Raw genomic sequence first — 60,948 nt, 5'->3', positions numbered from 1 at the left:
CTTTTGTTCAAGGCTGGATTTCCAGAGCCCAACCTAGTGACTGACATGTAGTACGTACTCAAATAAATACGTACTGCATGAATGAGTCGGATGGCTTAGCTCCGTTTGGAGAGATGGAGGGAAGTAAGATACAGAGGGAGGAAGAGACCTGCCTGCGTTCACAAAACTGGGTGATGCAAAAGTTAATGGTGTTCTGCAGGTGGCTTGCACTGGCTCAAAAGAGCTGATTATTAAATTTTCAGAAATTGTGCAAGCCAGGTGTTAAACCATTATTAGCTTGAAACTGGCCATGTTGGGAGGATTTACACCACAGCAATGGTGAACACTGAATCAGCTTGCCAGCCCACCACTCTACAAAATCCATTGTGATCCTGGTGAAAGGCCATTTATTGATCCTCTTTGAATTCCGGACCGTTCAGACTTAGGATGAGAACAGGAGCTCCCTCTTCCTGAAATGGCCCATCCCATGCCTGATAAAATATGAGTGCTTACTCAGTGTAGGGATCTTTCTAAGCACTTTGTACATATTATCTCCTTGAAGCATCACGACACCCTTCTGAGGCAGAACTTATCTTTATCCCTATTTCACAGGTGAGGAAAAAGAGACATGGGGAATTTTTTACATCCCAAGAGCTATAAATGTGTGATACTGTGAAATGTATATTTGGTCTTCGTAACACCCCCGCTACGTCCACTGGCAAGCCCCAGGTAGCTTCAGTATGGGGGTTGGTCACAGGAAAGAACAAGGCATGATTGAAAGGTTGGGACTTTCAGCTCGTCTCCCAGCCTCTGTGGAGGGGAGAGGGAGTGAAAGTTAAGTGGAGCACCAATGGGCAACGATTTAATCAATCATGCCTATGTAATGAATATTCCATTAAAAAACCGCAAAAGACTGGGTTTAGGGGGCTTCCGGACAGTTGAACACACGGAGGTTCCTGGAAGGTGGCATGCCTGGAGAGGGCATGGCAACTCCATTCTCCTTCCCCTGTACCTCACCCTGTGCGTCTCTTCACCTGTATCCTTTGTAATATCCTTTTTAATAAACTGGTAAACATAAGTGTTTTTCTAAGTTCTTTGAGCTGCTCTAAAAAATTAATTGAAGAGAAAGGTGTTACGGAACCCCAATTTATAGCTGGTCAGTCAGAAGCACAGGTAAAGAACCTGGAGCCTACAATTGGCATTGGAAGTGGGGGACAGTCTTGTGGGACCAAGCCCTTAACTTGTGGGATCTGCTGTGAAGTCCAGGTAGATGTATGAGGATTGAATTGGAGTACACCCAATTCGTGTCCACTGCAGAACTGATTAATTGGTTGCTGGTGGGGAGAAATCCCTACACAATTCTTGGTGACACCAATCAAAAGAGAAGTGTTGATTGTTGAGTGAGAGAATAGAAAAAGCACTTTGGTTGTCTTCCCTATAGCCTCAGATTTGGTGTCAGAAGTGGGATGAGTAAAACAGAAATTGATGGAGTTAGAACAAAAGTCTTAATATAATACTATTTAAGGTTGGGTGGGCCAAAGGGAGTACTTGTTGGTTCCCTAACATTAAAGGGTTCCAAAAAAGTTTGCTGTATTTACCTTAGTTTGGAGAAATTTTAAAAGTCAGAAAGCAAAGATTAAAATAAGACATCTGATCTGAAATTTTCTGGGGTGATAGTCTGGCATTTTAATCAAGATAAAGATTAACCAACAAGCAAGAGTTCTTATGCTCATCGCCCTGATGGGGACCTAAAGCCTTATGTACACAAGTGGACAAAATGATCAGGGATGCAGAAGAGAAATTCTTGGGACATCTTGATATGGGAGGTCCACTGACTATGGTACCAACATCCATTGGTGAAGTCCTGACTTGGGATTAGATTGAGAGAACATAAAAATTTAAGGGTTGTAGTATTGTGAAACCAAAACCCATTAATAAAGTTCTAATAGAGGCTACAGTTAGGAAAGTGAGGGTTGGTGGAATTAAGATAAACCTTTATAGGAGAGTTGGTATATTTGAACACATTTTCTCTGAAGTGATTTTACCTGATTATATTATGGGGATGGATGTTGTATCAGACTGGGAAATGTTTCCCATACCTAGCATTATGAAACAAAAGCCATGTAAATCTGCCTTTAATCAATATTAATTGGACATGCTAAATAGGAACCAGTCAGATCTCTGGAGCCCACAAAATGTAGAATAGAAGACAGAGTGATGCTATGGACAAATTCTCTGAGACAGAGCCCTGTATGGAACCCAGACTGGGGCCTATGGGAACAGCCTATAAGCACCTTCCAGTGACAACTACTGAGACTCTGGACTACAGAATTTCAATTTGAAGAGCATAATACTACTTTCTATGGGATATTAATTCAAGCTACCCCTATGACTGAGGACATAAAATGATCTTGAAGCCTGAAATACCAATAATATCTTGGATTATGTTTAAAAACACTCTAATGGAGATTTAAATGCCCAGAAGAGTCCCCTAATAAATTAGAAATGATTTATACAGGATCTTGCTACCTAGGGAATGCAAGGAGGAGATACTAATGAAAAAGGAGCCTCTTTCTCCCTCGGACTGACTCTGGAAGCGTATGGGGAACAGCTGGATCCTACTGCCACTTGGACAGTGCCCTATAAACAGCTCTCAACTAGCCAACAAAGAGCTGCTTGGTGTGCAGATGACAGTGCCAAGATGAAAAGACCACGTTCTATTTAGAAGGATGCCATTCTGATCAAAGAAGATAAAAACAAATCCGTCCGGTGAGCTGAATGGCATGCTGAAGAATTGAACAGTGGTAAAAGCCCTTCCGTGTGGGTTTTTACTGACTCACAGGCGGTGGCCAATGGCTTGGCCATATAGTCAAGCAGGTGGATAATGGAAACCTAGCCTATTAAAGGGATGTCCATATGGGACACACACAGCCCTTTGGAAATTTGAGGGGTCCTTAAGGTAGGACATGTCAATGCCCACCAGAAGAGCTCTCTTCCAGGTCTGGAAGGTGATTGAAATCGACAAGCAGATATCCCTGTGTGCTCACTTAAGGTGGCCACCTGGGTGCATGAAATGAGAGGACATGAGGGCACTGCAGCAGTGCAGAGATGGGCTGAATCTAAATATGTTTCTATTGCACCCTCTCAGGCACATAATGCCACTAAGAACTGTTCTGTCTGCCAGCAGGAGAGACAGAAACTGCAGATGGCTATGGGCCAGATTCCCTGGTGGGAAGGTCCCAAGCACGGCTGGCAAGTGAGGCTGATGCTAGCAGCCCTGGGGGGCTACAAATGGGTCTTGACAGGAATAGACGTTGACTCTGGGCTGGCCTTTGCTTACCCAGTGGAAGATGCAAATGCTCAGAGTGCTGTAAAAGAATCAGAACAGAATATATTACACACATTTGCACAGGCTGCCGTCATTTCTTCCGACCAAGGAACACACTGTCTAGCCCATAATGTCCAGCAATGGGCAGAGAGCTGTCCTTTGGGTAATAATTTGATCAAGAAGTGGAATGAGCAATTAAAACATTGGTTGTCGAAAACAGGGGAGATAAAAGCATGAAGGATGTAGCCATAATTTTTTTTAATGTACCCATAAAAATAAAAATTAAAAAAAAAAAACAGGAAGATTTGGCTTACCTGCCCTCCTGAGTGTGTGCTCACACTCAACCTGATGGGACTAGAGGAGCGTCACCACTAGACTTTCCTGTTTTCTGGTTGACCTGGGAAAGTGGGGGTGGGGAGAATGCTGGTGTGGCTATGCAATTCTTGCCAAGTTGCTATAATGACTATATATTTTTTTCTTTCTTCCAGATATAACCTCATTTTTTTCTCCTACCTGATGCAGTGGTCCTAGTAAAACCAACCCAATTGTCCCATAGAAGTGGTATTTACTGTTTTGTTTTTTTGAGGCAGGGTCTGGCTCTGTCACCTAGGCTGGAGTGCAGTGGTGCAAACCTGGCTCATTTCAACCTCCATCTCCTGGGCTCAAGTGATCCTCCTACTTTAGCTTCCTGCATATCCTACAGATGCATGCCAGCATGCCTGGCAAGTTTTAAACTTTTTTTGTAGAGACAGGGTCACGCCATGTTGGCCAGGCTGATCTCAAACTCCTGGCCTCAAGCAATCCTCCTGCCTCAGCCTCCAGAAGTGCTGGGACTACAGGTGTGAGTGAGCCATCTCACCTGCTGAGTTTTTGAATAAGCCTAGAAAGTGACCCTTTTGGTGTTAAAATTTGAAATTTACATTTGTCTCACTTGAGTTCTTTCCTTTGGAACTGACCTTCAGGCAAAGGACTGAAACTCACCAGATTATACCACACAGACAACGAGAGACTAAATCCCTCATTTCTCATGATTGCTTCCTTACTCCTCCCTAATTCCTGTTTCACATTCCTTCACCACTATATAAACCCCCCAGTTTTAGTCCGTCAGAAGTGAATTTGAGACTGATTTCCCATTCTCCCTGGCTTCAGCACCCAGTTAAAATCTTCTTCCCTGGCAACCCTTATTGTCTCAGGGGTTGGCTTTCTGTGCATCTAGCAATGGGAACTAGACTAAACCCCTGGCATGTTAGTAACACTAGGATGAGAACCAGGTCTTGAAACTACAAGTGCTGGAAGCAGGGATGATTCCTAAGCAAAAAAATGTAGCTATGTTATTTTGTTTGTTGGTTATTTTTTTTTGTACTTGACATATAATAATCGTATATATTTACAGGGTACCTAGTGATATTTCAATACACACAATGTATAGTGATTGAATCAGGGTAATTCACATATCCATCATCTCAAAAATGTTTCATTTCTTTGTGTTGGGAACATTCACTATCCCCCTTCCAGCTATTTGAAGCTATATATTATTGTTAACTGGAGTCATCCTACAGTGCTATAGAACACTAGAACTCATTCCTCCTATCTAGCTATAATTTTGCATCCTTTAACAAATCTCTTCATATCCCTTTTTTGTCAGAATTCCCTAAAGGCCTGATAGAGGCAGATTGTACCTCCATCCTATCTGGCAAAACTGGGGCTAATAGTGGATGCAGCTATATTGTCTGGTAGTGAAACCAGCCCACTAGTTCTGCACCTGTGTAACCTTACCCAGTCTGAATGGGAGTGGATTGTGGGGCAGGTACTTGCTAGACTAGTATTGCTGCCTGCAGACTAGACAAGCACAGTGTTCCTTGCAAAGATGGAAAAGTTTGGATATAAATGAAGAGAAGGAAGAATGGTAGCTGAAGGTAAAGGAATGAATAAATGGGTTATGTAATGAAGGAAATCTAATATTACGTTAACACCTTGAAAGATGCTCAGAACGTGGGATGACATTGTCTCTTAGCTCAATTATACCAGATGCCTGAGAGGGTGAAACTATATGTGTGCAGAGACCACTCCTGCTTTTAGAACCTGACAAGATAGAATGGAAGGCTGCAAACTTGAGTGGTCTTACTCTGGGAGACATTCATACAATATGATGGACTGAACCAATTAGTCATGATTGAATGGGATTCTAGTAACGTGGCAGTATCTTTTGAGTTGTGTATTCTTTTGGTATAAGGGAACCATGTCCAAAGACCAGGGGTGAATGGTGTGATAGTGTGAAATATATATCTGGTCTTCATTCCTCCTGCCCCTTTCCTGACATACAACTCCTAAATGCTTGGAACCTCCAAAGTGATGTCTTCTGTATGCTAATTAATTGACTAATGGCTGGTAGCTTCAGGATAGGGTCTGGTCACAAGAAAGGTCAAGGCAGGATTATAGGGTTGGGACTTTCAGCCCACCTCCCAATTTCTCAGAAGGAGGGAGGGGCTGAAGGTTGAGTTCATCACCAGCGGCCAATGCTTTAATTAGCCATGCCTCTGTAATGAAGCCTCCTTAAAAACCCAAAGGGACTGGGTTCAGAGAGCTTCTGGATAGCTGAACACATGGAGGTTCCTGGAGGGTGGTGCACCTGCTGAGGGCCTGGCAGCTCTACCCAGCACTTTGGGAGCCCAAGGTGGGCAGATCACTTGAAGCCAGGAGTTCAAGACCAGCCTGGCCAACATGGCGAAATTCCATCTCTACTAAAGATACAAAAATTAGCCAGGTGTGGTGGTGCACACCTGTAATCCCAGCCACTAGGGAGGCTGAGGGGGGGGAGAATCATTTGAACCCAGGAGGCAGAGGTTGCAGTGAGCCGAAAACTTTAGTTTTCTTCCTATATCCTCAGAATATGACAGAAGATATCTGCCATATGTGCACTTGATAACAAACTTATATCCAGAATATATAAAGAACTCTCACAAATCAACAAAAAGGAGACATCTTGATTTTTAAAATGGGCAAAAGACATGAACAAGCACTTTACAAAAAAAAAAGGATATTCAGGCCAGGTGCAGTGGCTCACACCTGTCATTCCAGCATTTTGGAAGGCCAAGGGGGTGGATCACCTGAGGTCAGGAGTTTGAGACCAGCTGGGCCAACAGGGTGAAACTCTGTCTCTACTAAAAATACAAAAATTAGCCAGGTGTAGTGGCACGTGCCTGTAGTCCCAGCAACTCAGGAAGCTGAGGCAGGAGAATCACTTGAACCCGGGAGGCAGAGGCTGCAGTGAGCCAAGATTGTGCCACTGCACTCCAGCCTGGGTGAAAGAGCAAGACTCCAGACCAAAAAATAATAGTAATAATAATCACATGAAAAAGAATTCAGCATAAGTTATCAGGGAGATCAAATCAAAACTATGAGGAGATACTCTTACTCTGCTGCCAGAATGACTAAAATGAAAAGGACTGACAATAACAAGTGTTGGTGAGGATGTGGAGCACCTGGAACTCTCTTGTATCATTGGTGGGAGTGTAAATTGGCATGATTGCTTTGGGGAATGTTTTGTCAGTGTCTACTAAAGCTGAGCATTCCTATGATCCAGCAATTTCACCCCAGTTATTTATCCATGAGAAATAAAAACAATATATCCACAAAGACTGGCAAATGAATGTTCACTGCAGCTTCATTTATGCAAGTCTCAAAGTGAAGATAGCTAAATATCCAGCAACAGGTGAATGTGTAAATGAATTAATATAGACTCATACCATGGAATGCGATTCATTAATAAAATGGAATGAGCTATTGATACGTGCTAAAACATGGTGGAAACTCACAGGCGTAATGTGGAGTGAAAAGTGCCAGATACAAGAGATTACATACTGTATGATTCCATTTATATGAAGTCTCATACCTGGCAAAAATGATCCATGGCAACAGATGTGAGAATTGTAATTACTCTGGTTGGGGAGAGTCCGGGAGGAGACATGTCATGGAGATCCAGCAGGAGGTACGTGGAAGGGAGCCTTCTGCAGTGGGCACGTCCTACTTCTTGGTCTGGATGGTAGTTGAATGGACAGAGATATAGCTATGCATGATCATAGCTCACTGCAGCCCCGACCTCCCAGGCTCAAGCAATCCTCCTGCCTCTGCCACCCAAAGTGTTGAGATTACAGGCATGAGCCACTGTCCCTGGCCTGACTCCCTCTTATAAGGATACCTGTGAGCCGGGCAATGTGTCTCACACCTGTAATCCCAGCACTTTGGGAGGCCTAAGTGGGAGGAGAGCTTGAGCCCAGGAGTTCGAGACCAGCTTGGCCAACATGGTGAAACCCTGTCTCTACAAAAAAGACAAATTGCGTGGCTTGTGCCTGTAGTTCCAGCTACACGGGAGGCTGAAGCTGGAGAATCGTTTGAACTCAGGCAGAGGTTGCAGTGCAGTGAGCTGAGATCCTGCCATTGCACTCCAGTCTGGGTGACAGAGTGAGACCCTGTTTCAAAAAATAAAAAATAAAAAATAAAAAAAATAAAGAAAGAAAAGGACACCTGTGATTGCATTTAAGGACCAGCTGGATAAACCCGGGTAATCTCATCTCAAGAGCCTCAACTTCATCACATCTGCAATGACCCTTTCTCCTTATCAGGTAGCATGCACAGGCATTAGGTCCAGGCATTAGGACTGATGTCTCTGAGGGCCATCATTCAGTCCACCACACCATCCCTCCTCCATCCCCTCTGCCTATGAGGCTGACCTCTACTGACCCCATCAGCAAGCTCCCTTGCCCTTCAACTTCGAGGTGGGTTTGGTCAAAGGGAGGCACAGGCAGAATACTAGAGGGGGCTGGAGGATCCCCTCCTCTCTGCCTGCTGCTCCCAAGTTGGGAGCCTCAATGCCATCAGCAGCCCCTCCTCCATGATCCCAGTTCTCACTAAGGCCTCGGTCACACCATTCCTCCCTTTGTTCCTCCAGGACTCAGCAGAATCTGGCAGGAAACTTTTCCTCCCATTGCTGGCACCTGAGATCCTTACCATCCCTACATCCCTAACCCTGCTCGCACCTCTGCAAATCGTACCTTTATTAGACAGTCTGTTTAAGAAATCCCACTGGAGGGGACTGTCTTTTTCAGGCCAGGACCTCGCTGACCTAGCACCATCTTTGGCTTTTATCTTTATTCATGGAGAGCGTTCCATTCTGCTAGGGTGCTTTGCAGGGCATGAGTCAAGGCCTGAAGCCCACTGAACACAATGCTTAGAAATCTCAGGGGTGTTCAAAGATTCATGCCTTATTCATGCAAAGCCTTTCCAAAATAATTAATTCTTTTTTAAAATTTTAATTTTTTTTTTTTTGAGATGGAGTTTCACTCTTGTCGCCCAGGTTGGAGTGCCGTGGCACAATCTCGGCTCACTGCAACCTCTGCCTCCCAGGTTCAAGCGATCCTCCTGCCTCAGCTTCCTGAGTAGCTGGGATTACAGGTGCCCGCTGCCACACCGGGCTGATTTTTATATTTTTAGTAGAGACGGGGTTTCGCCATGTTGGCCAGGCTGGTCTCGAACTCCTGACTTCAGGTGATCTGCCCACCTCGGACTCCCAAAGTGCTGCTAGGATTACAGGCATGAGCCACTGCGCCTGGCTGCATGCTAATTTTAAAAACTTTTTATAGAGGTGGGGTGTCACTGTATTCCCCAGGCTGGTTTCAAACTCCTGGGCTCAAGTGATCCTCCTGCCTCAGCTTCCCAAAGTGCTGGGATTACAGGTGTGAGCCACTGTGCTTGGCCTTAAGCTATCCTCTTGTCTCAGCCTCCCAAGTAGCTGGGACTATAGGTGTATGCCACCATGCCCAGCTATTATTTTTATTTTTTGTAGAGATGGCGTCTTGCTGTGTTGTCCAGGTTGGTCTCAAATTCCTGGCCTCAAGTAATCCTCCTGCCTTGGCTTCCTGAATAGCTGGGACTACAGGTGCATACCATCATAGCCAGCCTCAGTATATATTTAAAGGCAGTCTTGCTCTGTCACCCAGGCTTGAGTGTAGTGGCACGATCTTGGCTCACTGCAACCTCCACCTCCCAGGCTCAAGCAATTCTCCTGCCTCAGCCTCTGGAGTGGCTGGGGCTACAGGTGCCCTCCACCATACCCAGCTAGCTAACTTTTTGTATTTTTAGTAGAGACAAAGTTTCACCACGTTGACTTCAAGTGATCCGCCTACCCCGGCCTCCCAAAGTGCTGGGATTACAGGCATGAGCCACCGCGCCTGGCCCTCAGTATATTTTTGAGAGAATAAATTAGTTCCTATCCCTTTCATTGACTGAACTCTTCTCATCTTCAAAGACATCCCTCCCCGACTCTCTGTTTCCTAGGACAAGGTCAGGTATGGTTACCCACTTTGAGATGTACTTTTCTTTTTTGTGCCATGTCCCTGGAGCCGAGCTTGGTGCTAATAATAGCAGCTGAAGACATTCCCTGAGCAAGGTTGGATGGGACGTGGCGCGGGGGGGTGAGGAAGGGACGTTCCCAGCCCTGGCTCAGGTGTCTCGGCAGTTTGTTCAGTCAGGCGGGCTCCTTATCCTCTCTGAGTCTCCTCATCCTTTTCTACAGGATGGGGATAATCTCAGAACCCACCTCACAGGGCCATGGTGGGGACCAGCAGTGCAATGGTCTGTTTATGTGCCAACCTGGCTGTGCTACAGACCCCAGCTGCTCAACCAAACACTGAGACATGTCGCTGTGGAAGGATTTTGTAGCTGTGACTGACGTCTCTAATCAGTTGACTGTGCTGTATATATTTAAGGTATACAACATGATGTTTTGATATATATATATATATATACATAATCAGATGATTACTACTGTCAAGCAAATTAACATATCCGTCACGTCTCATAGTTACCTTTTTGTTGTTGTTTTTGCTCTAATCAGTTGACTTTAAGTGAAGGAGATTATCCTCAATAATGTAGCTGGGTCTGATTCAATCAGTTGAAAGGCCTCAAAAGCAGAATGGGGGTTTCCCGGGAAAAGAAAGAATTTCGCTTCAGCTGCTGCTGGAGTTTCCAGCCTGCCCCTCCTGCCTGCCTGCCCTACAGACTTCAGACCTGCTGTCTTACTCAGTGTGGACTGCTACAACAAAATACGACAGACTGAGTGGCTTATAAACACAAGAAATTCAATTCTCACAGTTCTGGGAGCTGGAAAGTCCAAGATCCAGGCACCAGCATGTTCAGTGTCTGGTGAGGGCCGGCATCCTGGTTCACAGACAGTGCCTTATGCTATGTCTTCACATGGTAGAAGAGGAAACGTCTGGCCTCTTAGGTCTTTTTTTTTTTTTTGCCAGGGTTTGGCTCTGCCACCTAGGTTGGAGTGCAGTGGCACAACCTCCACCTCCCAGGCTCAAGTGATCCTCCTGCCTCATCCTCCGAGTAGCTGGGACCAAACGCATGTGCCACCATGCCTGGCTAATTTTTGTAGTTTTAGTAGAGATGGGGTTTCTCCAGGTTGCCCACACTGGTCTCAAACTCCTGAGCTAAAGTTATCCTCCTACCTCAGCCTCCCAAAGTGCCGGGATTACAGGCATGAGCCACCATGCCCGGCCATCTTAGGGCATGAATCCCATTCATGAAAGTTCCACCTACATAACCTAATCATATCCCAAAAAGGCCTTAAGAGCAGAATGGAGGTTTCCCAAGAGAAGAAATAGGAAGTCTTAGACTTCCCAGCTTCCCGAACTGTGAGAAATGAATTTCTTGTGTTTATAAGCCACTCAGTCTATGGTATTTTGTTGTAGCAGTCCACACCGAGGCCTCCAGACCCCATCATAGTGGGGGTTAAGTTTCAACGTAAAAATGTTGGCGAGACACAGACATCCAGTCCATAGCACCTGCCTAGCCAGCTCTCAGAATCACATAAGCCACTCCCATGCAATAAGCCTTTGTATAAGGATCAGCTACTCGTTCTGTTTCCCTGGTGGAACCCTGATGGATATAAACAAGAGGACCCATGTAATGTGCTTAGAACATGGCCTGGCACAGACACAGTGTGCAACAGACACAGGCTGCCGTCACCGTGCCCTTAACCCCGAGCTGGTTACTGAATAAACATGAACTCCTCTGTGCCTCACAGTGATCCACGGTCTGCTATACCCCCATTTTGCAGATGAAAGCTGGGGTTAGGGAACATGGGAATGGCCCACACTCAGGGCCAGAGCTGGGATGTAAACACAGGTGGCTCAGCTCTGTTGTCCAAGTGGCCACCGCAGAAGTTCATGATCCCACGGACCCCCCCACCCTGCAGTGTCCCATGGTTGGGGGAATCTGCATCTGGGAGAGGAAGGGATGGTGGCAGCCCTATCCACAGCCATTCTCCAAATCTAGCAGGGTACAGGGCACACAGAGAGTTAACCATCTGTGCATGGAATTGAGAGAGAGAGAGAAACAGAGACAGAGAAACTAGACTTTGAGGGTCAATGGGAGGGAAAGCCTAGACCTGCTCCTGGAGCCAGCAAAGCCTGAAGTGGCTGCATGGCCCCAGACAGTTCCCTTCCATAGTCTGCACTCTGGAATGGGGAGAAGTGAGCCTGATGTGATCCCGATGGGACTTGCTCCTAGGAGCAGGCAGGAGAGGGCAGAGTCACCTCAAATCTAGCTTTGTCCCCAGGCTGTGAGATTCTGGAAGGACCCTCCCCTTTCTGAACTTCAACTTCCTTGTGGGTAAGGGCAAGGGGATAGCATCTGTCTCAGAAGGTAGGAATGTAACCTTAGGGAGGCTTCTGAGCCTCTCCGGGCCTCAGTTTCCTCCTCTGTAAAATGGGCATGGTAATAAGACCGATTCCACAGGATCTCTGGCTTAAGTGAATGAAGGCCTGTGAGGGCTTGGGTCACCCTCAGTCCTGGCCAGGACAGTGATCACGGTTGCTTCCGTCATCTCCTGAGGGAACAGAGGTTTGTACAGAGCCACCTGCCATGGCCTCCTCCTTGGACCCTCTCCTTGTAGATGTACAAATGCACACAACTGACCACTGGCCAATTAGCAGTTTGCTCCATGGACTCAGCCCCCTCTGGTCCCTACGGGGAATCTCGAGGAGCCGGCAGTGACCTCAGCCTAGACGGGGACACACAGCCTGGTATTAGACCCCATCTGTCTGTCTGACCTGGAGTGCCCTCTTGTGTCTTTCCCTTGACTCTGGGGAAAGAGTTCAGCCCAATATCCACTTCTTGGGAGATGATTCCACTTTCCAATCTCACCTGTATCTGTGGAGCTGCTGGGCCCCTGCTGCGCTCATCCCTCAGCCCACCCATATGGATGCCACATTTTTCCTGAAGTCACTCTCCTAGTCCCCATGACCTTTCAATTGGTGGGGGATCAGGACTGAAGTCAAACTCAGGGACATTGTCACCACTGTGCATGTCCTTCAGAGAGAGGGGGAAGCTGATCCCCCAGGTATCAGCTCCTCCCTTGTTTCTCCTGAGGGTGAGCGGGGCGACAGTTGAGGCCTGTTTGCAGGGAGCTTTACCCAGGCGCAGCCTGTGGCCCCTTGCCTGGCTCAGTTCTCACCATTGTCTGCCTCCTGCCCTAGAAATGCTGCTTGCTCTGCCCTTGCTGGAGTGCTCTGACCCCCCAGCACCATGCCTCCTGCCTTCAATCTTGCAGCTTTCTGTGCCTGGCGGTGCTGTCACCTCTCCCTGCATGCCTGCTGGGCTCAGGTAGCAACACTCAGCTCCCCGAGCCGGGTCAAGCCCTCCCTCCCTCAATGCCAGCTCCTCCTCCCCTCCCCTCTCCCCATGCTTCTTGGGACACAGCCCTGGCCCTGCTCGAAGGGTGTAACAACCTGGAGGTCTTATGGGCAGGACCTGGGTCTGACTCCTCTTTGTCCCCAGCCCGCAGCCTGGCACACAGGAGGCCTCCGGGGATTTGTGGCCACATGAATGACATGAGTGAACACCTGGAATGTTTTTCTCTACCTAGAAATCCCTCCTTACTCTTCCACACACAAGCTTCCTCGCAGAACCTGGGGATTCTTGTTGCCCTTGGCAAAGCGTCTGCGTTCTGAATAACCCCGCCTGCTGTGGGCAGGAAGGGTGTTCAGGGAGCAGGAGTCCCCTCCACATCTATGCCTCTGATCTGAGTTTGCAAATGAGAGGGCTCATCAGGGTTTTTCTTTGACCCACGCGGCGCTGCCTTTTAAAAACATGTTCTCAATTGCTAATGTGCTGGAATCAAGATATTTCACACTGAAATCGAGATCTCTGGATTCTCCTCAAAAGACAAACAAAAAAAATATGAAGAGCTAGCTGTAGTCTCCCCGTGTTCCTGACCTGTGGGGAGGGGGTGGGGAGGAGTTGGAGGGAGTTCCGCCACTGTGAGCCGCCGCCTTCAGGAGGGGCAGCTGCGTTCAAGACAGACACGGCCCCCATTAGGCCAACTGTGCCCCTCTTGTTCTCTGCCTGGTGGCTGTGAGCATTTGAGTTTGCAACCTCTGCACTAGAGTCTCATAAAGTCAGGAGAAAATGGCCAGGACAGGGTCAGCTCCTGCAGCAGGGGACAAGGGTCCCGGGTTCCGGAGTCCTGAGCAGCGCACAGCCTTGCAGTGTGGCCCGAGGCACGTGAGCCTCAGTTTCCCTGTTTGCAATGCAGATGTGCAGAGGCTGGGGCCTCATGGTTCCCAGTGTCTCCGTGGATGTGCTCTTGGGGGTTCTTCAGGGTTTCAGCCACTTCCCATCGTGCTGAACATGCTTCAGTTTCTCTCTCTGAAGAAAGCTGAGGCTGGGTTGGATCCACTCTGAGCTCACAGCGGCCCCTGTGGCGGCAGCAGCCTGTTTCCTGGTGCTGCCCGCCTGGCGTATCCCTGTGTGTTTTGTTTCTGCTCCTGTCAGCCTGGCTGCTGGGGTGGCGTGTCCCTTGGGCAGGTGTCAGGTGTTAGGCCTGTCCCCTACATTGGCTAACATGAGGGCTGGCGCTGGGGAGGCCCCGGGGCATGTTTCCCCAGGAAATGGGTGAGAGCCGGGCGTCGGCCTCTGGGTCTGGAGTCTGGGATGGAGTCGCACCTCTGCCTGGGCCAGGTTTCCACGTCCTGGGCCGCGTGCCGTGATCCATCTCGGAGTCTACACTCTTCTTTCTCTCCAGAGCCCTAGACTTTGGGAGAACCACAGTCGGTTGCTCCGCTGCCTTGGACAAGCCCAATCCCCTCTCTAAGTACCCAACACGGGGGAATCCAAGCAGCCTCCTTAAGCCTCTGTTATGAGCGGAAGTGTGGATCCACCCCACCCCCCATCATTCATATGTTGACATCCTAACCCCCAGTGACTCAGAATGTGACTGTATTGGAGACAAGGTCTTAACATCGGTGATTAAGGTTAAATGATGTCACATGATGGGCCTGAATTCAATGACTGGTGTCCTTACAAGGGAAGGAAATTAGGACCCAGGCACACGCAGAGGGATGACCCCGTGAGGACACAGGGAGAAGACAGCATCTACCGGCCAAGGTGAGAGGCCTCAGAAGGAAGCTCTGCTGCTGGCACCTTGACCTGGGATTTCCAGCCTCCAGAGGGGGAGAAAATCAGTATCTGCCGTTCAAGCCGCCCAGTCTGTGGGGCTTTGTTTCGGCAAATGTAGCATCTGCTGTGTGGGGCGAGGGGTCCTGGGTCTCTCCGTCCTGAACAAGTGCCTCCCGGTGGTTCTGCCAGGTGATGGGGTGGGGGCCCTGGCCTGCGGCCCTGTTGCTTGACAGTCTGCCTGTGACTGTCCCAGGGACTTACCTCCAGCCCGGTCTGGTGGGGTGTCAGCTTCAGGCATTTTGGGTACTTCTGTTTCCTCCAGCAGCTCTGGTTTCTTCAGGGGCAGGCCTTCTTTGGCCTTGGGACTCTGATGCTCCTCCCACCAGGTGAGCATCTTCATTCTAAGGCAGGAAGCCCCGTGGTGAATGCTGTGCTCCCCGTCCAGTTCCCAGAAGGAGCCCTGGGCTGGGCCCAGAACACCAGCTTCCTCCGCTTCCTGGTTCTGAGACCAGCACAGCCCCACCCCACGCCGTCAAATGGGGATAAGAACCTCTATTCTCTTGGCGTGGACCCTCTCCCAAGCTTCTTTCTGGGCCTCCTGGAATTCACTCTGTCCCCCAGAGCTGCCCGGCTCCTCTCCTGCTCACAGCCCTCCCATGGCTTCCCAGTTGCCCCAGGACACAGCCCAGCCCTTCAGCCTGGTGGCCCTTCGTGTCTGGTCCATTCCTGCTTCTCTTGCTGCTCTGCGATGTCTCCATATATACTTTTCAGTTTTGGACAGGTCTTTTTTTTTGTACCTTTCTTCCTCCTTCGAATATTGCTGGCTCATGTCTGCATGTCCATGCCCGGCACACCGCCTTGCTCTTTCTGACAGCTGTGTTGTTCTGTTGTATGGCTGTCCCATGGATTATATAACTGTTCCCCTTCCTTTCTTGCTCTGGCAGCTGCAGGGGCCACCTGCTGGTCGCTGGCTGGCGGCTGTGTCCTTCTGTCCCGTGTCCCCTGCAGAGCAGCCTGAGCAAGCTTTAAAGACCCGAGCTGTTCCTCCCCAAATGGAGATCCTTCCATTGTTTCTTTCTGCGTTCAGACAATAAGATTCAAACGTCCATTTCCTGTCTGAAAACGCTGGCTCTACAAAAACATCCGAAAATACTGATGGGGCTGAGGTCGTAAGGACGTTGGGGACTGAAGATCAGAGGCCACGCATCAACTGAGGGCTGGCTGCACACTGCTGGGTTGTGGGGAAGTGGGGGCTTGCTGTTATAATTACCAAGGGACTTGCTTTAAATGGTCCAGTGACAGCAGACAACAAGGCCTTGGGTCCATACTAGGTAGGGACCTGGATATGACACCCCCACATCAAGGGGGCGCTAGAAAAAAAATCTAGTCATTGATCAAGGGAATGACAAGGAAGCATGTCTATTTTGGCCTGGGCTTTCGGTGGCAAAAAAAAACCTTTTTTTATTTATCTTAGAAGCTGAGGCCTCCATTTATAGAGATTTGCATCAGAGAGCGACAAAGTGAGCAATGAACACAAATAGCCCCCGGTGTGTTTCGCTGTTGGGCAACTCACACAAAACTCATTTCAGAGGGACTTGCCCACCACATTGTCCGCATATGCTTCTTGCAGGTAAAGTCCCCACTGAGAGCAGCTCACCTTCCAGGATGACCAAGCATGAGAGGCAATAGCCCTCCACGAGGGAGATGAAACCCAAACTTCTCACCAGAGCCCTTGAGGCTCTGCCAGTAGGTTAGCCTCTCCCAAGCTCTCCCTAAGCTCTGAGCTCATCTGGCCCTGCTGGGCTCTTGAACTCGATAAACCTTTGCAATCTCAGAGCCTAGAACTGCGGCTCCCTCAGTCTGGGCAGCTCCCCACACTCCTTTAGGCCTCAGAGCAAGTACCTGAAGGCTGCTCCCCGCCCCCTCCCCTTGCCACACTCTCTCCCAGCTCCCCGTTTTCCTCCAGGCACTTCCCAACATTTGTCCCTACACATCTGCTTATGTCCTCGTTCAGTGTCCACCTCCCTGAGGCCTGGTTTGCTCTACGATATTGTCAGAGGTATTTGAACCAGAGTAACTCCATCTTGAACAGGGGCTGGGTAAAATAAGGCTGAGACCTACTGGGCTGCATTCCTGGACAGTGAAGGCATTCTAAGTCACAGGATGAGATAGGAGGTCGGCACAAAATACAGGTCATAAAGACCTTGCTGATAAAACAGCTTGCAGTAAAGAAGCTGGCCAAAACCCACCAAAACCAAGATGGCGACGAGTGACCTCTGGTCGTCCTCACTGCTACACCCCCACCAGCGCCATGACAGGTTACAGATGCCACGGCAACGTCAGGAAGTTACCCTATATGGTCTAAAAAGGGGAGGCAGGAATAATCCACCCCTTGTTTAGCATATCATCAGGAAATAACCATAAAAATGGGCAACCGGCAGGCGTCGGGACTGCTCTGTCTATGGAGTAGTCATTCTTCTATTCCTTTACTTTCTTAATACACTTGCTTTCACTTCACGGACTCGCCGTGAATTCCTTCTTGTGCGAGATCCAAGAACCCTCTCTTGGGTTCTGGATCCAGACCCCTTTCCTGTAACAGTATGACCTGGCATGTAGAATTTGCTCAGTAAATTTTTGTTGAGTTAATGTATGGAGAAAAGCTTTGCATCGCACATCTCTGTTGCATCAGCGTGCAGCAGGTGCACTGTTATAAAGGCCATTTGCGTGTTTTGCGTACTCTAAAAAATTATGAATGAGGCCAAAGCATACAAATCCAGACATGCAGGAAAATAGCAAAATATTGAAACAGCCTTGTGAGATGGTTTGAATTCAAGATTATTATTGCAAATTATTCTTTTCTTTTCTTTTTTTGAGAGACAGGGTCTCACTGTGTCATCCAGGCTGAAGTGCAGTGGTGTGATCACAGCTTATTGCAGCCTCTACCTCCTGGGCTCAAGCCATTCTCCCACCTCAGCCTCCTGAGCAGCTGGGACTATATGCATGCGCCACTGTGTTCAGCTAATTTTTGTATTTTTTTGTAGAGGGGGTCTCATTATGTTTCCCAGGCTGGTCTCAAACTCCTGGGCTCAAGCGATCCTCCTGCCTTGGGCTCCCAAAGTGCTAGGAATATAGGCATGAGTCAATTCACCCAGCCCCATTTTTTTTTTTTTTTAGATGGAGTCTTGCTGTGTTGCCCAGGCTGGAGTGCAGTGGCACAATCTCGGCTCACTGCAACTTCCACCTCCTGGGTTCAAGTGATTCTCCTGCCTCAGGCTACCAAGTAGCTGGGATTAAAGGCACATGCCACCACGCCTGGCTAATGTTTGTGTTTTTAGTAGAGATGGGTTTCACCATGTTGGCCAGGCTAGTCTCAGACTCCTGACCTCGCGATTTGCCTGCCTCGGCCTCCCAAAGTGCTGGGATTACAGGCGTGAGCCACCGTGCCCGGCCGCCATTTTGTTTTATTGTAGGTTTTCTCCCATTCACAACCCGCTCCTATGCTTGTACTGGATTTGCTTGGACACACTGTGACTCTCCTCCTGCCCTCCCCAGGCCCCCGGTGTCTGCCTCCTGAGGGAACTTGGCACAGCTCAGCTCCAGAGCCACCAGCCCGCCTGCAGGGGACACCTCCACACCTGTGGCCCAATCTACTGCCCCCATGCCTCCTGCTCAGCCCTCTGGCTGGGGCGCCACCACCCCACTCTCCTGTCCTGGACTCTCCACCCATCTTCTGCTGTGTTGGGCCCCTCCTACCCCCTGCACCCCACTCTTCCCAGATCCCTTCCTTCTCCTTCCCCAGGACACCACCTCCGAAGCCCTCTCCCCAGTGAGAGTGACCCTGCCTCTGGCCTGATTCTCCAGGAGGCCTGGGGCCCACATCTGTGTTCTTCTGTTTTAGAACCCTCATCCTCTGAAGAAAGAGTCTCCTTCTGCTACTTTGAGCCTCTGGCTATTGGGCCAGAACATCCCCTTCCTCTCATTTCTGTCACTGGCAACCCCCTAGGCCAGGCCTCTGTATTCCCAGAGGATTTTTATGCTTGACTCTCAGTCTTTCTGTCCCCAGATTTCTGTCATCATTTTGGGCGCCTTTGGCATTCCCATGGACAGACCCAATTGTCACCCCGACATGTCAGCTCCCACAGCTCCTGAGGCCAGTTCCTTTTTGTTGGTGGTGGCTGGAATCCCTTCCTGGGGGAGCCAGCTGGGATGGGCTGTTAGAGCTGGCATCGACCCTTGACTCAGGTAGGGCCAATCAGTCTTCCCTGGGATTGCTAAATCACCACAAGAAGACAAGTTCTCTGTCAGCCGGAGTTAGCTAAGAGAGGAGGACGTGAATCTGGGGCTGGCCATCTTGCCTGTAAGGTGAAGAGAGCCTCCAGAGCTCACGTTAACCAGAAGGAAACAGAGCCATAGGGTGGGGACAGACAGACTCTTGGTGAAGCCATCTGCATGCCTGGATTCAGACATGCCTGAAGTGTAGATCCGCCTGTCACGGGTGGAATTGTGTCCCCATAAATATATATGTTGAAGTCCCAACCCCCAGTAGCTCAGAATGTAACCATGTTTGGAGATAGGGCCTTTTAAGGGGTTATTAAGGTTAAATGAAATCGTTATGGGTGGGCCATAGTCTATGCGACTGTTTTTGGAAATAGCGCCTCAAGTTAAATGAAGGCTGTTCAGGTGGGGCCTTAATCCTATATGACTGGTGTCCTTATGTCTTAGTCTGTCCATGCTGCTATCACAAGGTGCCATAGACTGGGTGGCTTATAAGCAACAGAAATTTATTTCTTATACGTCTAGAGGCTGTAAAGCCCAAGATCACACCACTGGTATATTTGACGTCTGGGCAAGGCTTGCTTCCTGGTTCATGGATAGCAAATTCTAGCTGTGTCCTCATGTGGTGAAAGGGAGGAGATGGCTCTCTGGGGGCTCTTCTATTAGGGCACTAATCCTATTCATGAGGACTCCATCTTTATGACCTAATCACCTCCCAAGGCCCCACCTCCAAACACCATCATCTTGGGGGTTAGGATTCCAACAAATGAATTAGCAGGGGTAGGGGCATACAGACATTCAGACCATAGCACCTTACATGAAGAGGGAGAGACCCAGGGGTGTGTGCACAGAGGTATGACCATGAGAAGAGGCAGTAAGAGAGTGAGGAGAGAGGCCTCAGGAGAAACCAACACTGCTGACACCTTGATCATGGACTCCCAGCCTCCAGAATGCTGGGAGGACAAACTTCCGTTTTTGTTTGTTTGTTTGTTTTTTGAGACGGAGTTTTGCCCTTGTTGCCCAGGCTGGAGTGCAATGGCATGATCTCAGCTCACTGCAACCTCCGCCTCCCAGGTTCAAGTGATTCTCCTGCTTCAGCCTCCCGAGTAGCTGGGACTACAGGCATGCGCCACCACACCCAGCTAATTTTGTATTTTTAGTAGAGATGGGGTTTCTCCATGTTGGTCAGGCTGGTCTCAAACTCCTGACCTCAGATGATCAGCCTGCCTCGGCCTCCCAAAGTGCTGGGATTACAGGCATGAGCCACCATGCCCGGCCTCAAATTTCTGTTGTTTAAGCCACTTAGTCTGTGGTATTTTGTTATGGCAGTGCCTGCAAACTAATACGTGCCTTTAGACTTAACAGTCGATCTGTTCCTACAGCAGATTAAAAATGGTGGCAAATCCTTGGATAGTTTTCCTAAGGACAGGTGGAATCTATTTCTTCTTCCTTTGAATCTTGGCCAGCCTGTGACTTGCTCTAAGAGAATGCTGTGGAAGTGATGTGCTATTGATTCTGGGCCTGTCCTTTAAGAGGACTGGCAGCTTCTGCTTTGGAAGAGAGCACATGGAGAGACTCGGAGCCCACATGGAGAGAAAGAGGGGCCCAGCTGAGCCTCACCTTCTGGCCATCCACACCAAAATGCCTGGTTTGTGAATGAAAGCATTTTGGATTCTCCGTGCTAGCCCAACTCAAGTGACCTCCAGTGACACCACAGGGAGCAAAAGAATCACCCAGCTGGGCCCTGCCCAAATTCCTAATCTAGGAAATCATGAAAAATACTAAAATGATTATTGTTTGAAGCCATTGTATTTTGGGGGATTGCTATGGTCTGAATGTTTACACCCCCCGCTCAAATTCACATGTTGAAATCCTAACCCTCAAGTGATCGTATTTGGAGGTGGGGCCTTTGGGAGGTGATTAGTTCATGAGGATGGAACCCTCCTGAATGAGACAAAAGCCTTTACAAAAGAGACCTCAGCGAGACCCCAGTCCCTTCCACCAAGTGGGGACACAGTGAGAAGATGTCATCTATAAGGAAAAGAGCCCTCACCAGACACTGAACCTGCTGGCACCCTGACCTTGGACTTCCTAGCTTCCAGAACTGAGAGAAATAAATCTCTGTTACGCACAAAACACCCAATCTATGGCATTGTGTTGTAGTAGCCCAGATGGACTAAGACAGGGGTAGAGACATAGCAACAGATGACCAGAACTGTTCCCTTTCTCTTTGAGCTTGTTGAATTCAGCCCTTATAACTCACAACTGGAAGAGACCTGATGAATGCAACTGTTTCCTTTAACTACCAAGGGTTCATTATCTCCCAAAACTTTTCCACTTATGAAAATGTAAATTCCAATACCTCACAATCTGCCTAGTTCTTCTATCCATCCAGTTTTTTGGTGCTCCCCTTCCAACTGTTCCCAGTATATGATATCACAGGTGGAAGCTTCAATTCCAAGACACTATATTTTCTAGAGTCTATGAAGACTCTCTGTTTCTCTTCCTTTCCTCCCTCCCCACCCCACTAGGTACAACGGCTCCCCAGTTAAAGTGCTCTCTCTCTCCTTCCATCCTCCTCGCTTGCCCGTCTCCAACCTCCCCACTCCATCACCCTTCCTGGCATCTTGTCCATGAATACTCAAACCTAGACCAATGCCATCATCTACTCCTTTTTTCTGCTATAGTCTGAATATTTGTGTTCCTCCAAAATTCTTCTGCTGAAACATAATCTCCAGTGTTTTAGTATTTGGAGCTGGGGCCTTTGGGGAGTGATTAGGTCGGGAGTGTGTAGCCCTCATGAATGGGATTGTAGTGCCCTTATAAAGGGAGCCCAGATAACTCCCTTTCCCTGTACACCACGTGAGGACACAACCAGAAGGTGCCATCTGTGAACCAAGAAGCAGGCCCTCACCAGACACCAAATCTTCTGGTGACTTGATCCTGAACTTCCCAGCCTTCAGAACTGGGAGAAGTAAATTTCTTTTGTTTATAAGCCACCCAGTCTATGTATTCTGTTACAGCAGCCTGAATGGACTAAGACATCTTCCAATGACTGCTGCTGGGAGGAGATGTCACATAGCAATGATGCTTGCCACCATTAACGATTACTAATCTCCAGTAACCATTGGGCCTTGGCTACTGCTCAGTGGTTGCTCTCCTTGTCCTTATACAGATCCTGCTCATTCTCCCCAGTGGCTATTCCAACCACCCTAACACATCACACTTCTTCTCAATTCCCCATGGATTCCCCATGCTCCCACCCATGTCATTTTCAGCAGACAGCCTTGCCATGCTTTCCTTGCTATGAAAATAAGCCACTGGGTGGGAGAGCCTCACCCCACCAACCCCAACCCTAAATGCTGCCTAAAGGTGAACAAGAGAAAGAACACCTGCCACTGGATTTTGAGAATAACATTGAGAATAAGGATAACTGGTTGCTTTAGACAATGTTATGTCAGTGGCCTGGTGCTGGGGAGCAAGTGGAAGAGTGATGAGAATCAGGAAGTGGTGTAAGATACTTTCTCGAAAGAATATTGGATAGTACATAGAGGAAGCCTGTGGGGCTGAGGCGGGAGAGATTTGTGCCAGCAAAGAAAGAATGATTGAAAATTTAGGAGCCAGAAGGGATGATTGATGGAGTACAGCTCCTAAGGCAGTGGAGGAGAAGGATTCCCAAGCAGAGGAGGTGGAGCTTACCTTGGACAGGAGGAAGAAAGCCTCTTTCCCTAAAAAAGGCAGGGAGTACATCACTCAATGTCAATGGTAATAACGTTGAATGTGTTGGGGAGTTGATTTTTTCCTCGGAAGTAGGTAAACCTTATTGCTGAACATGACGGGATGAGATAAGAGACTGGGGGAAAGAGGGAAACACCTGGCATACTGACAGAGTGTGAAGTTGGAGGGGGTTGATTAGAGGCAAGCTAAAGGATTTCTGGGCAATACTGATCCCCTACCTCTGCCCCAAGGATGGAGAGACAGTGAAAGAGTAGGGTTCTCTTAGCATCTCCCTCATAAAGACCTCTAACCTAGTACTTGTTTACTTGACTCCCTCTCTCTGGAAAATACAGGACACAAGGTAAGAAGGGAAACAGATAAAAAAGTTTGACAAACATTAGATGAGAGCCCTATGATGAAAACAAAGAGCAGAGGCAATATAAACAGTGGTTAAGAATCTTTCCAGAACTGATGAAAGACACCAAAGCATAGATTGAAGAGGCCAAATAAATATAAATAAAGACAAATCTAAAAAAATGATATCCACACTCAGTCACATCAAAGTAAAAGTGTTAGTGCTAATACCCAAAAGTCCAGGAGACCTACAGGAGTCCTGAAAAGACATCTGGCCCTGGAGAGAGGCCCGGGGAAGTTTTCCAGAGCATGTGATGGAGGGGCTGTAGGTTGAGTCCTAAATGATGAGTAAATGTCAGCCAGGTGTGAGAGGGGAGCAGGGGTAGAAAATGAAATGCAGAGGAGGGGGAGTATTGGGCAGAAGCCACATATCAGCAAAGCTGCAGGACAAGAAACGCATGTGTCACAGACAAATAGGCAAGTTGGTGTTATGAAAGTGTAAAGTGTGAGGCCAAACCGGAAATGTCAGAGACAAAGAGGTCTTAAAGGCAGAGACAGATAAGGAGAGATCATTTTCAAAGGAGCAGCAGATGAGAGTCACGGCTGACTTTTCTCCTGTGATAATAGAAGCAAGATATAATGGAACATGGAATAGTTCAAGATACTGAAAGAAAATGCCTGCCAATGCAGCATTCCAAACTTGGCAAATATACCTTTTTTTTTTTGAGACAGAGTCTCACTCTGTGGTCCAGACTGGAGTGCAGTGGCACAATCTCAGCTCACTGCAGCCTCTGCCTCCAGGGTTCAGGTGATTCTCCTGCCTCAGCCTCTCGAGTAGCTGGGATTATAGGTGGACACTACCAAATCTGGCTATTTTTGTGTTTTGCATTTTCAGTAGAGACAGGGTTTCACCATGTTGCCCTGGCTGGTCTAAAACTTCTGGCCTCAAGTGATCCACCCACCTTGGCCTCCCAAAGTGCTGGGATTACAGACGTGAGCCACCACGTCTGGGCAAAATATCTTTCAACTCTGAAGGGAGAGGGAGAGAGAGTTCGGAGTTGGAGGGGAGAGAGAGAGAGAGAGAGAGAAAGTGAGAGAAGAAACCAAGAATGCTTGCTACCAGAAAACCAATTCTAAAGGGCTTTCTAGAATATATTTCAGGAAAAAAGATTCGGGATGGAAGATCTGAGAATACTAACAGAATGTAAGGAATAAAGAATAGAGACTATGGTAAATATGTATGTAAATCAAAATGAGCAGTGAATGTACAAAATAAAACCAGAGATGATGATGACGTCTTTGGGGGCTCAAAAATATAGAATTGGTATTTCATTAATAATAAAATGCCATTAATAGTAAGATGCATAATTTATATATCACTAAGGGAAAAAAGTGTTGCCAGTTAAACTATTAAGAACTAACATAGTCCTGAACAGCACATGAATCATCCAATGTCATGTTAATTTAAATTTTAAAAATGTCTTCTGAAGGATTAAGCAATTCCTTCTGGTTTCATTTGCATTGACAGTTTATGAGATAAATTACCCTTTTGCTTTTTATCTTACAAGAAAAAGTAACATGGCTTCATCCACATGTGGGTGTCTCTCTTTCCTAGGTTCTATAAAGCACCAGATCGTTGCTTTACAAAAAATATGGAATTCTGGTCATTTCTCAAACAAATGTTACAGGTGTCACAGAATGGAAGATATGCTTACTCTTTTACTTCTGTGCCCTTCTGTATACACCATAACTTTGTTTCAGTAGCAGCTAATAATGTAATACTTTTGCAAATGTTTGAAAAGGCAATGAATTAAACATGTATCAATGAACAAATAATTCAATTACAGTGATAATATGAACAGCAATATCAAGAGTTCATGCACCTGCAGGCAATGACAACTTTATCAGGACTGCCACCTGAGACCAACAGCAACTGTAAATCACCATCGGTTGAAGACATATCTCTATTTCAGAGATGTTCGAATGTGAAATAACATGTATATTGGAATTGATAAAATGCCACAAAGCATGTTATAAAAATAGCATGTAAGTCGTGAGGAGGGAAACTAGAGTTCAACTGTTCTAAGGTCTTTATGTTATCTGGAGGAGGGTAAAGGTTTTATACTTTGAAATTATCAAATATGTACTTTGATAACTGAAGTATAGATGTTGTGATTTCCGGGTAACCAGTAAAAGAATATTTAAAAAACATATAATTGCATAATTTTCAACTAGTAGAAAGAAAAGAATGGATTGATAAAAATACCCAGCCAATCCAAATGAAGACAAGTAAAGGGAAAAAAAGAAACATATAGGACAAACTAGGATGGTATATTGAAATACCATCAGTATTTAAATGCACCAGTAATTACATCAAGCAAATTAATTTAAATCCAATTTAAAAATTACAAGACTAAAAAAAGTCAAAATCATATGCTGATTATGAAACACATAACTAAACCTTCAGATCACAGATTGAGAGTAGCTGTAAAAGAAGGAGCTGGTGGAGCTATACTAATATCTGACAGAATAGGCTTTAATACAAAGGTGAAGAAGAAAAATGGTATCTGATATAAGGAAGATACTTGTATGCACTTTTTTTGGGGGGGGGACAGAGTCTCTCACTCTCTTGCCCAGGCTGGAGTGCAGCAGCATGATCTCAGCTCACTGCAGCCTCCGCTTCCTGGGTTCAAGCCATTCTCCTGCCTCAATCTCCCAAGTAGCTGGGATTACAGGCACAAGCCACCATGCCCGGCTAATTTTTTATTTTTAGTATACACGAGGTTTCACCATGTTGGCCAGGCTGGTCTCAAACTCCTGACCTCAAGTGATCCACCTGCTTTGGCCTCCCAAAGTGCTGGGATTACAGGTGTGAGCCACCATGCTCGGCCTTGTATGCACATTTTAAAATAGACTTGAAGCTAATGACATGGCCTCAAGATTTATAAAGCAAAAACTGACAGAATTTCAAGAAGAAACAAACAAATCCACAATCATTGTGGGAGATTTAAAAACACATATCTCTTATCATTAGAGCAGGCAGGCAATTAAGTCAGTCCAAGTAGAGAAGATTTAAGCAACATGAATAATGAATTTGATTTAAAGGGTATATATGTATATGTATGTGATTGTGTACACACACACAGACACACACACAGAGAGAGATATATACTGCATTTGACGGGCATAAAATATACATTCTTTTCAAGTTCACATGGAATATTTATAAAAACGAAACAAAAAATGTGTTACAAAGAAAATAAGGAATTGAAATCATGCATAGTATATTTTCTGACCTTATTCGGTTTAAGCTAAAAATTTAAAAAGAGAGTAATGTGCCTAAGAAACTCATGGGTCAGGCCAGGGGCGGTGGCTCACGCCTGTAATCCCAGCACTTTGGGAGGCCGAGGCAGGCGGATCACCTGAGGTTGGGAGGTCAAGACCAGCCTGACCAACATGGAGAAACCCCGCCACTACTAAAAATGCAAAAAATTTAGCTGGGCACGCTGGCGCATGCCTGTAATCCCAGCTATTTAGTTGGCTGAGGCAGGAGAATCACTTGAACCTGGGAGGCAGAGGTTGTGGTGAGCTGAGATCGCACCATTGTACTCCAGCCTGGGCAACAAGAACAAAACTCTGTCTCAAAACCAAACCAAACCAAACCAAACCAAACCAAACAAAACCAAACAAAAAATACTCATGGGTCAAAAAATCATAATGGAAATTAGAAATATGTTAACCAAATGATAATGAAATATTTATATTAAAATTTGTGAGATGCAGCTAAAGTCATGCTTAGAGGGAAACTTATAGCCCTAAATACAAATACTGAAAAAGAAGAGTAGCTGAAAGTTAACGATATAAGAATCCATTTTTAAAAGGTAGACAAGGCCGGGGCGGTGGGCCACACCTAGTAATCCCAACAGCACTTTGGGAGGCTGAGGTGGGTTGATCACTTGAGCCCAGGAGTTGGAAACTTGCCTGGGCAGCATGGTGAAATCCTATTTCTACAAAAAATACAAAAATTAGCCAGGCGTGGTGGCACACACCTGTAGTCCCAGCTACTGAGGAGGCTGAGGTGGGAGGATCATATGAGCCCAGGGAGGTGGAGGCTACAGTGAGCTGTGATTGACCCACTGTACTCCAGCCTGGGTGAGAGAGGGAGACCCTGTCTCAAAAAAAAAAAAAAAAAAAAAAAAAAAAAAAATAGACAAAGCAAAATAAATTGGAAGAAAGTATGAGGAAGGAAAAGGAGAACATAAATAAAGGTAGTAGGCTTTGGGAAAGGCTGCTGATGAATTTGAACTTTGATACTCACGACAAGAGGAAGAGGCAGAAGAAGAGCAATGAGAATGCAATGGCTCCATATACAATGCCCTGGATTAATCCTTTCACGAACACACTGGAAACTGATTTCTTATCTGGAATTAGAGGGAAGTGAGATACACCTTTCTCCAAAGGCTTTGAAGTCTGAGCTAAAACTCTCTACCCTTTCCTCCGGCCCTGTGCCCATCTGCATCTGGTCTTTAGGTGTTCTTTCCAGCTCAGTCACTAGGTCCCTGGATACTCACTTGGTATCAGGAAGATGCTGGAAGTGTGAATTCCATATTGGTTCTTCCCCTCACGGTGAAGTCTCATGACTCTTTCTGGCTCCCCAATGAGACTGATGGTGCTGTTGGCCCAGGGGGCACGTGTGGAAGAAGTCACCCGGAGGATGTTATCCATGCTGTTCACAGCCACAGGGACAACTCCCATCCACCACTGCACAGAGGGCGTGGGGATCCCGTGGAAGGAACAGCTGCACAGAACTGTCTTCTCCAAGGAACAAGAGGAATTGAACAACCTGGCAGGTGCTGTGCAGAGGAAGAATCAGGGATCATCAAGATGTCCTGACTTTGCTTCTCTACTTCCCCTAAGACCCAGCCTTCTCTTTACTTGCTATTCACAGGGAGCTTCAGAAAGACTTTCTGGCAACCCAGAGTGGGGCTGGGACTCAAAACAGTCCCCTTTCATCCTCTCTCCACATCTGCCTCAGACTTGGGCTCAGCTCCTACCTCTGGCCTTTCAGCCCCAAAGGTCTTCCCAAAGGGGGAAGATGTGACAGCTCCTAAGACTTCTTTCCCTCTGGGGCTCAGGTCTTTTCTTGAGCCCACTATTTCTCAGGATCCTGCCTGTGCCCACCAGCACTCACAGACCACTTGGAGCTTGACCAAGCTACTTCTGGTCACGTTGGCTAGGGATAAGTTCAAGTGACATCCAAGGGTGTTGCCATGGTCCTCAGGCCTCAGGGTGAAGTGCAGCACCGAGGAGGAGCTGCTGGAGATGGCTGGGTTCTTCCGGGAGTGGAAGAGGGCTTTGGTTTCTTTGCAGGTGCCTTTGAGGGTACAGTTCAAGGTCACAGTCTTCTCAGCCAAAAGAATCTCTGGCATGTGGAGCTCTGGCTTTTGGGTTGGCTTTTGGGTTAGCTCTGGAGAAGAGAGAAGTAGATCCAAACCTTGGGGGAAAAGGGACCCTCATGGACACTTCACTGATGCACAACGTTTCCAGGTTACAAAGTGCTCCCCACCCATTAGCTCATTTGCAACCCCCTCCCCTCCCCAACCGCCTTGTGAAACTTGGGATTGTTGTGGTTTAATGGTTTTTCACAAATAGATTTCCTTTCTCTGTGTGGAAGGGGAACAGCCCAGCGTCCAGGTGATAAAACTGAAGAGAACTACTCAAGGTTGTAGAGCTTGAACCTGAACTCTGGTCTTCAAAGACTGAGGGTGAGTAGTTTTCTGAGGCTCTACATTGTAGAATGAGGATTCTACATTCTGATCCCTTACCTGAGTCCTAGACTACATGTGCTAGTGGTAGCTCCTACTCTGTCTCTGTTTCTACTTTTAGTAGAGACAGGGTTTCACCATGTTGGCCAGGCTGGTATCCAACTCCTGACCTCAGGAGATCTGCCCAACTTGGCCTCCCAGCATGCTGGGATTACAGGCATGAGCCACTGTGCTTGGCCAAGTACCTAATTTTTTAGGTACTTCATCTTACCTCAGCCTTCATCTTACCTCAGCCCTGTCTGCCTTCCAACTCCACCCACCCTTACCTCCCCAAGACACCTCCATGCTGCCTCTCCTTCTACTTACCCAACCATAGCAGTGGCAGTGCCATCAGCCCCAGCGAGATCTCAGGGGCAAGAGAGGACCAGGATGTATCCTGCTGCTAACTCTGACCTCAGATTGGTCTGTCCTGGAGGGCAGGATTTGGAATGGATGAGGAGAGGGGCAGCAGTAAGAAGCATGGGGTGAGGCTAGAAAGAAGTCCACTGCTTGCTAGGGGCTCTTGTCTTTTCAATCCACCCCTAAGGTCTGCGAATCTTGTGAATTAGGGGCCTGATGGGACCAGATGCTGGGGAGCTTCAAGAACAGAGGTTGGGCTGGGCGTGGTGGCTCACGCCTGTAATCCCAGCATTTTGAGAGGCTGAGCCCAAGAGTTTGAGACCAGCCTGGGCAATGTAGGGAGACCCTCTCCCTACAAAATGTTAAAAAAAATTAGTCGGGTGTAATGGTACATGCCTGTAGTTCCAGCTACTCAGGAGGCTGAGGTGGGAGGATCTCTTGTGCCTGGGAGGTTGAGGCTGTAGTGAGCTGTGGTCACAACACTGTACTCCAGCCTGGGCAACAGAGCGAGACCCTGCCTCAGAAACAAAAGAACAGGGGTTGTCCGCACGCTCTTTGTGAAGCCTCAACACCATGTCTGCTTTCCTCTCTCTAGTCTGCATTCCCACTCCATTACCTCTTCAAAGAGCCTCAAATGCCAAGCTGAGGAGCTCGGACTCCCTCCCACGTCAATGGGGGAAGTCATGGAAATTATGGAATGGTCTTGAACCATGGGAGAACGGGTTTGGGTGTTCTAAAGGTCCCTCTGGGTCTGCAATGAGGAGGAAGCAACAGTCCAGGAGAAAGAGGATGAAGTCTGAGCTGGAACAATAGCTATGGGGGACAAAGAGAAGGTGATATATTTAAGAGAGATATTTGAGAAATAAACAATCTTTCAGCGGCTGATAGGATACATTCCAAACTCCCTTGCCTTTCATTCGAGCTCTCCCTGATTTTGCCCCGCTTTTCCCTTACCTCGATAGCCCCCATGCCTGCACCCTGTCATTCTTTCTTTTTTGAGTCAGAGTCTTGCTCTGTCACCCAGGCTGCAGTGCAGTGGCGCGATCTCAGCTCACCGCAACTTCTGCCTCCCGGGTTCAAGCAATTCTCCTGCCTCAGCCTCCTGAGTAGCTGGGGCTAAAGGTGCCTGCCAGCACGCCCAGCTAATTTTTGTATTTTTGGTAGAGACAGGGTTTCGCCATGGTGGCCAGGCTGGTCTCAAACTCCTAACCTTGGGTGATCTGCCCACCTTGGCCTCCCAAAGTGCTGGGATTACAGGCGGGAGCCAATGCACCGGCTGAAATGGGGATCCTTTCTACAGATGCTCGGCACGTCCTTCCTCCGCCTGTTTACTCAGGCCACTCCCCGTGTCATGGCGTCCTTCTGCAGCTCTGTCCTTTGCCCACATTCAAACCCTCTTTCTCTCTCCAAGTCCAGGTCAAATGTAACCTCCTCCTGGAAGTCTGGAAGTTCTCTCCTGGATCTCACAACCAGAAAGAAGCCTCTTCTCTCGGACTGTCTTCAGCAGCCCTAGCTATCCATCTCCTCTAGGGCAATATCTCAGGTAGACCCTGAGAGTTGCCTACCTGATATTCAACCTCTGTTTCCTCCTTGTTATTTCAAATTTGTCCAGGTGATCAAGCCACCAATCTGAAAAATAAAATCTCTATTTTCTTGTTTCATTTTCATCTGGGGTGGCCATATGGCAGAGTTCTGGCCAGTGAGCCAAGGAGAAGAAAAATGTTATCAAATTACTATCAGTGAATAAAAGCCTATTCAGCTTTTCTCCCCCTTTTTTTTTTTTTTTGCCATCCCAACTGAGCTCCCAAGGGTTTTTTTTTTTTTTTTCGTGTAATACTAGCTAATAAAATTCCAGGGCTTGGTTTTAAAAACATAAGTTTTCATAATAAAGTACATGACTCTCAGAAATAGTTGAAGGACACGTTTCCTGCCCCTGCAGCAATAAATCAAAAGATATTGTTCTGTGTTATAAAATGATTCAAGGAATTTGATTTGATGTTGTGCAAAACTGAGACTGTTTATAAGAATATCATTTATGTTCTCCTCTGCAATATACAGTTTTGTATGAATATTCATGACGGTTGCTGACTTGTTCTAGTCTTTGTTAATACGAATCTGCTCTTGGAAGAATAATTTAAACAAAATGGTCTTATGAGACTACAAAGATGTTAGAAATTATTCCATGTCTTATGAAAATGATCCCCAAATAAAATGGAATTCTGACGGGTTGTCTTATTTGATGATTTCTTGCTCTGGTAATAATAACATTGTAATTGACATCTCTGTTTTCCTAAATTGTATACCAATCTGTAGGACCGTACTCTTCTTTCTCATGAACAATGCAAAAAATAAAAATAAAAACCTGGCCAGTCGTGGTGGCTCATGCCCGTAATCCCTGCACTTTGGGAGGCTGAGGCAGGTGGATCACCTGAGGTCAGGAGTTTGAGATCAGCCTGCTGAAACCCCGTCTCTACTAAAAATACAAATATATATATATAGAGGGGGTAGTGGCAGGCGCGCCTGTAATCCCAGCTACTGGGGAGGCTGAGGCAGAAGAATCGCTTGAACCCGGGAGGCGGAGGTTGCAGTGAGCTGAGATTGCACCATTGCACTCCAGCCTGTGCAACAAGAGTGAAACTCCATCTCAAAAATAAATAAATAAATAAATAAATAAATAAATAAATAAATAAATAAAAGAAATCTTTAACTCCGCTAGATTACTGAGCGCACATTTTGAGAGACTTGTCTACTTAAAAATACCAAACTTAAGAGGCTATCTGCTGGAGAGTTTTGGGAGTTCTGCTTTTCTGACACTGGCACCATCATTTCCTCCTCCTCACCTTCCTCTTCTTCCTTCCTGGAAGATGAACGTGTTGCTGGAGATGGTGCAGCCACCTGGCGACTATGAGACAACTGTGAGGATGAAAGCTAGAGATCTGGGGATGTTGCTGACAACAACATGGGGAGCCTGGTTTTCTGATGACCCTGTGGAGCTATTGTAACAACCCCACACAGCCCACTGCCATATCTCTTCTCCATTTGATTGTCACGCTAGTTGGGAAACTGATAAAATGCCTTACCAGGGAATCTAGCCAAAAGTGAACTCCTAGGCCAGGCGTGGTGGCTCACGCCTGGAATCCCAGCATTTTGGGAGGCCGAGACGGGCAGATTGCTGGAGGCTAGGAGTTTGAGGCCAGCCTGGGCAACATGGAGAAACCCCATCTCTACTAAAAGTACAAAAATTAGCCAGGTGTGATGGCACGTGCCTGTAGTCCCAGTTACTCGGGAGGCTGAGGTGGGAGAATTGCTTGAACTGGGGAGGCAGAGGTTGCAGTGAGCCAAGATCGCGCCACTGCGCTCCAGCCTGGGTGACAGAGCAAGACTCCATCCCCACCATAAATAAAAAGTAAAGCTTCCATGCTTGCAGGTACCAGATGAATGGGGCCTGTTTGTGAAGACATAGGAGACTCCTTGGGGACTCCTAGAAAACTTTTGGAGGAAGATGACAAGGAGACTCTGCAGGGGGCTCTGCAGCTGAGGAAGGACAGTGGAATTTCCATTACTCCATTGTTCCAGTGATATTTCCACCATTGCCCCTTCACATTTCCACATCTGCATGGCATCCTTTTAAATTATAAATCAATCATGTCAGTTCCCTGTTCGTTACCATCTGTTGGCTTCACTTTACTGTCAAAATAAACTCCAAAATTTGACAGATTTTGGCAGACTGCTAGAAATACTACCTAACCCTACTTCCCCTCTGTTTCTCTTTCTCTCCTTGGTCAGCTTCTGCCCCTTCACAGTACGCAGGGAAGTAACTCTGTATCCATTCTGACCAGAATGTGAGTTCCTTGAGAAAATTAGTCATGTCCAAATATCTTTTGTGTGTCACGTTGGAATCACCTTTGTGTACCACTTCTGGGTGGCCTTTGTGTGTCATGCCCAAGGTACCTTTGTGTGACATAATGGAGTCCACCTTTCAAAGTCAAGTCTGAGTCACTTTTGTGTCTCTAGTACCCAACACACAATCTGGAACACAGCTGGTGCATAATAAAGCTTTATCAAATGAAAGAAGATTTGGAACCAAGAAATTTGGGGTTTTGGCAAGGCGCAGGGACTCACACCTGTAATCCCAGCACTTTGGGAGGCCAAGGCGGGCAGATCACTTGAGGCCAGGAGTTCGAGACCAGCCTAGCCAACATGGCAAAATCCCTTCTCTACTTAAAAAGCAAAAATTAGCCAGGCGTGGTGGCATGCGCCTGTAGTCCCAACTGCTCAGGAGGCTGAGTTATGAGAATCACTTGAACCCAGGAGGCAGAGGCTGCAGTGAGCAGAGATTGTGCCACTGCATTCCAGCCTGGGAGACAGAGAGAGAGCGAGAGAGAGAAAGGGAGAGAAAGAGAGAGAGATAAATAAATAAATAAATAAATCTGGGTTCTAGCTGTGGCTCTGCAGATACCCTAAAATAAATAAATAAATAAATAAATAATACTGAACAATCATGGTGGCCCATGTGCTGTGCACTGGAGATTCACATACTTTATCATTCTCAATCTCACAACAGCACTGTGATGTAGTTCTCAATGCATCACTTCGCAGATAAGGAAACTGAGGCCCAGAACAGCATAGGAACTAGTCAGGTTCACAGGGCCAAGAAATGGACATCCTGAAGTCATAATGTAGGTCCCTGGACTCCGAACCCAGTGTTCTTTCCGGTATGCCAGGCTGCCTTCAGAACTGCTGTGTCATCACGGTTGAAGCCTCTTCTCCTCTCTGAGTCCCAAGCTTCATGTATAAAATATGGGAATAAATCAAACTGTCCTGTCCATCTCACAAGGTTTGAGAAAGACAGTGGGAAAAGCATATAGTTTTGCACCATATGAGTTACAAATGTCTTCCCCCTCGACTTGTGTGGTAGGCAAAATTCTAAAGATGTCTCCCATTCCAAGATTCCTGTGCCCTGGTTATTCAATTAAACATTAATCTACGTGCTTCAGTGAAGGGACTTTGCTGATTGAGTGAAGGGACTTTGCTGATAGAGTGAAGGTGACTAATCTGCTGATCTTAAATTGAGGAGATCATCCTGCACTATCTGAGTGAATGTAATGTAATCACGTGAAACTTGCAAAGCAGAAAAGTCAGAGAGATTCAGGAGAAAGAAAGGGCATACATGAGCCAGAAGTGGAGGTCAGAGAGATGTGAAGCATACGAAGGATTTGACTCACCATTGTTTGCTTTGAAGATGAAGGAGCGAACCCACGAGCCCATGAGGGCAGCTCCTAGAAGCTGACAATGACCCCAGCAGACAGCTAGCAAGGGAATGCAGACCTCACTACTACAAAGCATGGAACTGATTCTGAATGTGTTTGGAAATGGGTTCATCCAAAGGGACTCGAGAAAGCAACATAGCCTTGCCAACACTGTGATTCAGGCCTTGTGAAAGCTGGAGCAGAAAACCAGGGGAACCACGCCACACCAGAACTTTTGACCTTCTGTGAGATCATACATGAGTGTTACTTTAAAAGCTGCTAAAATTGGGCTGGGCCCAGTGGCTCATGCCTATAATCCCAGCACTTTGGAAGGCCAAGGCAGGTGGATCACATGAGGCCAGGAGTTCCAGGCCAGCCTGGGCAACATGGCAAAACCCTGTCTCTACTAAAAATATTTTTAGAAAATTATCCAGGTGTGGTGGTACTTGGGAGGCTGAGGAATGAGAATAGCTTGAACCCAGGAGACAGAGGTTGCAGTGAGCCGAGATTGCACCACTGCACTCCAGTCTGGGTGACACAGCGAGACTTGGTCTCAAAACAAACAACAAAAAAGCTGCTAAAGTTGTGGTAATTCTTATGAAAGCAACAGGAAACCCATACAACTTGGATGTGAAGCCAGTTCAAAGGAAGGGTTCTAGATTCTTCTGTGAGTGGACGGCCGGCAGTCCAAAGGCTTGGTCTTTGCCTCCCATTTTCTAGGTTTTTCTGGGCCAGGCCCTTCCCTCACTAGGGAACTGCTTCCTCATTTAAGATAGTCTAGAGTTTGCAAATTAGTGGCTTTGTGAGGTAGTTAAAATGCAGGGGATTTTATGTAGCCTGCATTAAGAAACCTGCATACAGACTTTCTTTAATTAGTTGCAATGTTTAAAAATCAGGATCCTCACATAAAAGTCTGAACTCCCAGCTACTTTTTAATAAATTAGATCTGACAACACATGGCAGACATTAACTTTCCCCTTTAATATTGGACAATTGTTCTCCAGTCCATTCCTGCCCCTGCTCTCCCTGCTGCACTCACCTGGGAGAGGCATATAACACAGTGGTTAAGACCGTGTGCTGAGTCAGCCTGCCTGAGTTTAAGTCTGGCGCCACCATTTGCCAGCTGTGTGACTGTGGGCAAATTACTTCCCCTCTCTGGGTTTCCCGTTTCCTCACTTATAACATGTAGATTTTAACAGGATTCATCTGGCAGAATTGTTGGGAGCATTAAATGATTAAATGAATGAATGCGTGTAAAACCCTCAGAACAGAGCCCAGCACAAAATAAGTGCTAGGCAACTGTTTATCATTCACATCACCTGCCTGGTTCCCTCAGCATTTAATTTGTGACCGCTCTTGACTCATCTCTTTTCTCAGTGATGTTTTGATTCAAGAACCAGCCCTCTGCTTTTCCATTCTGATCTCTGCCTCTCTTAAAAAACGACTCCCTCCTTACATCAAGATGCTACTCAGGCTTCCAGATAACAAATCCTATATCTGCATCATAACCCACTTTTGCTTTTTTTTCACTATCAAAATCCTTCCTCTTCCTCCTTTAATTTACAACCTCGAATCGAAGGTTGGGAAGAGCTCTGGGCTGGTTCCAGCTGGGGCTTTGCCAGTAACTCGTTGGATAGCTCTGGGCAAGTTCTGTCCCCTTTCTGCTTCCCCCTCTTTTTCCTCCTCGGTAGAATGGGAGGGTTACTGCAGACTATGTAAGGGTCCTTCAGATTCAAAAACTCTGATCTCTCACATCTGTAATCCCAGCACTTTGGGAGGCTGAGGTGGGAGGATCGCTTGAGCCCACAAGTTTGAGACCAGCCTGGGCAACACAGCGACACCCTGTCTCTACAAAACAATTTAAAAAATTAGCCCGGCATTGTGGGTGCAGCTACTCTGGAAGCTGAGGTGGGAGGACTGCTTGAGCCTGGGAGGTCGAGGCTGCAGTGAGCTGAGATTGTGCCACTGAACTCCAGCCTGGGTGACAGAGCAAGACACTGTCTCAAATTAAATAGATGAATAGAATAATGAAATAAAAATAAAATTCTGATCTCTTTCCAGTCTCACTTCCTTCTCCAGGCCCTGGTGTGTGCGTGAGTTTTCTTCACAGGTGATCTCTTTTCCCTCCCCCTAAATTATCACTTCTTTTTCCATATTTACCTCCCAGTCTCAGGGTCCAAAGAGGTCCAGCCTGGTCCTTCCTCAGCACTATTTCCTTAAAAACCGAATGTCCTCCTGAATTTTTGCATCAAGCGGGTTTGTTTGAGTTCCTATTACTGTTTTCAATGACTCCAGATGCGCCCGATGAACTGACTGACACGTGGAATAACCGTGTACACAAACACGGAGTGCCTCACGGGGAAGTGACTAAGGTAGAGGAAGGCTAACGGATTCGCTGAACTGGGAGTCCCCTGAGGCCTCGCCAACCTCCTTGCACGGGGACACCAACCCCGTGAAGCCCCGCCCCGCAAGCTCGCGCGGGTTTGTCCAGAGCCAATCAGGGCCTGACCCTTCTCGCGGGAGCTGCTGGGATGCGCAGCCGCATAAGAGAGCGCGCGGGTCTCCAGAGCCTGAGCTAGTCAGAAGCAACAGTTGCTACTGCGTCCCCCGGACACTGGGAGAATCGTTTTCCTTGGGCAGCTGGTTCCAGACCCCCACCAGTCCTCTAGACTCCAGGCCAATCAGTTGCTAAGGGACGTTCCTCTCTCAACCTGGTATGTGCGGGAAGTCAAGGCATTGACTAAGGCACAAAATGACTAGTGCTGGACCCCAGGGCTGGTCAGAAGGCACCCTGTGTACTCATTGTTTCCTGTCCTGCACGCGAGGCCCCTATCACCGAGAAAACAAGACACACGGTGAAGCCCAGCCTCTCTATTCCCATTCCCAAACCCATCTCTGACCTATCTCCAACCCGATCCCTATCCTCTCTCCTATTCCTTTTCCACATTTTTTTCTCTTCTTTCCCAATACTGGCACTCTCCCTCTCCCCAGCCTTGTCTGCCTCTCCCTCCCAAACAGAGGATGTATCTTTAGTAGAAGCAAACACCAAACCTGTTACATAGAGGCTTCTATCCTCAACTCAAAACCTCTGCTGCCCAGGATTCTCACACAGCTCCACTGGATGTGATTCTCAAACAATCTGCACTTTCCAGAATTACAAAGCATAAGAGGAAATAACCCTCCACAAGTGAGGACAAAACCTAAACTTCCCACTAGAGCCCTTGAAGCCCTGCAAGTTCTGGCCCTTCAGGAGCTCATCCCTCAGTCAATTCCAGTCACAGCGGCCTGCTCTGGGCTCCTGAACTCACCAAACTGCTCTCATGTCAGAGCTTAGGATCTACTGCTCCCTCTGTCTAGCCAGCTCCTAAGAATCCTATAGGTCTCAAGGCAAGTGTCACTTTCTCTGAGAGGCCTTCTCTGACTCTGTAATCCAACCTAGCTTCCTTTCCTGTGCTTTCTCATAGTATTCTCTCCTTTTTTCTTTCTAGCACTTATCAACATTTTAAACTATAAATTCGTCTGCATTTCTTCATCGTCTATCTATGTGGACCATGACTCCACGGAGGCAGGGTGAGTATCTTACTTCTTCCCCTCATTATCTGGCACATGGTGGCACATCTGATGTTTCTGTGAAATGTGAACTGCCTGTGAGAGGTGCTTATACATGTGGGGGCTAACATAAACGTCCACCCTGAGTATAAGATGACCATCTAGCTGGTGCTACAGGATCACTGTATTTACCCACAAATATTGCCCCAGGGAAGAGATGACCCTCTTTCCACCTACTGAAAACTACTAGCATCTGGCCAGGCACGGTGGCTCATTCCTGTAATCCCAGTACTTTGGGCGGCCAGGGTAGGTGGATCATCTGAGGTCAGGAGTTTGAGACCAGCCTGGCCAACATGGTGAAACCCTGTCTCTACTAAAACTATAAAAAATTAGCTGGGTGTGGTGGTGTGTGCCTGTAATCCCAGCTACTCGGGAGGCTGAGGCAGGAGAATCACTTGAACCCGGGAGGCAGAGGTTGCAGTGAGCCGAGATTGCACCATTGTACTCCAGCTTGGGCAACAAGAGCAAAACTCCATCTCAAAAAAAAAAAAAAAATCTACTAGCATCTGGCTAGAAAGGAGGTTGTCATCCATTCTGAGAGGAACAATACATAGTTGTGGTTCATTCTAATGCCAGAATCCCTTTCCCATTCCTTGCATGCCTGCCTTTCAATCTGGCCAAGAACTATTGCGATAACCTCCTAACTAGCATCTTTACCTCCAGCCTTACCCATTCTAAATATATCATACGTGGGGTCAGGGTACGGAAATGATTTTTCTGCCTATATCTGGTCACTCTACTTGCTTGCTTCAAACCTTACAACAGCTTATAATTAATTAAATCATTTGACAAACATTCTTGAGATCTTATTGTATTTTAGGCATCATTCTGGGTGCTGGTGATAAAAGTAGAAAACAAGGCAGACAAAGTCCCTGTTCTCTTGGAACTTACATTCTAAGGGAGTCAGGATAAGGTCCTACAAGATAAAGCTCCAAAGCTCCAATGAATCTTGGCATTCAGGGCCCATTGTCATGTTTTTTCTCACCTGCATCTCTGAACAGTACTTTTCACCCATTCTCCACCCAGATATGGGTCATGTGATGTTCAAAGGTTGGGGAATGAAAGATCTTGTCCAAAGATAGACAGCCACCAAGCACTGAAGTTGGGATTCTATCCAGATATGAAGGCTTGAAAGCCTGGCACTCTTGTAGGTGTATCTCAGGCACTGACACACAGTAGGCGCTCAAAAGTAACTTGCTGATGGACTTGATTCATATTGTCACATGTATTTTTCCTTCTTTTGACACCTTCCCAGGGTGGCACAGATTTCTTCTCATTTAGCCAAACAACAAATTACAAAGTGTGTCTTCAGAGGTTCTAAGACTAGGTCTAAGAGTAACCACCTATTCAATGGAGAATGAGTGTTAAGGGATGTGTAGGAATTGAGAGGGTTTTGTGAGCTGAGGAGAGTCCAGGGGGCTCCAGGTTTATTACAGCCTCCAGGGTTTCTGTGAGCGCTATAAATTTTGCAGACCTTTGTAATTCCAGGGATAATGGTGACTCCAGGTATGATGCATGTTCCACAGGCTTAGCTGGCTCGTTTATCTTGCTTTTCCTGAAAGCGAGGTGCAAAATAGGACAAAGAAAAAAGAATGTTGGAACAGGTCTAGAGGTGAGGTATCCAAATCTTAAAAAGACACCCCCTTGTGCACAGAATTAAGGCAACATGGAGTGAGCACTGGCTTAGCCCTTCCTCACAACCCCATGGTTAAAGCCTGCAACTCGGTCTTCTCCCTCTGGTCCTCTCTGTGCATCTTCAGTACCCATAACACTGACTGTTCCTTAGACTCCTCAGGGAATCTTGCCTGACTTCCTCAGGTAGGTTTGGTCCCTCCCTCTTCTGCACCACCGTAACTCCTGGCTCAGCATCCCCTACTGTGAAGGTGCCTTCTCGACCAGTCTAGTTGCTCTCTGAGAACAAGGCCTAAGTTTGGCCCATTTCTGAGACCCCAGCATTGTCGAGCACAAAGATTAGGAGATATTGCAGGAAATATTGGTGGAATTTAACAGATAGCTTATCTACAAAAGGATACTAACTGTTCATGCAGGGTGTTAGGAGGGCAGCAGGACAATTCTGATTCTGGAGAATCATAAATGGTAAATAACAGTGAGGCGTAGCAACCTCGGACACTGTATGTTCCAAGCCCTGCTGAAGATGTGGGGTACAGGGTGAATGAAGGAGTAACCTGGGCTTGGCCTAATCTCTAACCACTTCAGGCTGACTTGGCCTGTGGCATCTACACCAAGCTGACTGCTGCCGGTCATACACTCAGAGGCCAAATCCTTGGTTTCCACTCTGATGCTACAACTGCTATTAGGATTTTCCCCAACTGCCTTTTCAGTGGGGATTCAATGTAATGGTGTGTGCGTGTAAATTGATTTTAATTGTTCTTTAAATTGTTTCTCTTAACTTTCATCCTTCTCCTCTCTGGGCCTTAGCTTCCTATTTATAAAATGACCTGAAAGCACACTCTAGCATTAGGTATCCTGCAAGACTGAGGATGATAACACCTTCAAAACACTGTGTGCTCCTTTCCCTGTGGGTCTTATTATCAGTATTCCGATAGACTAGATTCCAGACACAATAGGTACATACCAATATCCGGCTCTCAGAAAATGTGGCGACTACGGGTTTTCCTGGTTCCTCAGGCTTCAGAGACATCTCAAGTTCTTGGCTTGCTCTGACTTTAGAGCTCTATTTTGCTCTGATCGCTGCAGCGTTCTTCGCCTGCTTCTTTCTGATATGTTTCACTCTAAGGAAATAAGCCTTGGATTGGTTCTGGCTCTCCATCTCCCTGAATCCCCAAATGGCCTCTATCTTGACCAGAACTTCTGATTTAGAGCCTCAACAACAGTACCAGCTTGCTGTATGACCTAGGGCAAGCCACACATCCTCTCTGGGAATTAGTTTCACACTCAATAATGGGGATACCCTGCTTATTAGGCTGTGGGGCTCAGATGAGGTCAGCTAAGAAAGGGCCTTGCAACTGGCAGAGAGATTGTTACTGGTCTTCAAGTCCTGTTGATTATACTTTGAAAATAGCTCCTCAGTTTGCCCTGACACCTCACTCCTCATCTTTGTCTCCCCATAGCCAGCCATGCCCAAGTCCCACCTCTCTGGCTGCCCCTCATCACTTGCCCCAGGTCAGGCCTTCTATTTCCTGCTTAGTCCCCTGTACCAGCTTCCTGCCTGGCCTCTGACCTTCTGGCTCTCACTCTCTCTAATCTGTGTCCCACCCCAAGCTCAAGCTTTCCTTCACAGCTTAGCACTCTTCCATGGCTCCGAAATGAGGATTCAGTCCAAGCTGTCTGGACAGGCTCCCCTGCCCGACTCTCTGGCCTGACTTCCTGCAACTCACCCCTTCCCACTCCATGCTTCTAGCTAATACATGCAGCTAAGTTTTAACACCCTGTGAACCAACACCAAGGATGTCTTTCAACCTCATTTTTAGCCATTACCTGGCACTCTCAATGCACCTGACATTATACAAAGACACTGGAAATGCCTCAAACATGCCTCTGGGCGTCTGCATACAAAGGTTAGATATCCCTTATCTGAAATGCCTGGGGCCAGAAGTGTTTCAGATTTCAATTTTTTTTTTTTTTTTTTAGATTTTGGAATATTTGTTTATACATAATGACATATCTTGGGGATAGGAGCCAAGTATAAAAACAAAATTCATTTATGTTTCATATATACCTTATACACATGGCCTGAAGGTAATTTTATATAATATTTAAAATTATTTTGTGCATGAAATAAAGTTTGTGTGCATTGAATTATCACATGAGGTCAGGTGTGGAATTTTCTACTTGTGGCATTATGTCGGTGCCTCGAGAACTTTTGGATTTTGGAGCATTTCGGATTTTGGATTTTTGGATTAGATACTCAACCTGTACTATTAATACTTTCCACCAAGCTAATGAGTACTGAACCCTGCAGGCCCACCACAGACAGCACCCCGGGGACTTGCTGCTGCCTTTTCCAGGGCTGCCAAGCCCCTTCTTGGTCTTCTCCTTTATAAAATGTGTTCAAAGTGTCTGTTTTATGACACAGTTTTACGGCTCTGTATAGTCCTCATGGCCCTGGATTGTGGTGGCCATGTTTGGTACATCTTTCCCTCTTTAGACCCTAAGCTCCTTGAGGGGAGGGGTCCTGTCTTTGCTCTGTCTGTGCCAGGGCTGCAGCCAGGGCCTGCCCGGTAGTAGGCTTGCGGGTGAATTTTAACCCTAGTACTCACATGAGAGGGAGGAGGCAGAGGAAGAGCAGCGCAATTACAATTCCCGCATAGATAGCACCCTGGATCAGCCCTTTCACGAAGGCCTGGGCAGCCAAAGAACTCTTTCCTGGAAGCAGAGAGCATGTGAGAAGTTTGGCATCGGAGCCAAAACTCTGCTCCATTCTGTAGCCCCAGTGACTGTCCCCATCCCGCTTATTGTCCTCACCCAGTCACCGAGCCCCCTCCACCCTCACTTGACATCAGTAGGATGCTCAAAGCATGGGTTCCGTTTTGGTTCTTCCCCTCACAGAGAAGTCTCATGCCCATTTCTGGCTCTTCAGTTAGGCTGATAGTGCTGTTAGCCCAGGGGCCAAGCATGGTGGAAGTCACTTGGAGGCTGCCATCCATGCCATCCACACCCACGGGGACTCCTCCCATCCACCACTGCACAGAGGGTGTGGGAATCCCGTGGAAGGAACAGCTGCACTGCAGTGTCTTCTCCAAGGAGCAAGAGGAGTTGAGCAGCTTAGCAGGTACTGTGGGGAGGAAGGGTCAGGAGTCAGCAAGGCATCCTGGCTTCCCTCTTCCAGTTTCTCCAGCATGCAGCCTTCTCTTTACTTGCTATTCACAAGGAGCTTCAGAAGGACTTTCTGGAAGCCCACAGGATTCAGGCCTCCCAGACCAGTTCCCCTCTATCTTCTGTCCTCATCTGGCCTGAACCTGATCGCTAGACCTTCTTGAGGGGTGGCAAGTAAATTTCCTGAGGCTCTACATTGTCTGTGATCCCTCACCTACCCCGCAAGGCTAGATGTCCAAGCCAGACCTCCTACTCTGCTTCTCTTCTTCCCACCTGCAATGTTCCTCTTAGGCTCTATGACCAATTCTCCCTCCATCACTTACTGTCTGGGTGCTGCTGGGCAAGTCACTCCCCTTATCATTGCTGTTTCCTAGCCTGGAAAATCGGGATATTTGCTGAACCTACCTCATATTATCATCGTTATAAGAATGAATGCCCCAAGATTTGCAGTGCACCCAGCTCAGTGCGTAGTGAAGTATTACCCATTCAATAAACAGAACACCTTTCTTAATTTCCTTCTTCCCGGTCTCAAGTGGTCTTTGGTGGAACATTCACTGGAAGCCAAATGTACTATGGCATCTTCTGTGTAAGAATGCTGGAAATTGCCTCGCTCTATTTAGAACAGGTAGGACATGGTGGCCATTTGATGAATATCATGGATTAGGAGGGAACAGTCACATTCATCAAGGTCTCTAATAATGAGGAATCTGTCTTCAGTGTTGACACACACTTTTTCATTGAAGTTTTTTGAGGTTACTGGAAGAAAGGGGTAATTTTCCCTTAACCAGTAGCTCCTGATCTCGGTCTCTTCACCTGAGTCACTTGCGGGGCGCTGTTGAGGAATCTGCGGGGGACTCTCATGTACGGACCCCTCTATGGCTGTCCTCTGAATTGTCTTTTCCATCTGGCAAAGTGTGCCCACGGAAACACTGAAAAACTTAACTTCAGGGCTTCCAGTAATGTCTGAAACAGCTCCTAGTGCTCTCATGCCTTCATAGCACCTGCACTCTCCATCCCTCTCCCTTGCCCAATTTGCTATTTGCTTCAGACACCCCAGCCCTGTCAAAATCTGACACACAGAAGATGTCTAATTCACGTTGATTATTTGGTGCTTATGCCCATATGTCCTCTTTCTCCATGCCTCCATAGCCCATCCTCTGCCCTGCCAACGCCCAGGCCCTGGAGTCTTGGCTTCCAAACACACCTCCAGTGCTGCTTCTCACCTTACTTACCCAGCTGTAGCAGTGGAAGCATCACTTGCAGCAGCAACAGTTCTCAGGAACAGCAGAAGCTCTTTACTACACTGGCTCTGACATCAGAACCATATGGTTCAGAAGGAGTGAGGCGATGGGTAACTGAAAGAGGATGTGGGGATAGGGAGAGCAGAAAGTATCTTTAGCCAAGTCAGGGGCTTCTGTCTCTGGTCATCGTGAAGGCCTGTTCACCTGGAGAAGCAGGAATTATATGGGATGAGATGCTCAAGAGCACGTACGGACAGGGAGGCAACTAAGATTGTCTGTGAAGCCTCAGTGTCATGTCTGCTTTATTCTTTGCTTTATTTTTGTTTTTTGAGATGGAATCTTACTCTGTCGCCCGGGCTGGAGTGCAGTGGCTCGATCTCGGCTCACTGCAATCTCCATCTCCCATGTTCAAGCGACTCTTCTGCCTTAGCCTCCCGAGTGGCTGGAATTACAGGTATTCACCACCATGGCCAATTAATTTTTGTAGTTTTAGTAAAGATGAGGTTTCACCATGTTGGCCAGGCTGGTCTCAAACACCTGACCTGCCTTGGCCTCCCAAACAGCTGAGATTACAGGCATAAGCCACCATGCCCGGTTTGTTTTTGTTTTTGAGACAGGGTCTTTCTCTCTCTCTGTCACCCAGTCTGGATTGCAGTGGTGTGATCACTTAAGATAGCAAAGTGTTGACATTCTCTCAGGAAAAATATGATAATGTTTAGTTTGGTGAGAAGTGTAAAACAACATCTCCGTACCACAGTATAATTGTTTTGCCATAAAATTTGAAATGAATGGTGTAAGTAACATTGCATAGCATGGCACAATGTTCCCTTTTATACCCCATGTAGACATTTATTTAATAAATTTGTTCTCAGTAAATTTCTATTAAAAAAGAGACAGCACGAGACCCTGTCTCAAAAAAATGACCAATTCCAATTCCTACTGGATATCATGACTTAAAAATCCATAGTAATTCCAGCGTGGGCAACATGGTAAAACCCCGTTTCTACAAAAAATACAAAAATTATCTGGGTGTGGTGGTACACACCTGTAGTCCCAGCTACTTGAAAGGTTAAGGTGGGAGGATCACCTGAGGTAGGGAGGTCAAGGCTGCAGTCAGCCGTGATCACGCCACTGCACTGTAGCTTTGGGCTACAGAGTAAGACTCTATCTCAAAATAAATAAGTAAATAAATCAAATACATACATACATACATACATAGTAATTCAGAGAGTATGTATTGACACAAGGATAAATAAAAATACCAATGGGACAGGCTATATGGTTAGAAAAATACCTATACATACGTGATCACTTGGTTTAGGATAAATATGGCACCGCATAGAAGTTAAAGGACTCTCTTTTGAATAAATGGTGTCAGAATAACTGGACAGCCATACAGCAAAAGGAAATAAGACCCCTACCTCATGTCATACATAAAAATAACTTCTAGGGACATTGGGAAAGTCCTTAGACTTTTTTTCTAGAACAGTGCTGTGTGAAGAAATATAATGTGACCTACAAATGTGGACTACATGTATAATTTTAAATTTTCTAGCAGCCACATTAAAAAGGAAGAAATGGTTAAAATTAATTTTAATGATGTTTCATTTAACCTAGTGAAAGAAACCTAGGTTATTCACTAGGTTATTCATATTGAACCTAACCCAATATTTCAACATGCAATCAACACAAAATTGTTAAGATTTGGTACATTCTTTATACACTCTTCAAAATCTTGTGTATATTTTACACTTACAGCACACTTCAATTCAGACTAGCCACAATATAAGGGCTCAATAGCCATATGTAGTTAGTAGCTACCACATTGGTCAGTGGAATTCTTGAATACAACATAGGAGAGTATCTTGGTAAGTTTTAGGTAGGGAAATATTTCTTTAAAAGGGCCAAAAAGCACTAGCTATGAGGAAATATGGATACAATAGACTGTATCAGAATTAATTTCTGCATCAAAAGATACCATTAAGGAGGACAGATGCAAGTTGCAGGGCTGGAGAACATACTTGCAACACACAACGTGCTTGCATCCAGAACATAGCAAGGATAAAGGGGGTAATGAATGGTGTAGTACATGAGTGGAGTGTTTGGGGTGTTGTTAATGTTCTATTTCTTGACCTCAGTGGTGGTTACACTGGTCTGCTCCCTTTGTGATAATGTGAGTTGTATACTTACTATCTGTATTAATACTTCTCTGTATAAAATTGTACTTTGATTTAAAAGCTTGTTTGAAAATAAAGACAGAGAAACAAACAGAAAGGATACAAAAGAGAATAGAACGGTTGGGACAAGTAGAAATCATGTACCTAGATGTTAGATTTAAACTCCAATACATCAGTGATTTAACTAAACATAAATGGCTTAAATTATCCAGTTATGAATCTAAGATCATCATATTGGAAAAAAGAAGCAAAGCCAAACTCCATGCTGTTTACAAAAGACACAACCAAAGCATAAGTGTAAAGGACAGTTAAAAAACCAAATGGGCCGGGGCGCGGTGGCTCATGCCTGTAATCCCAGCACTTTGGGAGGCCGAGACGGGCGGATCACGAGGTCAGGAGATCCAGACCATCCTGGCTAACACGGTGAAACCCCGTCTCTACTAAAAATACAAAAAATTAGCCGGGTGTGGTGGCGGGCGCCTGTAATCCCAGCTACTCAGGAGGCCGAGGCAGGAGAATGGCGTGAACCTGGGAGGCGGAGCTTGCAGTGAGCCGAGATCGTGCCACTGCACTCCAGCATGGGCGACAGAGCAAGACTCCATCTCAAAAAAAGAAAAAAAGAAAAAACCGAAGAATTAAAACATATACCAAGCAAATACCAACCAGAAAGCCAGGCAATGTAGACATACCTACATTAACATCCCATAAAGCAGACTTTAAGCAAAAGGCATTACCAAAGATAGAATGGCATATCTCCTAATGATAAGCTGACATTATCAGGAATAAAGTATATATTTAAAATTTGTGTTTGCCTACTAACATAGTCCAAAAATATATAAAGCAAAAAATCTACAAAAATAAAAGGAGAAACAGACATCCACAATAGTAGTGTGACATTTTAATCACTGTTCTCTCAGAAACTGACAGAACAAACAGACTATTGGAATATATAAAGATTTCAACAACTTGATCAGCAAATTTGACCAAAAATGTATAGAGAATACTGCAATCAATAACTGCAGAATACAATTTCTTTGTAAGCACACAGAGAACGTTTACAGAAATTGACCACAGCTGGATCATAAGACAAATCTTAATAAATTTTCCATGAAAATATTTAAAATCTCATTAATAACCAGCAAAATGCCTGTTAAAACCATCAGATACCAGTACATATCCAAGACAATATATCAAGTCTTGGTGAGAATGTGGTACTCAACTTTCACACACTATTGGTGGAAATATAAATCAGGGCAACAAAGTTATTTATCAAAGCATAAGATACACATACTCTATGACCCTCAATTCCACTCCCAGATATATACTTTATAGAAATGTTTGTGCATATGTACGCCACAAAGCAATGCAAAAATGTTTACAGTGGTATTATTTAAAAATAGCTAAAAAGTTAAACAATCCAAATGCCAGTAAACACAGAATTTTAAATAATGAGATACTACACAGCAACAAAAACCTATGAGCTAATGCTAGATGCAACAACATGGACCATTCTTACAAATAAAATATTGAATGAACAAAGCCAGACACAAATAAGTAATAATGTATGAGCATTTCTTTAAAATTTGAAAAAAACCGGGCAAAATCAAGTGTTTAAGAACGCACACGCAAGTAGTAAAAATCCTTTAAAAGTTGCCAAGAAATGTCCAGCATAAAAGGTAGGATATTAATTGCCTTTTTGGGAGGAAGGAGGTCTGTTTCTCTGTTTATTTTATCATTTCTAGGGGGTATGAACAGGTCTTTTGAGATACTGGCTATAGTGAATTCCATAAGGCTGTACCCTATATAGGCGTCCTTTTAATAGTACAGTTTCCCATTGCCCATCTGCCTGACCATATGGCGAGGCCATTGGCCACTGCCCATGAATTGGTAAAAACCCAAATGTGGAGGCAGTTCAGCCCACTGAAGTGACTTGTTTTTGCCTTCCTCAGTATGAGTGCCAGTCTTCCAAACAGGATGTTATTAATTCACTTTGGAATTGCCATCCATAAATCAAACCACTCTTAGTTGGTCAATCAAGAGCTATTAATAGACATCATTCAAGTAATAATAGGATCTCGCAGCTCTTCAGTAGGGAAAAAGGCCACCTGTTCATAAATATAACGAGGACCTCCTTGCATTTCCCTGGTAGCATGTTCCTGTATAAACAATTTCCATTTTATTATGAGACTCTTTTGGGCATGGCCTTCCTTACTACAGTGTTTTTCCAACATGACAAACACATCATGAGGATTTCAGGTGTCAGGATTATTATGTCCTTCAATTATGGGGCAGACTCAAAGCCCAACAATAGGCAGCTAGTTGTCTCTCCATTGGAAATTTTCTGGCCCCAAATCCCAGCATTCACCACTGGGTGGTGCTCACTGGCCTTAGCTCCAGTCTGCCTAAATAAAGCAAACATTAAGCTTCTAACATGTTTTGTCCACCAGATATCCTGTACTGTTTCAAATTAACAATTAGTGTGGGCTTGGGCAATCTTATTGGTTCCTATTTAGCATATTCAATCAATATTGGTTGAAGGGAAGATTTACATGCCTTCTGTTTCATAATAGTACGTAGGGGAACTCTTCCGTAGTTGGACACAATATCTTTCCTCATAATACATTTAGGTAAATACATTCACATAACATATTTACACAGTCTGTCCAAACATTCCAATTTTCATCCAAAGTTTCACCTGAATCTCATCCACTTTTGCAATCCTATGTCTTCGCAATCTAACCATAGATGCTATTAGAATTTCACCAACCTTTTTGGAATTGCAGTGTGTAAGACTCCCACATGAGTCCCAGAAATATCTCTTATCCATCCCCTGACTATTTTACTACTAATATGCATATGACTTTGGGTCTTCAGTTAGGGGTCAGGCCAAGCAACCCAGGCCCTTTTGTCATTTATCTTGATTAGATCACATGTTCGTCCCCTCAGGAGATCTGAGGTCAGATTTCCCATTGTCATGTTTGCCTTCTGGCTTCTAAAATTCCTCCAAACTAGGGTAAATATAGCAGACTTGATGGGGGCCCTTCAACACTGGAGGGCAAGTCTAGGTTCTCACTGCTCCACCTAATTTCTAAGAGTGCTCCACTGAGACCTTTGTTTTGACTCCCTCAATGTCCACTTAACTCATCTCATTTCTTAATAACTATTTATAGAGATTTCCACCCTCTTGGAAATGTTCATCTTTTCTCACTCTCTGGTGAACCACTCTAATTTTCTTTGCCATCTGTCATTTCAGCCTAACTTTTCCCTTTAGCAGCAGCCCTGAGGCTAGCAGCTGTAGCTCAGGCTGGCCAGAGCCCAAGATTGGGTCCGCATCAGGATCCGCCTCAGCCACTTTCATTTTAACGATTACAGATAAAAATAGCCAAGGGATTGCCTATTTAGTTTGTTTCCTTATGCATCCAGTGGGTCAGCTCCTTGGGGGTTGGATCCATTGTATTGAAAAAGCAATGGTAACTTTTACCTCCTGTAACTGCAGAACAGCTGCATTTCTATACTCACAGGTGACCGCAGGACAGCCCAGGAATCAAAGGCTTATCATCTTGACTTCACATCCCTCCTCTTCTCAAACCATATGTTTCAGTGAGTCAGGGCTGTTCTAGTGAATCCCATTTCTGATACAACTGAAAAGTTAGGGAATGGTCCACAAGATCCCCTCATTTCTGACACCAACTGAAGATATCAAGGATCCCTGATTACCCTCATTTCTCAAATCATTTGCAAGGTTTTGGAACCCCAAAACTACCCTTAGGTTTGGTAATTCACTAGAAGTACTCACAGAATTCACTGAAAGCTGTTATACTCATGATTACTGTTTACTACAACTAAAGGATAGAGATTAAAATCAGCCGAGGGAAGACATACAGGGCAGAGGCCAGAAGTTCCCCACACAAAGCTTCTAGTTATCCTCTCCCTGTGGAGTCATGGACAGCATAACTTAGCTTTCCTGGTGATAATGTGTGACAATATGCATAGTACTGTCAACTAAAGAAGCTCACCCAAGCCTTGTGTCCAGTGTTTTTATTGGGCCTCCATCGTGTAACGTGGTGACTTCCCTCATGGTGGATCTTAGCATCCAGCTCCTCCTGAAGTTGAGCTGATACCATTTGATCCAAAGCCCCTATTCTAAATCACATTGTTAGACTATCTGGTATTGCTTCCACTCTAAATCACATTGTTAACACTATCTGGTGTGGCCAGCCCTCATCCTAAATCACATTTCTAGAATATTCAGTGTGATGCAAGGTCCCTGGGCAAACAAAGACACCCCTATGAGGTGTGACATTCTAAGAGCTAGGGAGTGTCTTCCAGAAGCCAAGGGCAAAGGCCAGACCTCTCTTCAGGCAAGGTTAAGTTCCTTAGTACACAGAATAAAATGTCAAATTCAGAATAGCAGCGATCTCTATGTTTGAGAGTGGGAGATGTGTTTGGGGAAGGGAGTATACCAGGGGTAGTGTTTTCTTTCTTTTCTTTTTTTTTTTTTTTGAGACAGTTTCTTGCTCTGTCACCCAGGCTGGATGGAGTGCAACGGAGCATTCACAGTTCACTGCAGGCTTGACCTCCCAGGCTCAAGCAATCTTCCCACCTCAGCCTCCCAAGTAGCTGGGACTACAGGCATGTGCCACCATGCCTGACTAATTTTTTAATTTATGTAGAGATGGGATCTTCTTATGTTGTCCAGGCTGGTCTTGAACTCCTAGGCTCAAGCAGTCCTCCCACCTGGGCTTCCTAAAGTGCTGGGATTACAGGTGTGAGCTACCGTGCCCAGCCAGTGTTTTCAATAATAAGCTGGTGGTGGGTATATGCTCATTATACAATATTTATATCTTTCTATATGTCTGAAATATTTCACAATCTTTAAATGAAAAATGGATCATTTGTCATTTATATAAAAGCTTTATATATATAATATGTAAATATATATCTACATACTCGTATATAATACACTCAAAACTATACATACATGAATGAGTAAAACAAAGATCTAGAATGATGTATAATTTGATACCAGTGCTTACCTATGGATAGAGCAGTGATCAGAGATGAGATTATAGAATTTTCAGTTTTTTAATTCCAGCTTTATTGAGGTATAACTGACAAATAAAAATTGTATATTCTTAAGGTGTACGACATGACGTTTTGATGTATGTATGCACTGTGGAATGATTACCACAATCCAGTGAATTAACATAATCAGCACTTCACAGTTAGCGTTTTTTTGGTGGTGAGAACACTTAATATTTACTGTCATAAAATTTCAAGTATACAGTACAGTATTATTTACCATAGTCACCATGGTGCACATGAAACCTCCAGAACTTATTCATTCTGCCTAGCTGAAACTTTGTACCCCTTGACCAATATCTCATTTCCCTTAGCCCTTAGCCCTGGCAACCACCATTCTATACTTTGCTTTCATGCGTTTGACTTTCTTAGATTCTACATATAAGTGAGATCATGCAGTACTTGTCTTTCTGTGTCTGACTTGTTTCACATAGCATAATGTCTTTCAGGTTTATTTACGTTGCTGCAAATGGCAAGATGTCCTTTTTTAAGGCTGAATAACTTCCACTGTGTGTGTATGTGTGTGTGCACAATAAATCCTCACTTACCATCATCATTCAGTTCTTGGAAACTGCTGCTTTAAGTGAAATGATGTAAAATGAAACCAATTTTACCATATATAAGAACATGCAAACTCCACACAGATACTGGTCCTGGCTGGGAATTGATTTTTTTCTCTTATGATTAGACAATGTTGAACAAAATGACATTATTTGAATGGTGTGTGTGTGTGTGTGTGCGCATGTGTGTATACATATATAATATTTTCTTTACTCATCTATTAATGGACACTTACGTTGATTCCACGTCTGGGCTATGGTGAATAATGCTGCAATGAACACAGGAGTGCAGATATCTCTTCAAGATACTGAGTTCATTTCTGTCAAATATATGCCTAGAAGTGGGATTGCTGAATCATATGGTAGTTCTATTTTTAATTTTTTAAGGATGCTCCATACTATTTTCCATAGTGGTTATACCAATTTACATTTCCACCAACAGTGTACAAGGTTTACTTTTCCCCACATCCTCATCAACACTTGCTATCTTTTGCCTTCTTGATATACCCATCTAATAGGTATAAGGTGATATCTGTGGTTTGAATTTGCATTTCTCTGATGATTAGTGATGTCAGGCATTTTTTTTATATACTTGTTGGCCATTTTGGTATGTCTTCTTTTATGAAATGCCTATTCAGGTCCTTGCCCATTTTTTAATTGGGTTATTTGATTTTTTTGCTATTGAGTTGTTTGAGTTCCTTATGTATTTTGGATATTAGCCCCTTATTAGATGGATGCTTTGCAAATATTTTCTCCCATTCTGTAGGTTGTCTCTTCACTCTGTTGATTGTTTCCTTTGCTGTTCAGAAACTACTTTGGTGCAATCTTGCATGTCAATTTTTGCTTTTGTTTCCTGTGTTTTTGCAGAAATATCCAAAAAACTATTTCCCAAACCAATAATTTTTATTGTGTATTACATATAAATATACAGAAGTTTTCTCCGATGTTTTCTTTTAGTAGTTTTACAATCTCAGTTCTTATATTTAAATCTTTTTTTTTTTTTTTCTTGAGACAGGGTCCCACTCTGTTGCCCAGGCTGGAGTGCGGTGGCATGATCTCGGCTCACTGCAACCTCCATCTCCTGGGTGCAAGCGATTCTTGTGCCTCAGCCTCCTGAGTAGCTGGGATTATAGGCGTGCTCCACCATGCCTGGCTAACTTTTGTATTTTTAGTAGAGACTGGGTTTCACCATGTTGGCCAGACTGGTCTCGAACTCCTGGCATCAAGTGATCCACCCTCCTTGGCCTCCCAAAGTGCTGGGATTACAGGCGTGAGCCACTGCGCCTGGCTATATTTAAGTCTTTAACCCATTTTGAGTTTATTTTTGTATTTGGTATAAAGTAAGTGTCCAATTTCCATGTGAGTATCTAGTTTTCCCTAAAATTTTCAGGTTTTTATTTAGCCATGGGTCTACTGGTAGCTAACCTTTTTATAATTAATTTTTTTATTGAGATATAATTCATATACCATAAATTCACCATTTTAAAGTGCACACAATTTAGGAGTTTTAGTATATTCATAAAGATATGCAGACATCACTATTACCTAATTCCAGAGCACTTTCATCACCTCCCTAAAAACACCAATATCCATTAACATTTACTCCCCGTTTCCCCAAACCCCAACTCCACCCCCTAGTTGTAGGCAACCACTAATCTATTTTCCGTAATTATAAATTTGCCTATTCTGGACATTGTATATAAATGAAATGATATAATATATGGTCTTTTGTGTCTGGCTTCTTTCATTTAGCATGCTTTCAATGCTAATTCATGTTGTACCAGATATCAGTACTCCTTTCATTGTTATTGTTGAATAATATTCCACTGTATGGATAGACCACATTTTGTTTATCCATTCATCAATTGATGGCATTTGGGTTGTTTCTACTATTTGGATACTGTGAATCAATCCTTTTTTTTTTTTTTTTTAAAGAGATGGAGTCTCACCCTGTCACCCTGGCTGGTGTGCAGTGGTACAATCACAGCTATCTACAGCCTCGAACTCCTGAGCTCAAGTAGTCCTCCCACATCAGTCTCTCGAGTAGCTGGGACTTTAAGGGCACACTACTAGACCCAATTCATTTAAAAAAAATATTTTCTGTAGAGAGAGAGTCGAGTCTTGCTATATTGCCCAGGCTGGTTTTGAACTCCTGGGCTTAAGCAATTCTCCCGCCTCAGCCTCCCAAAGTGCTAGGATTACAGGCATGAGCCACTGTGCCCTGCTGTGAATCAATTCGGAATGACTGAATCATGCCATGTCTGTTAACTACTTTTTTGGTTAACATCTAATGAGAAACTATGGTTGCCATTTACAACTCTAGAGACGTAGAAATTTTATCTTTTATCTTAGTCTCAACAACTCTGTGAGGTACATCTCATTATCAACACTTCCAAAAGGAAGGCAGAGATCCACAAAAGTACTATGACTGGCCCCAGGACATGCAGCCATTACGTTCATAGATTTCAGATTCAACCTTTGACTACAAATGTGGTGTTTTTCATGATTCTATTTTGCCTTAAAAACTGCTGTATAAGCATGGTGAAGTTCATTCTCCTCTCCAAATTCACTTCCTCATGAATAAAATATAAGAATAAATCAGCTAGCCCTGATGTGACACACAGTATACTTAGATTTTTCCTGGAAGTGGACCAGAAGTCAGAAGACCTAATCTTTGTCGCTACTTCCTGGGTGATTCTGTGTAAGTCACTTCCCTCACTGTCAGCCTGCTTCAGAGACTAAAAACAATCATAAATGAGTTTTGTTTGGCCTACAAATGCTTACTTTTTAAAATTAACTTTTAAAATGGGATAACATTTAACTAAAAACAATCATAAATGAGTTTTGTTTGGCCTACAAATGCTTACTTGTTAAAATTAACTTTTAAAATGGGATAACATTTAATAATCAGAGCACTTCACAAAAAATTCAAACAACCAGCTTCTCTCTCTCTCTTTTTTTTAAATTTTAAATTCAAGTCAAACTGCCTAGATATGAAGGTTAGCTGTTTTATAGTGTGCAAGTAGCTTCACCTCTCTCTAGGCCTATTTGCTCATTTTAAAAACATGGATAATAATAGCACCCATCTTAGAGTTGTTGTTAAGATTAAATGAGTCAGTAGAACAGAACCTCACATTTGGTAAGCAATCAAAAAATGTTAGTTACTATGTATTAGGTTCCCTGCTTAGCTCCTATCAGCATTTAACTTGGAACCACTTTTTTTTTTTTTTTTTACACAGGGTCTGGAGTGCAGTGGCATGAACATGGCTCACTGCAGCCTCGACTTTCCAGGCTCAAGTGATCCTCCCACCTCAGCCTCCAGAGTAGCTGGGACTATAAGCACAAGCCACTAGATCCAGCTAATTAAAATTTTTTTTTTGTAGAGACAGAGTCTCACTATGTTACCCAGGCTGGTCTCGAACTCCTGGGCTCAAGCAATCTTCTCACCTCAGCCTCCCAAAGTGCTGGGATTGCAGCCGTGAACCAACACACTCAGCCTGGGACCACTCTTGACCACCCCTAATCCCTTCCCAGAGTTCTGGAACCAGCCCTGTCCTTTCCTATTCCATATTTCGGCATGTTTTAACAGACCTCTCTGAGTGGTCTGTGCTCCCAACCCTTAGCCTCCAGACTGATTGCCCTTTTTCCTTCTCACATAAAAAAGATATTGCCCAAGTTTCCAGGTCGTTAAATGCCTCTCTCATTCACACCACATATCCACTTTCTTTTTGCATTGTCAATTTTTTTTTCCTTCCCCTTTCTTCTGTTTAAAAGCCCATGTTAGATGGTCGGAATGAGCCTTGTCTAGGTCCTGGGCCAGGATTTGCCAGTAAAGCACTGAATAACTGTGGTCAAGTATTTTCCCTCTTCTCATTTCCTCATGTGTAACATGAGTGGGTTTTACTGCTGGAGATGTAATGATCCATTTAACTACAAAATTCTGATTTCTTCTTTCTTCTCTCCATCAGTTTTAGAGCATACATGTGATGACTTGTCATGCACCCATTATATTTTCTTTTTCTTTTCTTTTCTTTTTTTTTTTTTTTTTTTTGAGACAGAGTCTCGCTGTGTTGCCCAGGCTGGAGTGCAGTGGCACGATCTTGGCTCACTGCAACCTCTGCCTCCGGGGTTCAAGTGATTCTCCTGCCTCAGCCTCCCGAGTAGCTGGGACTACAGGCACGGGCCATGATGCCCGTCTAATTTTTGTATTTTTGGAAGAGACGGGGTTTCACCATGTTGGCCAGGCTGGTCTTGAACTCCTGACCTCAAGTGATCCCCGGCCTCAGCCTCCCAAAGTGCTGGGATTACAGACGTGAGCCACTGCGCCCAGCCTATTTTCCTTGACCACCATGTCTCTCAATTTTCCTTCACCATCGTGTCTCTCAATTTTCCTTCTGTCTCTTGTTCCAAAGGGCTCAGGATATTCTCTGTTCTCAGCACACTTCCATCGGTGTATTTCCTTAGCAGGGTGTGAGTGATGCAAAGGTGTTCGGCTTTCTAAGGGAAGGGCTGACTTACTAATGACTGACCTATTTATGGTGAGGAAAACGATTTTCTAGGGAAAGCCAGGATAACTAACAATGAAACTGATAGACACGCATGGGATAACTGTGTGAGTAATGACTGGGTGCCTTGCAGGGGTGTAACTTACCAAGAGACTGACTTAGCGGGAGCCTAATTAACCAATGAACAGGGCAGGTTCTGAAGGGAGTGGATTTTCTCATGAACTGATTTTCAAAGGGACTAACCGTTGACTCATAAGGGCACTGACCTGATTGTGAACCCACGGGCCGCTTGCTTACCTTCTTGGTAGATGGATGTCGCCCCAGCTGCCTTCTGGCTGACCAGGTGACTGACGTGGTGAGGCTGAGGAACGCTGGCTCCTGGCGAACTCCCTGACTATGCTTAATCTCACCGCCTGACTGTTCAGATTTAGCCTCTGTCTGACCAAAGGGCTCTCAGGGGCCTCACTGGCACGAGAGCCGCCCTGGTGGCCTAACAGACCTGCGGCTGCCCCATGGCCCAAGGATCCGCTGACTGACGCTGACTGGAAGCCCAGTTAGTGCAGGTTCAATGAAGGAACACAACAACCGCCAACAACTGCCAGGGACCCAACAACCGCCAGAACCCAACAACTGCCAGGGACGCCAACAGGCCAGGCACAGCCTTGTGCGACTAGGGATCCTCAGTCGGCTGCACAGAGATAGCGGCGTGAGGGGCGTGATAGCCGCTGCAAGACCTGCTAGCTCGCATCCTTAGGTGAGTGCATCCACTCCGCAGCCAATCAGAGGCTGCATGGGCTTACTTTACACAGCCAATCAGAGGCTGCATGTGCTTATTTTACAACCAATGAGAGGCTGCATGGGCTTATGTTGCAGCCAATCAGAGGCTGCATGGGCTTATTTTACAGCCAATCAGAGGCTGATGAGCTTATTCTGCAGCCAATCAATGAAGCAGAAGAAGCATTGTGCCCACAGGCGTGTGCCCCTGGAAGCTGATGCACCGCTGCCAGAGTCAATCAGGAACTGCAACTGCAACTCCCGCCTCCAACCTTTGTGCCCAATTGGATCTTGAGGGCTTGAGCCAATCCGCAGCTGGGGGCGGTGCCAGGATAGTTTGTGGGCCAATTTTCTTCCCAGCAAGGCCTTTCCAGCCCGTGCTGATGAAACCACACTCCTCTCCAACCCTGAGGCCTCCGTTCCTCTTGTTTAACCCTGTTTATTTTTTCTCACACTTTATTTGTCACTCACTTTCTTACCCATTACACTTTCAAAATGACAGAGGCATTTGAGCCAGAGCAACTCCGTCTTGAATAGGAGCTGGGTAAAATGAGGCTGAGACCTGCTGGGCTGCATTCCCAGAGGGCTAAGGCATTCTAAGTTACAGGATGATATAGGCGGTCAGCACAAGATACAGGTCATAAAGACCTTGCTGATAAAACAGGTTGCAGTAAAGAAACCAGCCAAGGCTGGGCTCGGTGACTCACGCCTGTAATCCCAGCACTTTGGGAGGCTGAGGCGGGCGGATTACCTGAGGTCAGGAGTTTGAGACCAGCCTGCCAACATGGCGAAACCCTGTCTACTAAAAATACAAAAATTAGCTGGGCGTGGTGGCAGGCACCTGTAACCCCAGCTACTTGGGAGGTTGAGGCAGGAGAATCGCTTGAACCCGCGAGGTGGAGGTTGCAGTGAGCCGAGATTGCACCACTGCACTCCAGCCTGGGCAACAGAGTGAGACTCTGACTCAAAAGGAAAAAAAAAAAAAAAAAAAGCCAGCCAAATCCCACCAAAACCAAGATGACAATGAGAGTGACCTCTGGTCATCCTCACTGCTACACTCCTACCAGCACCATTACGGTTCACAAATGCCATGGCAACGTCAGGAAGTTACACTATATGGTCTAAAAAGGGGAGGCATGAATAATTCACCCTTTGTTTAGCATGTCATCAAGAAATAACCATAAAAATGGGCAACCAGCAGCCCTCGGGGCTGCTCTATGAAGTAATCATTCTTTTCTTCTTTTACTTTCTTAATAAACTTGCTTCCACGTTACTCTATGGAATAGCCCTGAATTCTTTCTTGCAAGAGATCCAAGAATCCTCTCTTGGGGTCTGGATCAGAACCCCTTTCCTGTAACAAAAATACTTTGTGCTAAATATCATTTGCTAATGATATTTTTGTTTATGGTTTGACTGTGCCACTAGAATAGAAGCTCACTTTTTGGTTTTGTTTTATGGTACGTGGGAGACCTCCACTCCCTATTACAACAGTCTCCACCTCCCTGTTGCAGCAGTTCCCCTTCCACTCCTGCAAAGGTTCTTCTCCCTTTATTGGAATAATTGTTTTGGATAAAATCTTGCCTTGTTTATGTGCAGATTTTTTTTTTTTTAATGTGACAGACTGAAGGATGATGTTCACCCTCCAGGGCCTTACTCCACGGCCCTTGCAGCTTGCAGAGCAGGCCCCAGATAGACTTCCCGAGAGGGGACCTGACTTTGTTCCCTTTACCCTAGCTGTGGCAGACTGACTGCTATTACCTAAACATCTGCCAGCCCCTCTTCTACCTCCTTGCTTTGTAATTGATATTATCAGTACTTACACTGCTTTTGCTCGCTTCTCTGCTTGCCGGCTCTTGCTTTCCCTTCAAGGTGCAGTTAGAAAGGAGCTTCCTCTGAGAAGCCTTTTCTAACTTCTTTCCCATCCCTGAAAGCTCTTGCCCTTGGGTCCCCAGACCCTAGGCCATAATTATCCCCATAATTTATATCCTTTGCCATCTTTATAGGAACCTTATCATACTGTGTTTCAGTAAGTTACCTATTTCTGTCCCTTTCCCAAACCTTACCCCATGAACTTGAGCTCTCCCAATTGTCAAAATAACTAACTGGGAAGCCGTTAGGCTGAGACGGCTCCAAGGCCTTTGTTTCCAAGTAAGCAAATTCAAACCTAACTCAAAGTGAATGGTCATATCCTAGAAAAATGAAACTTAGGCTTAACCAATCGAAACTGCCTACTAACCTCTAAGTAGAGACTTTACCAATCAGAAACTGCCAGTTGACATCTAATTACAAACTTTAAGGCTACTGTTCCCCTTTAATCAAATGAAACTATTTTCTTTGTTTTGATTTCAGGAATACCTTATAAAAGTTTTCCTTGTGTGCCCACTAGGTGGTTTGGCACTTCTGGATTCATGAATGTCAGCTCAAATAAACTCTTTAAAATTTTAATGTGTCTAAGTTTATATTTTCATATGAGCCAGGGACTGTATCTTCTTCCTTTTGATGTTCCTGGAGGAGCTGAAGCAGCTAGGTTACCTGGGGTATAAACATGGGGTTCCGCTGGCACATGCCAGGAAAATTTAGGACACAGAAACACACGAGGATTTTAGGAGTGGAGGTTTAATGGGTAGAAGAGAAGAGAAAGAGAAACTGCTTCCTCTATAGAGGAAGGGGTCTTGGAACGGGGAAAAAAAAAAAAAGACCATCTGGTGGTGAATGCTGCAAATTTTATAGTCCCGTTTGAGGAGGTGGTGTCTGATTCACCTAAGGCTCATAGATTGGTTTGATCGGGTATAATGTTTAAATAGCGCACAAGGAAGGCTGGTAACCCCACCCTAATCTCCTTATGCAAATGGACTTTCCAGTTGATCGGTGCCATCTTGTCTGCTCCTTACAGCACACGTGACAGAGAAGGGAAGATGGAGCGGCCATCTTGAAAATGTCCAGTCCTTAGTTCCTGCCGTCATTCACTCCTGCAAGCTCCCAGGTTGCAGGCTGCTCTTTGTTAGAACCTGATTTGGGGCTGCTTTTCATTAAAAAGAAAAGCCTTACCAAGGACTCCCATGCCCTTGCTCTGGGCCTAAGTAATTCCTTCTTAACTCCTATATTGGTGTAGCATGTAGTAGGCATGCAGGAAAAGTTTGGAAAACAAAGAAATTAGAACCTCAGGATTTCTCAAGACCTTCTTCATAAATGTGATAACGAAGGAATTCTTAACAGGACCCGTTTAGGATTAAACAAGTTTTACTGGGGGTCTTGAGACCCTTGAGACGCTAGGGGCTGTCTCTCCCTCTGTCTGCCTCTCAGGGTGTACTTTTGCTTTGCGATAAACTTCTTCAAATGCACTAAATTGTTTTGAAATTGGGCAAGGGCCGGACGCGGTGGCTCACGCCTGTAATCCCAACACTTTGGGAGGCTGAGGCGGGTGGATCACCTGAGGTCAGGAGTTCGAGACCGCCTGATCAACAAGGTGAAACCCCGTCTCTACTAAAAATACAAAAATTAGCTGGGTGTGGCGGCAGGCACCTGTAGTCCCAGCTACTTGGGAGGCTGAGACAGGAGAATTGCTTAAACCCGGGAGGCGGAGGTTGCAGTGAGCCAGGATCACACCAGTGCACTCCAGCCTGAGTGATGGAGCCAGCCTGTGTCTCAAAAAAAAAAAGAAATTGGGCAACATA

The 60,948-nt window shown here is 45.6% G+C and overlaps 2 protein-coding genes across 5 annotated transcripts; both read right to left on the bottom strand.

The window, feature by feature from the left end:
- Nucleotides 1-10,057: 10,057 nt before the first annotated feature.
- On the bottom strand, nucleotides 10,058-36,996 carry LOC100983394 (SIGLEC family-like protein 1). 4 transcript variants are annotated; one of them, XM_055104296.2, is made up of 9 exons: nucleotides 36,690-36,996; nucleotides 29,897-30,093; nucleotides 29,677-29,794; nucleotides 29,248-29,350; nucleotides 28,308-28,583; nucleotides 27,688-27,969; nucleotides 27,435-27,537; nucleotides 15,032-15,171; nucleotides 10,058-14,405 (listed from the first exon to the last, which is right to left on the bottom strand). In XM_055104296.2, the coding sequence occupies exons 4-9, from the start codon at nucleotides 29,270-29,272 to the stop codon at nucleotides 14,401-14,403; spliced, it is 831 nt and encodes a 276-aa protein (XP_054960271.1). In that variant the 5' UTR covers nucleotides 29,273-29,350; nucleotides 29,677-29,794; nucleotides 29,897-30,093; nucleotides 36,690-36,996; the 3' UTR covers nucleotides 10,058-14,400. The 4 variants fall into 4 exon arrangements, with proteins under 4 accessions (XP_054960271.1, XP_054960273.1, XP_054960272.1 ...); XM_055104298.2 differs by having other exon boundaries at nucleotides 29,677-29,798; nucleotides 36,690-36,966; XM_055104297.2 differs by lacking the exon at nucleotides 36,690-36,996 and adding an exon at nucleotides 30,846-32,496.
- A 2,670-nt stretch (nucleotides 36,997-39,666) lies between these two features.
- Nucleotides 39,667-44,189, bottom strand: SIGLECL1 (SIGLEC family like 1). The gene is given in 5 exon segments (XM_024926734.3): nucleotides 39,667-39,693; nucleotides 40,735-40,891; nucleotides 42,380-42,485; nucleotides 42,613-42,894; nucleotides 44,168-44,189. Coding segments are annotated over 5 exon segments (594 nt in total).
- Nucleotides 44,190-60,948: the final 16,759 nt, after the last annotated feature.

Source organism: Pan paniscus, chromosome 20, assembly GCF_029289425.2.
Source record: "Pan paniscus chromosome 20, NHGRI_mPanPan1-v2.0_pri, whole genome shotgun sequence".
In the NCBI taxonomy this organism is placed as follows: Eukaryota; Metazoa; Chordata; class Mammalia; order Primates; family Hominidae; genus Pan; species Pan paniscus.
The sequence above is the reverse complement of the archived record's forward strand: the minus strand, read 5'-3'. Positions and strand labels throughout refer to the sequence as shown.

What these genes read in the sequence shown, in the direction of transcription:
- LOC100983394 (XM_055104296.2), bottom strand. Translation starts at nt 29,272, where the DNA reads ATGGCACTGCCACTGCTATGGTTGG. An exon ending in CAGCATCTTCCTGATACCAA is followed by an intron (nt 27,538 to 27,687) that starts GTGAGTATCCAG and finishes CTCTAATTCCAG; the next exon opens with ATAAGAAATCAGTTTCCAGT. An exon ending in TTCTGCCTCTTCCTCTTGTC is followed by an intron (nt 15,172 to 27,434) that starts GTGAGTATCAAA and finishes TTCCTGCCTTAG; the next exon opens with AATGAAGATGCTCACCTGGT.